The 72,089-nt window shown below is 37.0% G+C and overlaps 2 protein-coding genes and 1 non-coding gene across 3 annotated transcripts; 1 reads left to right on the top strand and 2 right to left on the bottom strand.

The window, feature by feature from the left end:
• The first annotated feature begins 13,848 nt into the window (after positions 1–13,848).
• On the top strand, positions 13,849–40,231 carry LOC133814857 (uncharacterized). The gene is made up of 3 exons (XM_062247766.1): positions 13,849–14,275; positions 14,358–14,551; positions 39,979–40,231. The coding sequence occupies exons 1-3, from the start codon at positions 14,033–14,035 to the stop codon at positions 40,229–40,231; spliced, it is 690 nt and encodes a 229-aa protein (XP_062103750.1). The 5' UTR covers positions 13,849–14,032.
• A 242-nt stretch (positions 40,232–40,473) lies between these two features.
• Positions 40,474–40,580, bottom strand: LOC133820289 (small nucleolar RNA R71). Its single transcript, XR_009886709.1, has one exon. It is a non-coding gene; the product is annotated as a small nucleolar RNA R71 (small nucleolar RNA).
• A 1,543-nt stretch (positions 40,581–42,123) lies between these two features.
• LOC133814855 (ABC transporter C family member 9-like) lies at positions 42,124–50,884 on the bottom strand. Its single transcript, XM_062247765.1, has 9 exons — positions 50,815–50,884; positions 45,212–47,562; positions 44,987–45,073; positions 44,207–44,851; positions 43,751–43,915; positions 43,191–43,485; positions 42,875–43,093; positions 42,478–42,717; positions 42,124–42,248 (listed from the first exon to the last, which is right to left on the bottom strand). Exons 1-9 carry the CDS (start codon positions 50,882–50,884, stop codon positions 42,124–42,126), a joined length of 4,197 nt encoding a protein of 1,398 aa, XP_062103749.1.
• Positions 50,885–72,089: the final 21,205 nt, after the last annotated feature.

Genomic DNA, 72,089 nt, shown 5'->3' with positions numbered 1-72,089 from the left:
TTGATGAAGAAAGGAGGTTGAAAGGCTTAAATTGAGAAATAATGGAATTAGGGTCGCGAGTAGGAGTATAGAGTCGCAACTCTAGTCAAGTCAGAAACACGAAGATGCTGAAGGGAATTAGAGCGCAACTTGCTCTTAGAAGTCACAGCGCTAGTGGAAGTTAGAGGCTAAATCAGGAGGGCATCTAAGACACAAGCCGCAACTTGATAGTGCATGAGTCGCAGCGCCTGAAGACATATGCAGACTCGGAGGGGCTTTAAAATTGACACCCGTCGCAACCTATGGAAGGTTAAGTCGAGGCCCACCTATGAAAAACAATGGATTCATGATTTTTTAGTATAAATTCAGATTTTAGGGTTTAATTAGAGAATAGGTCAGATTTTAATTACATTTTTAGAGACTAATTTTGATTCTCATACTAGTTTTTCTGAACTTTTATATTTTTTCTTTCTTCTTCAAGTTTTTGAATCTTATGTTTCTAAACTATTATTTTGCTGATTTAATCATGTCTAATATGAACTAAATACTTTTATCTAGGGTTTAATGTAGTCACTTGGATTTCTATTTAATTTAATTATAATGTTCTATTGATTTTTCTTCTCTATTCTAATCTATATAATGTTTGCTGAATACTAGTAAATACCTGATCAATATTTTCATGATTTATGATTTTGATTCAAAATTCAAAAGATGAGAATTGAATATGCTATCGTTATATAGACATATGTTAGATATTGGACGAAAGTAGCTGTATGGCTTGTGTAGTTATCAGGTTTCTATGCTTAATGCCTGCTATATGCTTAAGTTTATCACAGAGATGTAGAAAACCTGCATATAGGATGAGTTCTTATATCTTGAAAAAGAATAGGAATCGATTTATGTTAACTTGCTATTAGAATAAGAAGGAAGAAATTTAAAATTGATTAATAAAATTAGTAGAATGAAGAGTTGATGAAGCTAATACCCTAGGTCTTTTTATTATTGATTTTCATCCTTTAATTAGTTATTTTGTTCATAGTTATTCAAAATTTTATAAATAGATTTATTCATCTAAATTTTGTTTGCCAAATAGAAATTAAAGAACAATTATTGGTAATTGGGTAATAGTCTTTGTGGGAACGATACTCTCTTTACTATCTATATTACTTGAATCGATTGAGTGCACTTGTGTATAATATTTTCACGATCAACCGTACTCATAATCTTTATTAAATAAAGCTCCCAGTCTATTTAGCTATTACAGACAATTTTTATATTATTATCTTGAATTAAATCCTCTTGTATATATATATCATTATACATATACTTAATTCAAGACCACATCAATAATATTGGATCTTCACGATAAATGGCATGTATAATTGAATACTATGAGTGAAAAATATTAACTTTATTTAACTAACCGTAATCGTTCATACATAAATATGTTTTAAGGGCACAAATCCCAATAGTGATGTGGGTTGGGGTGGAGTAACTTCTTAGGCTTAACAAGTGTCACATGACACTATTTAGAGTTGACCACAACATGTGATTATCCTAATACACTCAGTCACTTCCTAATGATCCCTTAATCTCCTATTTTAATTTTAATAATTAACTTAAAAACTTAAAACTATAGTGCATTCTTGGATTTTTGCATGAGTGTCTTTTGAAATATGCCTAAAAGTCCACTTAAGGGGTGGTTGAACCCAAAAATAAGGCCCAAGGGTTGTATAAACCTAAATCCCATTACAACATGATAAAAATGTAAATATAGCCACCCAAAATGTCATCGAAGTCCCCTTATAGAATTTGTGGAATTCATTTTAATTTGTTTACTCGAATAAGGCCAAATAAGCATTTTCCTCAAAATACATATTAGGATTCTTTCCTAAGATTTTTTTATTTAAAATTATCTCCTAGCATTCTTAATATTACTATGACCAAAGTAAATATTTTCACCATAATGATTTATTTTTCAATATTTATTATTCGAGATTTTACCCATGTAAAGTTTTTGTTTCAGTCCAGCACTGAAATTCGTAGTTTGACCAAAATTTATAATAATGCCACATATTAATTTGAACTTTGATTTTCAAATTGTGATACAACCCTAGTATGATAAATATTATGGGAATAAAATTTTGATCCTAATTTATATTACAACTTCCCAAAACGTGGGGCATTACAAAATGCATCGGTGAACACTCGACAGTGGCTGAGAGGAAAATATGTACAGTTGTTGAGGGTATTAACACTACTATAAAAACACCCTTTTAGGATACTTTTTTAGGGCACTCACCTAAATGTGAGCCCTAAAAACAGCTCCTGGTCTGCTCGTGGAGTGAGCCCTAAAAATTGATGTGTGTCCTAAAAGTTTGAATTGTTTTTTTAATAAACACCTCTTGGAATTTTTAGGGCTCGCGTTGCGAATCCTTAAAGAATTATTTGAGGGCTCGCTCCTCGAGCCCTAAAGACTGATGCGTGTCCTAAAAGATTGATTTTTTTTTAATAAACATCTCTTGGACTTTTTAGGGCTTGCGTTATGAAATAGAGTTTGGTGTGGTGGTTTGCTACCCATTTAACTTACGGTAGGTCCAGGTTCAAATCTCATCTTTACAATTTTGATTTTTTTTTTAAAACAATATATATGGAGTTACCAAGTTTGGAACCTTCACCCTATAAGTCAAGTTAAGTCTTTACCATTTCACCAACACATCTTACTGATAAATAAATGACTATAAAAATATTTCTATCATATTATACACACTTAATTAATTGGGGCTTTGAGTTAGAATTAAGTAGTTTAGGGTTTATTTTTTCAGATCTAAAAAACACAAAGAAAAAGAAGAGGAGAAGGGGGCTGGGCTCGGGGCTGGCTAGGGGGCTCGGTCAACGGCGTAGGGAGGGGTTCGGAGCTGGGCTAGGTCTAGGTCAACGGTGCAGGGAGGGGCTCGGGCAAGGAGGGTTGCATCTCAGGAGTTGGGTGGTGGTTGACGGCGCAGGGGCAAGGCTCAGGGGCTGGGTCGATGGCTAGGGGGCTCGGGGCTAGGCTAGGCTGGGGGTCGGGTGGTGGTCGACGGCGCAGGGTGTGGGCTCGAGTGGGGGTCGACGGCAGCTGGAGGTCGAGTGGTGGGCGACGGCAGCAAGGACGGCGGCAGGGACGGTGGCTCAGGTGATGTGCGATGGCGGTAGGGGCTGGGTTTGGGAGGTGGCGTCAGACAGGTATTTTTTTTCATTAAACATTTTTTATTAATAATTATATATATTTAAATGTTCTATTTAAATTATGTATATTGTATTGAATTTTATTTTGGGTATATTATGTATGTTATGTTTTATGTTTTTAGGATATATATTACCAATTTCAGAATAAATAATTCATCGTTTTGAAATATTATGTGGGGATAATTTTTTTAATTTTTATTTCTAAAAATCTGAAAATTATAGTAATTGTATATATAATATAGATAGTTATATATATATGTAACACATTCTTTAAACATATATATGACACTAATTAACAAAAAAATAAAAGTGTTATTTAGGTTTTGAAAAGTTGCCATAAAAACAATATTTATAGATATTTTATTGTTGGGTTGATGAGAAGGTGTCAAAAAGTAAATACATGATTTATTATTTAAATTATATTTATGTGAAAATTTACAAAATTAAATATAATGTTGATATTAATGTGTAGGTTAATATTTTGATTGGTCTTAAAGCATTGGATTAGTAGTTGGCTTGCGAGAGGTATGTTATATTTGATTTTTTTTTTAATTTTTAATATAAATTGTATAACTTTAGTGGAGTTTGGATATCTTAGATATTCATCTATAGTGAAGTAGGTTATGAGAATTCTGTGTGCTGCGGTGATAACGGGAGGTTGAAAACTTGCATGTATTAGTGAAGTAGGTTTTGAGAATTTTGTGTGTTGCGGTGATATATGGATGAAAACTTATGTGTTGTTTGATTTGTTTGTGTTGATTGTGACAGATGGCTAGGCTAGTAAATTATGGGATATGCTGTCCGATTTTCTGTTTGGTTTACTTTTATACTTCAATGTTTTCTCTTCAAAATTTTAATGAAAATACTCCTATAAATGATAAGACAATGAATATGTTGTCACACTTGGACTGAGACATTGGTAGCAAGAGAGTTGTGTAGCAATTGTGAGTAAACTTATTTATTTACACTACAACAAAAATCTAGTTATAATTTTTCATGTTTGGTGTATTATAATGTGATTTTTCATGTTTTAGGGATGATTTTATAAAGAAATTCATGGCAGCCAATTCTTACTTTGGAAATACTATTGGTGACGAGGGTGAGTACAAGGACGAGAAGAAGAAAGATATGTTGTTTGACAATGAATTTAGTGTTTTATTTTAATTGTAATTTTTATTAGAGTAAAGGATTCTTTTTTGAGTGGTTAATTATTTACTTTGTAAATCTAGTTATATTTTTTTTAAGGTCAAGACGATTATGTTTATAGACAAGGCTATATGATTTTTGAGTCAAGTAGTAGTGTTATATTTGTTCCAAAATTTGTTTGATTAGATTTGTAAATACTTTGTGTAAGTTTGGTTATTTTAATCTATAATTTTTCAGATTTGTATATAAATGTTTCATTTAAATCATAATTTTTAATTTAAAATAAAAATAAATATATTTTTTTTAAATTAAAAATATAACTTTTAAGGGCACGCGAAGAGAGCCCTAAAAATCTTACTTAAAGGTACTCAGGAGAATCTTTTAGGACACGCGGACATTCTTTTAGGGCTCCCAGACATTCTTTTAGGGCACGCGGTGCGATCCCTAAAAGCATTCCTTTAGGGCACCCAGTGCGAGCCCTAAAAAGTATTTTTTGTAGTAGTGTAAAAAGAGACTATCACCTCTGCGCCACAAGGAAATTTAGTTCGCCTAAGAAAATGAATTTTTGAAAGAGACACATGGACCAATAAGAATAAGTATAAGGCTTTCTAACCCTTTTTTTCTATAAACAATTAATTCATTCATTATTGAAGGGACTTTTTCCAATTTACTTCTATTGTTACTATGTCAAATTCACAAGAAAGATATTATTGACTTAATCATTCGAGAGTTTTCTTATAGGTACCCCACAGGCTTTCTTCTCAAAGTAGTGTAAATAACACACCCATAAGTTGATTGAGTCAATTGGCCTAGTGTGTATAATCTAGAATAGAGAATTAGTAGTTGATAAATTCATAATATATGGGAAGTCCATATGGTTTAGCAAATTTTGCCCAAAACAGAAAGTAAATACCTAAATTGCACAACACTTAATTTGTAAAAACTCATATTTTATTTAATAAAATATTATTTTAATAAAGGTCGGACCCACTTGGGTCAAATGTTCAAACCAAACTCCTTTTCCCTCTCTCTCTCCATGACTCCACTTGTTTCTTCTCTCTCTCTCTCTTTTCTTTTCTTTTTCTCTCTTCGGCAAGCCATGACAAGGACCAAATCTAACAACAATCAGACCTCCATTTCTGACATGCACTGGAGCTACAATACCACTCACTAAAGACAATGATAAGTCCCAAGTTTGGTGGCAATCGGAGCTAAGACATGCCCAAATAGAAGCTCCAAATTTTCACCATCAAAACATTGAGGCAACATTCTGGCCAACTCCGACGCCCATATGACAAGTGGTTGGTACCATTGGAATCATCACTGCGAGAGGAACGTTGTCCATTAAACTATTCTGGTCAACTCGCCATTTTTTTCCAGGGAGATTTTTAGATCTCCGCCCCTTTGGAAGCATTTTCTGACGACAATGGTGGTTATTTAGACAAATGGGTTGTACTTTTGTGATGTACTCATAGAAAGGAACATTATGATATATAAAAATTCAATTTTTGTCATCGTTGCCTGAGCACTACCACTGGCCACTGCGAACTGCCACTATGCGTGGATGAGGTAAGATTTTTTACTGCCTTGAATGGTACCATGCTATATGTCATTGGACTCGGTTTGAAGAGTACATTATGATGATGATAATTGTTTGTTCAATTGACGATTGTAGGACAAAGTGACTTTGAAGTGGACTAAACTACTTGGAACCTTGGAATAAAGGCTTATGAGCGTCTCTTTGGACAGAGGATAGTGATCCTAAGGAGGTGGGGACTCAACTTGATTATTGGATTTGTTTTTACATTTGTTGAATTGCATTAGGAATATTCCAATTTTATGATTTCATAAGAAGTTTGAAAAAATAAAAACTTAATCTGCATATTTTTCTGAACTGTTTTGAGGGCACTGAGTGCCAAATATATTTTTTGTATACTTATCTATGCAGGTTATGGATTTTAGTTTGATTCACATGCAGTCGTTATGCTCCCCAATTTTCTAAAATAAAAGGAATATGTTCTTTTGTTATTCCATTTGCCTGCATTTTGTTATATCGATGAGAGCCCTATTGATCATGATTTGTGCATATTGTTGTTTCACGACCTAGTCTCTCTATTTGTGGTTTCTCCCTAATTTGGTTTATACATGATGATATATGTTTTGTTTTCAAAGCTAACCATGCATGTGTTTTTTAAACTATTGGTCATTTGATATTAGTTATTTTCCTACTGGGCTTTATACGCTCGCCCCCTATATCTCTCCCCTTCTAGAATCCCAGTGATACGAATGGAGATAAGGAGATTTATTGGTGGAGCCAATGTGATTTTAGCTTAGTTCTATTTATAGTTATAGTCCTATCTTTTAGAGACTGTATATGTTTTTAATTTGGAATTTTATTGCATGTATCTCTTTATTAGCTATGTAATAGTTATGAATGAGGAATGATGGATGCTAAGTATTATTTTGGTGCTTTATGACTTATTAAATTTAATTATTTTGTGATTACATAATTGTGGAAATATTATTGTTCTATGTATAATGATAAATGATCTTGCTTTTATCACTAATATTTTTATATATAATTATAGGAGTTATTCCATCATTTTTGGACATATAATTATGGTACTATATGGTATAAATTAAATGATCATTTATAATGATTATTTTCTAATAATGGTCAAATTTTAACATTTGACCACCCAAATTATGGATATTACACATCTACCACGGCCTAGAACTCGATTCGTGACATAATTAAATTTCAAATTTGTTTCAAGAATCATAAACAATAATGACAATAGTAAAAAACCAAATATTATTACACGTTTGGGGAGATTATCTACCAACGTTTCAAAACAATTATTCTAGATCAAAATAAAGTTGAAAATCCTTGCATATCTTATGAAAACGACAATATGAAGGATGGGTGCGTTGAAAGAAAAAAAATCATCAAATGGAGGAGGAGAAGATATTGGGGGATACCATAGAAAGAATAATTAATTTTTTTCTCCCTTTTCTCTACTTTAATTTTTCTTTCTATGTATTCAACTATCACTACAACAATTTTGACATTTAATGACTCATTTTAATGTCTTAAACTATTAGGGATGTTAATTTAACCCGCGAGGTAGGGTCCCTGTGGGGACCCACCCCTAATGGGGCAGGGGCGGGGGACATGAATCCCATCCCGAACTCACCCTGTTTACATTGTAATTTTATTGTAATTTATTTTCATTAGGGGTATTTGCGGCATAAATACCTACTGTTTCACACTTGTTACAGTGAAATACCTAATCTTTTATTTTTACGGCAAAAATACCTAATGTTTTTCTTTGCGACAAAAATAACTAAAGTTGTTACAACATTGCTTTTGTAGTTACCTCCTCTGTTAGAGTTGTTAAACATGTTGACTAAGCAGACATTTGTCACTCTATAATCGGCCCATTTCATAATATCTTTTAAAAAAATACATTTTAAATTTGAAAAATGAATTAAATAGACATTTTAAGTTAATTCTAATTTAAAAAATACATATTTTGAGGACAAAAGTACCCAAATTACAAAGTTATAGATATCTAGTGAGTCAACATGTTTAACAGCTACAGCAGAGGAGGTACTGACAAAAGCAATGTTTTAGCAACTTTGGGTATTTTTGTCACAAAGAAAAAAGATTAGGCATTTATTTTGAACATTGGGTATTTTTGCCGTAAAAATAAAATATTAGGTAATTAACTATAACAAGTGTGAAACATTAGGTATTTATGCCAGAAATACCTATTTTTTAATATAAATATTATTCAATATATATAATATGATAATTTATATAAAAAATATAAATTTCCTAAAGGTATAATTTATAGTTTTTTTAATTATTTTATATTAAAAAGTATTACTTATTTTAATTTATTTTATCAATTTTAGAAAAAATAAATAAACATTTTTATTAAACGGGTACCCGATAGGGCCCCAACCCCGAAATAGTGCGGGGACAGGGGAGCTGTAACGTCCCAAATTTGCTAATAAGGCTTAGTGACTTGATTAGTGTGTCAGGAGGGCATACATTGATTTATATGTGAATTTAGTTGAATATATGCATGATTATGTGAAATATATGAGTTGTATTATAATATGACTATTTATGCATGTGTATGTGTATTAAATGTGATTGTGGGCCCGTTTTGGTGAAAATGATATTTTTGTAATTTTGACTCGTTGAGTGTATAATTGTAACTATATATGCTTTGTCAGTTGGACCACATTATTATGTGAATATATTCGGGATGTGTGGCACGAGGTGATCCTAGTAAGCAATTTCGCAGAAAAGTCACACCGGAGATTAATACCTGGGTCAAGGTGAGCCTAGGGGTATTTTAGTAATTTGGTGAATTTACAGGGGATATTAGAGTATGGATTATAATTTGGGGAAAATATTAGTGTTTGGAAAATTAGTGGGATTAATTGGGAGTTTTAAATGAAAATTTGAAGTTTAGCGAGGAAATGGTGGCAAAAGACGATTTCGCCCTTGGGGGCATTAGAGAACTTAGGTAAAGGCTAGTGGTAATTTGGTATTTCCCCTAGCCTTGGAACAGCCTAATCAGTTAGAAGCCTTCAGAAAAAAGAAAGAAAAAAAACGTTAAAACACTCAACTCTTCTCTCTCTCAGTCTCTCTCTCTCTCTCTGACTTTGGTTTTTCTTGAGAAAACTCTTTGGTTATTAAGCTTAGAGATAATCTTGGTGGGTATTGAAAGAGTTGAAGCTGTGAATTGGGCTAGAAAGCAGCTTGAGGTCGTAGCTATTCAATTAAGGTAAGAATTCTCTTCTGTTTTGGTGAATTCTTTAATTGGTTTAAGCTTCTGGTTAAGTTTTAAACTCAAGAGTGGGGTTGAACTGTTTGTGGAGTTTTGATGAAGTTTATGGGTTTATATTGATGTTTATGGTGTATAAGTGATGTTTTGGGGCTTAATTATGGGTTTTGTTGTGCTTTGGGGTGAATTCTGTGAGTTCTGGCTTGGAGAAAATGTTGGAAATTCTGGGTTCGCGGCATTGCGCCTCGGTGGTGTTCCTGGTGCGTCATGGCTCGCGTGAACTCAGAAGCTAGGGCGGTTTTCTGAATCGCCTTTGTGCTGTGGCGTGTGTTCAGAGAGATAGCTTGGGGGGCTCTCTAACTTGTAGAGCGTCGTGGCCCTTAGTGAGGGGCGTCGCGGCTCAAATTTGACAAGTTGGCCAAAAATGGGTTTTCAGTACGGGAACTCAAACCTAAGGGCTCGTGAAGGATTCTACTACCCGATTTAGTAGAATTCGTGGTTCCGAAGGCTAGGAATTAGCCTTGAAGTTGTTAATTGGTTTAGTTCTTGATGATTATCCATTAATATGTCATTACCGTAAGGCTCGAGATAGGATCGTACTGGAGGCCGTATCGTCATCCGCACGGAACTCAAAGTAAGAAAACTGCACTCTTGTTGAAACTAGGGCATGAGCTCCTATGATTGAACTATATACGACTCTGTCTTGAAATATTTGTTTGAGTGTGAATAATTGTGCCTTACATAGTTGAACTATGTATGTAGTGTACGACTGTATATATCTGGAAGTGTGGTACACACTGGTACGACCCTATGGCCGCTTGAAAGAGACTGGAGCATGCGTTACGTTTGTCCGGATCTGTATCCGTTTGAATGAGGCAAGTGCAATGCGCACTTGGGTGGTCCTATGGCCACATAAATGGATTGAATATTTATAAATGTTGTTTGTAATTACTAAGCAAGATGTTTATAATTGTAATATGTTGATTGTCTGTATGCTTAAGTGAGTTTTCTTGCTGGGCCTTGGCTCACAAGTGCTACGTGGTGCAGTTAAGGGCAAGGTGAAGTTGGACTAGCAATGAGTTGGAGAGCTTCAGGAGCGGGGTGTCATAGGCAGCCTGCTTGACCGCCACGGTCGAGACTTCTTATGGAAATCTAGGGTTTAGTTGTTTTGCCGCTTAGGACAACTGTTATGTACCTTGTATGTTTTTCCCTTGAACAAACTTTAAACTCTTTTTATGGGATCTCCAATGTATATACTAAATCTTTTAATGAAAAGTGGCAAATGTTTAACCAAAACCTTTTACACCAAATTTTAACAAACCTCAACTACACGTCTTAGTCCAAATGACTCACTTAACGAGTTAAACACAATTTCAAACACACAGTGTAATGATCCTAGTTTAGTAGGGCGTTACAGGAGCCGTCTCTGACCCCGCCCTGCCCCGTTTACATCCCTATGCACTATTGGTGCAAGACATTAAAAATTAATAAAGATATTTTATGTCTCAAGGTGTTAGACATTAAATATTTTTATTTATGACTAAATTGGTAAGACATTAAAAGAATGAGAAAATATTAAAAGTGAGAAATTCAGGTTGGAATGCATGTCTCCCATGGGAAGACGTGAGAACCTTCTCACGTCTTCCCATGGGATACATGAGATATCTATTATAAAGAGCAGTTTCCTACGTACTCTCTCTCTCTCCCTCTCATATGCTTATACAGTTTCCCCCACTTTTTATATTAAATAAATTAATTAATAGATTTAAAATAAAATAAAATAAAAACCTACTTTATATAATCTTTCCCTTCCTCCTTTCCCTCAACTGCCTCCCACTTCATCTTTTTTTTTCTCTCAAACTTTCTCATCACTTTTCTTTCTCTCTTCTCTATCTCTATACTTCTCCACTCTCTTCACTCTTCCCTCTTCCCTCATCCCTCATCCATCCTCTCTATCTATATGTTTCTCTTTCACTCAACTCTTTGTTTCATTTGTAGGGGCTGCGCAGCGGGGCTGGAATTTCGGTGAGCATGGACACGCAACAGTGCTAGGCTTTAAGCGAGAAGCACACAGCGAAGCTCGACTTCCTACGAGGATGGGCACACGACGGTAGGTTGTGTCACTGAGTTTGGGCATTTTCTTGAAATGGAGATGATAGTGTAGAAGAAATTTGGGCATGTTCTTGAGTTTTTTTGTTTATTATTCTTTTATTATTTCTTGAGATGTACCTTAAGAGCTTATTGAAATGAACATTATGGTGGAGTTTTTTTCCAAATGCAATTTACTGAGTTTTTTTTTCTTCGATTTGGGCATTTTTACAGATATGGGACACCTAGTTTTTAATTTAATATATTTTAATTTTTTAATATAATTAAATATATAAAATTAAAAAAAAAAACCTTTCACATCTCCTACCACGTCTCCCAGTGGGAGACACGAAAACCCAACTTACAATGACTCCACCAATAACGTCTTCCCTTAGAGGAGACGTGGTTGACTTTCAATGACTCCCACATGGAGTCATAAAACCCCTCTTTTCTAGTAGTATATGCTAGTTATATTTGACAATATGTTCTAGTTTTCTTGTTCAAGACTATGATGTAGTCAAATTATGAATGCTTAGTTTTATTTCATGTCAATTTATTTATTTTTATGCTCAAACTATTATTCTAACCGTGCTAAATTTGTGTTTAATGCTAGTAATTATCTGATTACCATTCACATAAATGATATATGATTCAAGAATATAAGATGTAAAGTTGAATAAACAATGATGAAGTAACCATGAGATGCTCATTAGTGATATATTTTAAATTTTTACAAATTTAGTGAGAGTTATAATTCGCTCCCTGAAATATGTTGCCATATCTTCAGAAAATTTAGTGATCACAATAATAAGATTTGTTGGTAATATTGGGAGTAAAGCTCAAATAATTATATTAAATGAATGAAGGAAAATTAGTCCAACTATATCCGAAAACCCTTGATTACATATTGTTACAACATACCTTTTTTATTTGCTTAATTCATTTTCAGTAAGTTTATTTTCTATCGTCATTATTTTAACTATGCAGTTTCTGTTGACTCATTTTTATTAAAATAAGGATTAGCAGCTATGGTAAGTAGTATCATAGTCTTCGTGGGATGATACTCAACTTGCAAACTTTGCAACACTAAACTAATTGTACTCTCACGTGTTATGGTAAAAGATAGTAATTCTATAAGGGAAATTTCACTTTTTATACATACTAATATGTACAATTACAAAAAAATCTTAGCATTATTAACTTTTTCAAATTGATGCTAAACTTTTCCCTCATACCCAAAATACCCTTCTCATTTTTCCACACCCAAAAAATTCAACCTCAGCCTTCTCTCTCTATCCACTCTCGGTTTCTCTCTCTCAGTCTCACAAAAATCCCCCAAAAACCATCGAACCCCCACCTCCGTCGAGCCGTCGAGCCGTCGAGCCCCCACCTTCTCCGTCGAACCCCCACCTTCTCCCATTTCTCCGTCGATCTCGAGACCCACTGCAAACTCCCATTTTTCTGTCAAACCCGAGACCCACGGAGAATATTTCCTTCAAAGTTTAAAAAACAAAGGTAAAATCTTGAACCCAAGTCCATATTTGCTTTATATTGTTGTTGAATCTGTGATTTGTGGAATGGGTTGTCCGATTTTGTGGGAAATTTTTTCTGGGTTTGAACCAGTTGCTCGATAGGTTCGATTATGGTTCGATAGTAGGCTCGATAGGGTAGTTTGAACAGTTCGATGGTGGATCGATAGGAGCTCGATAGATCTATGGCAATATATGAAACTAACTCGATAGGATCGATTATGGTTCGATAGGAGCTCGATAGAAGCTCGATGGATATGTGGTATTATATTACAAGGGCTCGATAGGATCGATTATGGCTCGATAGTAGGCTCGACAAGAGCTCGATAGAAGCTCGATGGATATGTGGTATTATATTACAGGGGCTCGATAGGTTCGATAATGGTTCAATATTAGACTAGACTGTAGCTCGATGGTTATTTATGTAGGCAAATTTTGCTTAGCTCGATAGGCTCGACACTGGCTCGATAGGCTCGATAGATTTAGGTTGTTGATATTGCCCGATGGAACTCGATAGTTGCTCGATAGGGTATGTTGCAGCTCGATTATAGCTCGATAGAGCTCGATGACAACTTATTTCAGTGTTTTTATGAAAAAAAAAATTATTCTGTTTTCTTACCAATTATTTTTCATGTGTTGTTACAGATGCCTAATTTGCTTGTTCCGTTCAGTGATCACTTTCCTGGTCGAGTGACATATTGGGGTAGTAGTACTTTAAATCACATTAAGACCAGGTTTTTGGAGCTCGGGCTGCTTGAAAGGGCTAAGGAATCCCCTTTCAAGCAGTTCTTTTTGGCTTCAGAGTTTAATTTCTTCGGAGTCTTGGTGCATCAACTGTTGCTGAGGAAAATCTCCAGCAACAACGAAGATGAGGTCCATTTTTTCTTGGGGTCGAAGTCTTGTAGATTCGGCATGGGAGAGTTTGCCCTAGTGACAGGGTTGGATTTCAGTACCTTCCCGTCACCAGAAGAGTTGGAAGGGCGTAATCTCAGCGACCGATTGATAAAGGAGTATTTCAACGATGCTGAGAAAGTAAAGCTCTCACAGGTGGACCATGCATTCAAGACTTGTACGGTTGTGGAAGATGTGTACAAGCTTGGTCTATGTCTGTTTGTTGAGGGGGTTCTGAATGCCATTGAGGGCAAGTTGCACATTTGGCGAGATATTCTAAAAATTGTTGAGAATGTAGAGTACTTCTTCAGCTATCCATGGGGGACGTACTCTTATAGGAGGCTATTGCATTCTTGTAAGAAGGACATGGTGAAGCAAAAGGCCAACTATGATGCCAAGAAGGATGCCAAGGTGCAGCAAGAGTCCAAGTACAGTATGTATGGTTATGCCCCGGCCTTACAGTACTGGGCATATGAGGCTATCCAACATCTTGCAGTGGAGCTTGTTGTGAGCTCGGGAAACATGTTCCCGAGGATGCTTAGTTGGTCGCATCGGAGGAACAAGGATTTCACCAAGTCCGTCATCGCACCGATATTATTGAAGAAGAATGTAAGTTATGTTTTTTTTTTTTATCTATATGCTTATCTTTTATCATTATTTGAGTTAACCAAATGTTTTATGTTGTTTGCAGTTAATTGTTCTTCCGATGTTGAAGCCTCGGCCAGCAGAAAAAGACTATTACTTGTCTTTGACTGAGGGAGATCTTCCCCTTTATCCTGGGCTTGGCCAAGATCCCTCGGAGACTGATGAGGAGGAGGATGCGACTTTTGAGAAAATCGGAGAGATAGTTTCTCAGGCAGCCAAGATATCAAGTCGGGGGAGGAGGTTGCAGGTCCCACCCCTCCTATTGCCCTAGCCTCAGGCCCAGCCTCAACCTTTGCCCCAACATCAGCCCCAGCCTTAGCATCAGCCCCAACACCAACCCCAACACCAGCCTCAGCCTCAGCCCCTGAGCTCGCCGACATGATTGAGCGGTTGGACAGAGTCAAGGGTCGACTAGAGACCCTCCTGAAGAACCAATCAGTGATCTTGGACGTAGTCAGTCAGATCCTGACATTTATTAAGGAGAAACCGAGGGGCTCCAATGAAGATTCAGACTCAGAGTCATTGGATATTCTGCTAGACTATGTTGATGATCCAACGACGCCTCCTACCATCATTGTGACACCTGATGCTGAGACTCCGGGAGTCGTTATTGTCAACCCTGAGGATGCTGCTGAGGTTCAGTTTCAGAGGGCTAGACGCCAAAGACACAAGCCAGATTGGTTTGAGGACTATACCGATCCCACAAGGAAAAGACCTCGCACTGATGCGGTTGCACCAGTAGAGGAGGCTACACATGTGCTAGACCCTCTCAAGAAGCCAGATCCCAAACAATATAGGACAATGTGCAATTGGCTACTTGGAGACATGCCCAACAAGACCCTGCGGGATGTAAAGACTGGGAGTCACGGTCCAGCGTGGTTTCTGACGTTGAAGACACCCCAGTCGTGGCTCAATGATGGGGTAAGCCATTTATACCTAATTATGGACTGTTTTCAATTTTACATGTTTTGTTTTTACTGACTCGATGATAGCTCGATATGAGTTCGATAGGAGTTTGATAGAAGTTTACAGGATCGATGATAGCTCGATATGAATTCGATAGGAGTTTACAGGATCGATGTGAGCTCGATGGAGCTAGATAGGAGTTTGATAGGGATGTTAAAATAGGGTTGTTCTTTACTGTTTCAGACTGGCTCGATGGAGCTCGATAGTAGTTCGATAGGGATGTAGGGTTGTTCTTTACTGTTTCAGACTGGCTCGATGGAGCTCGATGGAGCTCAATAGTAGCTCGATAGGGATGTAGGGTTGTTCTTTACTGTTTCAGATTGGCTCGATGTGAGCTCGATAGTAGTTCGATAGGGATGTTAAAATAGGGTTGTTCTTTACTGTTTCATACTGGCTCGATGGAGCTCGATAGTAGTTCGATAGGGATGTAGGGTTGTTCTTTATTGTTTCAGATTGGCTCGATGTGAGCTCGATAGGAGTTCGATATGGATGTTAAAATAGGGTTGTTCTTTACTGTTTCAGATTGGCTCGATGTGAGCTCGATAGGAGTTCGATAGGGATGTAAAATAGGGTTGTTCTTTACTGTTTCAGACTGGCTCGATGTGAGCTCGATGGAGCTCGATAGTAGTTCGATAGGGATGTTAAAATAGGGTTGTTCTTTACTGTTTGAGATTAGCTCGATGTGAGCTCGATAGTAGTTCGATGTGAGCTCGATGGAGCTCGACAGCAGCAATTTATGATGGTCTTTGCTAATTTTTTTATCGTACTCTCTTTGCAGCATATTGATGCGGCAGAACACATGCTTCATATGCATCGCAAGTATTTTACCAATATATATCGACAGAATGCAGTTGTGATGAACAGTTATTTCTCACAAGTGATACCTGCACGATATGATCAGTACAAGAAAACAGCCGACAAAACAAAGTATTCTTGGGATGCTGACATTATGTCCATGTTGACCGGCATCGAGCAGTAGTTTCTGGCATCTTGGGGAGGAGTTGAGGATTTATATTGGTTCTAGAACTATGGACAACAACATTGGTTTACCATTGAGGCTTCCATTTCTAGTTGGACTCTGACTGTTTACGATTCGGACAACTCGATGATTAGTGACGCAAAGCTTGAGGATATTATGAGTCCATGGTGCTTTTTGCTTCCTTATCTGTTAATGCAGAGTAAACTATTTACTTATAGATTGATGTTGAAGATTCCATCAGCAGGAAAGAGGCCGCATCAGTTCACATGGTGTCGCAAGCAGAAACACGAGCTCCCTCAGTCAAAGAGAAGGTAACAAACATCATCTTCATACTAATTTTGTTTCTAACTAAATTTATAGTAATGTGCACTTAATATTTACTTTTTTTTTTACAGTGGGGATTGTGGTGTGTATGCTGTCAAGTATATTGAGCATCTAATGGTCGGTCTTCCATTGGAAACTATCTGCGATGAAAATATGGAGGTGTTCAGGAACAAGTGGACCACAGACTTGTGTTATCAAAATTTGTTACCTTGATGATTGTATATATACATGGTCTTTACATGTACAGTTTCTTGTTCACATTTTTTTATAACTTTCATGGGCTGTTATCGAGCTAATATCAAGCTATATCGAACTGTTATTGAATTATCAAAATTTGAACTGTTATCATTGTTTTATAACTTTCATGGGCTGTTATCGAGCTAATATCAAGCAATATCATTTTCATATCAAACCATTAACATAACTTATAAGAAAAATCAAATAAAAAGAGTTTATTAATACAACAAATTCAAATGGGAAAAAAGAGTTTAAAGCCTAGCTTTGCATGTAGCCCTGTTGTGGCCAAGACCACCACACATGCTACACTTGCGCTCTTTGCGAATGATTTCTCCATTCGATGGAGTGCGGTTTGTCTTCCTTCTTCCCACCTTATTCTTCTTTGGTCGACCAACTGGTTGTTTTTCAACGGGAACCCCAACTTGCATTTTCTCTATGTTCTCGGGAACTTCCCAATCATCCTCGTTGCCAGTTGGGTAAATTGTTTCTTTGCAAGACTCCCTCCACATCTCAGTAGTGTTATATGGTGAACACAGTGAGTAAATGTTGACACTGCGCAACATGGCCGCAGCCACACCATGAACACAAGGGTAACCCATTATTTGAAACTGACCACAAGAGCATGATTTGGTCATCAAATTCACCTCACCATCACCTTCTGGGTCTACCACATGAAATTCAAACTGTCCAAGAGGATGAACTTTCAAGTACCTTGCATCATCTGCAATGCCTGAGACATCTTTCTCATATATTGTTGCTAATTTGGATGTGCACTTCTCTACCTCCTCACGACGCGCGGCAAACCATGATTGAATTGTGAAACGAATGAATTCCACAAAAGTCGTGACTGGGAAGGTTCTTGCGTCTCTGGTTTTGTTGTTGAAACTTTCAGTGTAGTTGCTTGTCATTACATTGTATCGATTCCCAGGAAAGTACGCGCGAGTCCACTTATCGAAGCCAATAACCTCGAGATATTGAGCTATGGCAGGATCCATTTGCTTTATATGGTTGAAAAACCTGTGAAATTTTGACTTCTGAAATGCATATGCCGCATTCCACATCTCCTTGTGACAGTGATCGGTCTTGAACTTAGCGATTACATTCATACTTATGTGATGGTAGCATGCGCTGTGGTAGGCATCAGGGAAGACCAACTCAAGAGCATGAATAATGCTAGCATGCATGTCTGATACAAAAGACAGATTATCAACAACTCCAATGGCTTCCTTCAATTTCATCATGAAATACTTCCAAGAAGCATGATTCTCACTGTCAACAATCGCGAATGCAATTGGATAAATGTGGTTATTCGCATCCAATGCGACAACACACAACATGTGGCCACCGTACCTTGACTTCAAGAAAGTGTCGTCCACACATATAACAGGACAACATGATGTAAATCCCTTTCTACAAACTCCGAGTGGGAAGAAACAGTAAAGAAAGCGACCGTCATCTGTGACAAAATCAGTAATTGTACCTGGATTCTTTTGCTGCAGCATGTACAGGTAAGAAGGTAACTTGGAGTACGATTCTTCAGGTGTCCCCCTGACATAACCGAGTGCCTTCTCTCTGCATCTCCAAGACTTCATATAACTCATATCGATCCCAAAATTATTCTTCATATCCTCCTTTATGTTGTTTGGTGGATAGCTAGTGCCATCAGTAGCATATTTGTTCTTGATAAGGTGCCCAATGACAGAAGGTGTTGCTTGACGGTGGTATTTTTGTCGCAATTCTAGTGAGCAAGTATGTACACTATTATAAACAGTGATCTCAAACATCTCCGATCGCGCTACTTTTTTCCCTCTTATTCTCCAACCACAATCAGGATCCTTGCAGGTGATATACAACACATCAGTACCGGACTTCTTAACCATAAACTCAAAATTATTCTTCATTTCAAAGAGAGTCGCTTTGGTTTTCAATTCCATTTTGTTCTCAAATGTCTTCCCAAGATGTAATTCCCCCAACGCTACACCGGATGAGGGTGATTCAGAATGACTACAAGCCACGATATCTTCTTTTGTAAACATGGGAGCACTCCATTTTCTGTGATCTTCTGTTGAACATATTGAAATGTTCCTTGTATAGTTATATTCTATTCCACCAGGAAGACTAGAGCTGGTGCCAGGTGTTCGACGTCCTTGACTTGGTGGGTTCGTCCGTGCAATATGACGTATTGGTTGTTCTTGTGCTTGTTCTACTTGCAAATGTTCAGCTAATAGATCATCATCCATTGAATTGTCTCCTAAGTCCTCATTGTGTTCAGCTACTGGATCGTCATTCACATAGGGATTGTACTCATACTGGTTGTCCCTCAGGTCACCAATAGAAAATCCTAAAGTACTGGCTGCTCCCTCAGGTCCGAGAGTGGAATATGGGTCTGCATTGACAATCTTTTTAACAGGAGTGACACACAAGGCCAACCTTTCTTTAGATGTTACTCCTAAGAATGCACGGACACCAAGATCACTTTCAACATGAACAAGTGTAAACAGTTGGTCGCCGCAAGTGTAAGGAACCTCCAATTTCAACTCATACATCTGTTTATCAACTTTAAGTTCCTTGTGCAATATGTCAAGAAGTTGCAAGTACGTTACAATATCCTCCATCGGTATCACCATGCATTGAGGGTCCTTGAAAATCCACTTATTCCCTTGTAATTCCCAAACACCATTGTAGGATACAAAAACGTAGACAATAGAGCCTGTGTTGGAAAAAAAAAACATTAACATTGTCAGGAAAACTGTCATTTTTTCAGAAAAAGATTAAAAAAGAACATTATCGAGCTAACATCGAGCTTTATCGAGTTAGCATGGAGCTCTTATCGAGTTAGCATCGAACTACTATTTCTCAAAACTGAACATAAAACCTAACCAAACCCTCCATCGAACCCTATCGAGCTCCTATCGAGCTACTATCGAGCACATATCAAGAAAACCTAAACATATCGAGCTCAAATATTGTAGGGTCCAATCGAACACTTATCGAGTTTCCATCAAGCTTTATCGAGCTAACATCGAGCTTTATCGAGTTAGCATCGAGCTCTTATCGAGTTAACATCGAACTACCATTTCTCAAAACCGAACATAAAACCTAACCAAACCCTCCATCGAACCCCATCGAGCTCCTGTCGAGCTCAAATATTGTGAAGAACCCTTATCGAGTTTCCATCGAGCACTAAAACCCAAACCTATCGAGCTATAATCGAGCTCACATCGAGCTATATCGAGCTCTTACAAGACCTTCTTCTACATACCATCGAGTTCATATCGAACCGTTATCGAGCTGCTATCGAGCAAAAAAGTTGCAGAAAACCCAGAAAAACACAGATCGCGGAATCTCTCAAAAAATCCCAAAAAATACACCAATATAGGCTCAGATCTGTTCAAAATAGCCAAAAAAATGTAAACAAATAATACCCAACACATAAAATGTAAAATCTTATTACCCATGGTTTTTCTCCTCCAAAAACTCTCAAAATAGATGTTGCCTTTGATATTAACGACTTCACAGAGACAATGGAGATGGCTAACAATGATTTTGACAAGAAAATTATACAAAACTGTAGGTTTTATGGATGATTTCGTGAGAATGAGAGAGAGAGAGGGAGGAGAGAGGAAGAGAAGGTTTTGTGATTTTTTGATATAATGGGAGGGGTATTTTGGGTATAAGAGGAATGTTTAGCATTAAATTGAAAATATTATTAGTGTTGGGATTTTTTGGTAATATTAGGCATTATTAGACATAAATAGTGAAATTTCCCTTCTATAAATTGAGATTATTACTAGAGGTATCCGCACATATTGTTTAATATAGAATAAGTTTGCTCAATGATCATTGTGGTATCAACTTTTTCAAAAGAGGAAATCATTTCCTTAATAACCTTAACGATCTACAAGATGTATAATCTCTATGTGACTTACTGTTTTCTCTATGTAATGTCTAAATCATGGTTTTGCATTTCATGCCAATTTATTGTTGGGGTTTTATGCCCTAATTAAAACTCAATTTCTTTGTAATCTCATTTATTATCAATAAAAGAATAGAAATCATTTTTTGACTTGGTCAATCACTTTGCTCACATATTTTATTTTCAAGATTATTTGTTTAATATAAGCTTCTATTAAATCCCAAGCATATAGGTAATCATATTTATAGTGGCGTAATCACAGTGGAATATAAATATGATTATAAGTTCAAAATAAGTTAGTCCTAAGATTAGTCAATGCACAAGATTTACACTAACTTGCCAATCTACGATATGATCTACTTACACATTGTAATTTTATGTTCTTTCCAAAACATTAGCAAAGTAGATAAGATCGGATGTATTTGTTACATCAGACTGGACCGATATTGACAGTTGATAGGATAAGTAAACATATCGTTGTTATCTATTCTAGTTATATCATACAATTGACCATAAGTCAATTCAATCTTAATTCTGAGTGGTTAGTATTCTAACTGATTGTACTATTTGAGTTCTTTGACTTGTTTGTTACCAGCTTACCCTACGGACTAGCCAATACTTACATCTTGGGAACTCGGTAGTATAATTGAGTGGGATTGTTTATCATAGATATGAACGTCTATAGCTTCTGATGAAGAAGTGAAATGATGGTTTCCTTTTAGTTTGGTTCAAGGTACTAAATGATAGAGATCTCATTTCAGTAATTAATATTAGTTCACTGAAATATCATTTACAAGGAACTAAGTATTTTAATGATAAAATACAGTGAGGGGCAAAACGGTATTTTAGTCTCATCTCATTGTAGACCGTCTATAGAGGATTGCGTGACGATTATGGTTGTAACTATGAATAATTAATAGTGTATTTGTATTTGTTCTAGAGCGTTCTATGAATTCAAGAGTGCAATTCCGAGTCTTTAGTGGAGTCACGAGAAATCAATAAGTTAGTAAATTTATTTGTTAGATTTATGATAACTTATTTGAGCTTGATTTCATAGGCCTATGGTCCCCACTGTACCTTCGATAAAATCATCTAGATAGTCTCAATTAATTGATTTAATTATCAATTAGAATTATCAAAGTTGACCAGATCAATTTTGGATAGTTTCACAGAGTTATGTAATTTTGAGAAGAAAAGAGAAATTGGGGAAGATTTATTAATTAAGATAAATTGGTATCTAAATTAATAAATAAGTTAAAAACAAGGTTCAAATTATAATAATTAATTAAATCAATAAAAAATAATACAGACCTTGATTTTAAGTCCAATGGACTTATAATCAAATGAGAAATTAAATAAATTTCGACCTAGGGCTATTAATTGGCTATTATTTTATTGATTTTATAATTAAATAAATGGCCAAATTGAGCTTATAAAAGGAATGTTAAGAGAGAGTTGAAAACATAAGTTAGACAAGTTAAAACACAAGTTTCTGATAGGTTTTAAATTCTCTCTAAACATAAGTCTTTTTCTAACCCTTATTGTTCTTCTCTCTGTATTTATCTCATGTGTTGAGAATTACCCACCCTAGTCTAGGTGATTCTAAGGATACTTTGGAAGGTTGTGAAGAAAATTGAAGATCGGTTCAGTTTCTTAGTAATACTCTGCGACAGAAATAATACAAGGGTTGGAGAAACTGAAGGAAGGACTCATTCATTTCACTGCGTATAATGTAAGTATTCTTATCATTATTTCTCTTTGAATTCAATTTTTAGAAACATGTTCTAGGTTATCTCATATTAATTTGTTTAATATTAGATCTATATGAAAATAAATAAAGATCATGTATAAGTTTCCCAACAACTGGCCTCAGAGCCTTTGGTGATCTTTATTTTCATGCATGAACATCTTAAAAATTGAATTATTTGATGTGTTTGAATAATTTGATGGATTTTCATGTTTTTATGAAGCATGTTGACTTTATGTGATTATTAGCAATTTTTAGGTCATTTTGTTGTGTATTCTATGTCATTAATTTGTATATATGCTTTATTTTGTGTAAAACATGCTAAAAATTAATTAGAAAATAGTTTTGATATGAAAAATTGCACAAAAAATATTCCGAAATTTTTTTGGCCTGGCTGCCCATGCGTGTGCACGCCCCGCATGTGCACCGCGCACACCGCGTGCGTACCCCTCGACAGCCACCACTGTCCGCGTGAACACCTCGGGCACGATGAACAGTACCCGTCACCCAGATTTTGTGAAAATCAATTATTTATAATCAAAGCCAAAAATATCATTTTTTTTTTAATTTAAAAATGGTTTGTAAAATAAGATATTTTGTTGGTTGAGATTTAAATAATTAGATATTTTTACAAAGATTCAAATTCAAATTTAAAAATAGACTAACAATTTAATTTTGAATATTTTAATATATTAAAATATTAGAATTAAGATATCAGATATTTAATATATTTTCTTTTAAATACTTGATATTTTTATCAAATTGTTATTTGAAAATATAAATATATGTTTATTCTATAGTTTTTAATATTTAAATTATTTGAAATTTGAAATTTGTTAGTTAGATCTTTTCATGGATATTTGAATTTGTTTAATTGTTTTAAGATATTTTAGGGTTGTTATAACTATTAATATATATTTTTTAAATTGTTAAAATATTAGCTTATTGTTGTAACAACACAAGATATTTTTGAAAAACAGTTAATATATTGATTTTAAAATTTAAAATTGGTTAAATTTTGAAAAATACCATTTTTTCAACCAATTAATAAAATATTTTTTTTAATAAATGAGATTTAAATTAATTTTGGTTAATTGTTGATAAATCCTATTTAAATTAAATTGATATTTTTTTTAAATTAACCTAAACTAAGTTGAATGTTAATAAATTAAATTAAAATTAAAATTTGTTAATTGTTGATAAATTTCATTTAAATTGACTTATTTTTGTAAAAATTTATTTAATTCAATTTTTCTTGATAAATTCTAGATAATTAATTGTGGTATTTTTTCAAATAAAATAAGTTGTGGTATTTTTGCATAAATTCATAGAATTGCTCATATAGTAACATGATTAGCCTCATCCAATTATAACATGTCTATTTGCACTATATGTTGTATTTTTGAAATTGGGCTTAGATGCATATAGTGGCCCATATGTTTGTTAGATATATGGATTTTGCCAAATAAAATATTCATAAAATAATAGGTTTTATTTGGGCCTATTAAAAAATGTAAAGTTTAAATTTCTCTCTTGTGGGTGGTTCCACTTGTGAATGCCCATTTGCTTTGCATGACTATAGTGAGCCTAATCAATTAATAACAATTAATAAAATGAAGTTTTAAATTCCTGTCTTTTGGACCTTGTATGAAAGTTTGGGGGCCTTTGTAGTGGGAACGACATACTGGACCTAGTCCTCCTCCATACAAGCTCAATTGTTAAGGCCCATTTACCTAAGTTGGAATTAATTGTATAGGTTCATTATATTAGTTAAACCTAAATATTGATTAGCAACAAATTAATTCTAAATTAATTGAATTTGTTTCAATATGACAATTTAGAATTAATAGGAAATTATAGGACTTTGGTTTTAAAAATTCTAATCTTACAATTTTTTGGAGAACCAGTCAATAATTTTCGATAATAATAAAAATACTATTTTTTATTTTATAATGAGCTTATTTTAAGAACTATATTCGATCTCCACTGTTGGTTTAACAAAGCCAATAGCTTAATGGAGCCTCAAGATGCTTTGATTCGTCCCCCTATGGAATTTGTTCATTAGTTATTTTGACAATGTTAAATTTCGAAAGATAGATAATTATAGGTCAAATTCTACTAGACTTATCCCTACGGTGACTACTATGACTAAATCTATGATTATCGAAACCGTGGGTCTAGCTCATAAAATAAGAGGTTTTGTTTTCTTGTTTTGATCGAATAGTAGGTTGTTAATAATGGTGTCCATTATTAAATAAGTTTACAACTTTATTCAACTAATGGTATTTTTGACCCTCGCCAACTGGGACAAGGATATCATAGATTAGTTAAAAACCTTAAGAAATAGATATATGATTATTTTGGTATTTTTTCTCATATCTTACATATTTTGGTATATGTTGTGCTATTTCTTGAAATTTGTGTGAATAGGAGTTTTATTGAGAAAATGTGATTGATTTCTATTTTATTGATAATTTTTAGTTTTAAGTATGGCTGTGTCTACTCCCATCATTTCTCAACTTTCGATGGAGAAACTCACTGGAGAGAACTTCCTTAAATGGAAGCAAAACATCAACATTGTGTTGATTGGTGACAACTCCAAGTTCGTCATGTCTGAGGAATCCTCTGAAGTATCAACTGAAGGAGCTACCAAGTCTATGAGGGATAAGTATGAGCGTTGGCAGGCGGCTAACAACAAAGCGCGATACTACATGTTGACTAGTATGGTCGACACTCTCAAGAAAAAGATGGAGAATGTCGAGACGGCCTACGAAATCATGGATCAGCTCCAAGACATGTTTAGTGCCAAGTCAGCGCAGACTCGTTTTGAGGCCACCAAGAAATATGTCAATGCAAGGATTGCACCTTCTCAACGTGCCCGCGATCATCTGATCAAAATGACAAACTACTTTCAGGAAGTTGAACTGCACTGAGCAACAATAGATGAGGAAACTCAAGTTGACTTAATCCTCAACAGTCTCTCTCCAGCTTTCCTACCATTCACCACCAACTATGTGTTGAATGTACTCAACTATGGTCTGACGCAGCTCATGAACGAGCTTCAGACTTTTGAGTCTATCATGGGTGGACCAAGTAAAGGAGGAGAAAATAAGACAACTACTACTACTGTTGTTGTTCCAGCTAAGGCTAAAGCTAACCAAGCTTCGTCTTCGAAAGCTGGAAACAAGAGGAAAGGTTGACAAATCAACAACCCCAAGCTTGCAAAGGATGCAAAGACGAGTGCACAACCAAATGCACAGACACCTAAGGGGAAGAACAATAAATGCAAGAAAGGTAAAGGTAAGTGTTTTCACTACAAAAAGAATGGGCATTGGAAACAGGATTGCCCCAAGTTTCTAGTAGCTAAAAACAAAGGTAATGATTATAGTTCATTTATCTTGGAACACATGTGTTTTAGAGAATGATAAATTTGTTTTGATTATTGATTATGGATCTACTAACCATGTTTGTAACTCTTTACAGCTTCTTGAATCGTGGGAGGAAGTGGACGAAGACGGCTTAAAGCTTAGAGCTGGGAACGGAGCGTTCGTTGCGGTCCAAGCTAGAGGAATAACTCGTCTGATGTTTAGAAATAAATACTTAATTTTCAACGATGTATTAATTATTCCAGATTTTAGTAGAAATTTAATTTCAGTTTCCTTGTTGCAATTAGAACAATTTGTTATGACTTTCACAAGTTCTAATATATCTATTTCTTTCAATGGATCACAATTGTGTATTGCATGTTTGGAAAATGGGCTTTATATTCTGCGACCTAACGAACCCTTCGCTCTTAACAATGATTTATTCAAAGTAGCTAAACCCAGGCCCAATAAATGTCAAAAGACCGATAATGATAATATGACGTATTTATGGCACTTAAGACTAGGTCACATTGGCTATGATAGGATTCAAACACTTACAAAGGGCGTGACTTTGAGGGAACTCACCTTAGGTGAATTACCTGTCTATGAATCTTGTCTAGAAGGCAAACTGACCAAGCGTTCATTCTCTGCAAAGGGTGATAGGGCCAAAGAACCGCTTGGACTTTTGCATTCAGATGTTTGTGGACCTTTGAATGTACAAGCCAGGGGTGGTTTTGAGTATTTTGTCACTTTCATTGACGATTACTCTAGATACTCATGTCTTTACCTAATGCATAGGAAATTAGAAACATTTTCAAAGTTTCAGGAATTCCTAGCGATGGCTCGGAACCCATTTGGTAAAACGTTAAAGATCTTGCGATCTGATAGGGGTGGAGAATATTTGGATATGCAATTCCAAGATCATTTAACTGAACTTGGAATTTTATCACAACTTACTGCCCCAGGTACTCCGCAACAAAATGGTGTAGCGGAACGCCGAAACAGAACTTTATTGGAAATGGTTAGATGCATTGATGAGGACACCAAGACTAAAGATCCAAGTCAAGTTCCAGTTGATCCAAGTCAAGTTCCAGTTGATCCAAATCAAGAGGGGGGGAATGATGAGGACACCAGTTTAGGAGCTTGATCAATATTTAGCTTCTTGTAATGAGTCTTATTGGATTTTGGCATCTTGTATTTTTATTTTAATCAGTCACTTAATCACGTTTTATTTAGTCTTTGTTTTTATCTTGTGAAAAGTCAAACACTTGACTTGTGTGAGTCCAATAGTCTTTTTTTTTTGTAATTTTCGGTTTTTCATTAGGAAGACAAAGGGGCTTGTCTTGATGTAATTTTCGGCTATATTAGGCCTTGTAAACGTTTGGGAAAGGAGATTATGATGAAATGAAATTTGTGAGTTTTTCTTCTTGAGTTCTTGAAGAAACTATTAGAACTTATCAAGGGGTTCCTTGTGGCATTCAACCTGACTTATCAAATGGATTCCCATCCCCGTTTGTGGCGTCTTCCTCATACCAAGGTTCGTGCTTGGCTAAGCATTGGGTCGCGGTTCTTCATTCCAATTTCGTGTGTTCTTGGTGGCTGCCATATTTGGTGTCGGGTTTCACCACAATCGTTGGTGTGGTTCGTATCAGAGCTTAGGATCATCTGGTTTGGCCTATCCTTTCCTTTGTGTTTTTCTTTCAATTCGTGTTTCTATATTAGGTTTTTTTTTTGAAAAAAAAAATCATCATCTAGTCGTGTTTTGATTTCTTTGTCCTTGTTTCCTTGTGAAATCCGAAACTATTCTAGAGCTTGTTGATTTCCTTATTTCATTTGTTTCCTTGTTTTTTCTTTTTTCGTTTCATTGTTCAAATCGTGCAATTGAATTAGGGTTTCTGAAATTTCCCCTAATTTGTTTTATTTTTGTTTCTGAATTCGTGAATTAGGGTTCTTAACGTGAATTAGGGCTTTGAGTTTTCTCTTGTTCTAATTGTGGAATCTGAATTTGCATTGGTTTTCTCTAGTTCTTATTGTGAAATCCGAATTTTCATTGCATTTCTCTTGCTTTTCTTTTGAAACCCGAATTTTGCCTTGGGTTTCTCTTGTTCTTATTGTGAAATCCGAATTGGGATTGAGTTCTTTTGTTCTTATTGTGAAATCCGAAATTGGGATTGAGTTCTTTTGTTCTTATTGAAATTGGGATTGATTTCTCTTGTTCTTATTGTGAAATCCGAAATTGATTTCTCTTGTCCTCCCTCAACATCCGAAATTGTTCTTATTGTTCTTATTATTTCAATTGTTTCCTTGTTCAATCATTTCCTTATTTCCAAAGTTTCCATTATTTCTTTGTGAAATCCCTTGAAATCCGAAACTAGTTTCAATTCCTTTGTTATCCCTTGTTTCAATTGATTTTTTTTTCTTTTGTGAAATCCGAGTTGTATTGTTTTCAAATCGTTGTAGTTCCACCAATTCTGATTCATCTTGTGTCTTGTACCTGCATTTGAAAAAAAAATAGAAAGAAAGAAGAAGAAAAAAAATCAAGAGGATCCGAACTAAAAAAAAAAAAAAAAAGTCTGGAAACCTCTCTTAAAAAATTTTGTTCTAATCTTGTTCCTTATGGTCTAGAGGCCTTTTGGCCAAAACCCCACACAAGTGTTCCAAAAATCATCATTTTTCGTTATTTTTCACCAGTTTTCGTCGGTGTTCGTTTGGTTTGTTTGGTTGGATTTGCTGCTTGAATACTCTATATTACCGTTGGATTAGTTTTGAAAGAACTTAAAGAAGAATACGAGTGGAAAAAGGTAGAGGTGTGAGCCTATTTGAGGGTAAAAGCCATTGAAATTGAGTGAAACACGAGGGGATTTAAGTGAAAATATTGTTCGAGCGAAACACGTGAGGGAGTGTGGTGAGGTCTTTTCTCCATATTATTCTAACCTTATTTTGCAGATTTCCATCATGGCACAAAATCCAGAGAAAAATGCAAGCAATGATATTCCGCCACCTGAGGTTCCGAATTTACAAATGCAAGCATTAATTGAGGAGATGCGAAGGATGATGAGGGCGGAGTGTGAGCAGATACATGAGAGGTTGGCTAGGGTAGAAGAGGGAACGCAATGGAGGGCATGGAGGAACAGGGTGCAACAACGGGATGTTGAGGGTGAAAGAGAGTTTGAAGGGGGAGATTTAGAGGAAGAATATGATAGGATGTCAGAGGGTAACCATAGGAGGTATGGCCGAGATAGAGAAGTTAGGAACTGGGTAGACAATAATTTGGGAAATATCAAGATGAGAATCCCCGCATTTCAAGGGAAGAGTGATCCCGAGGCATACCTTGAGTGGGAAAAGAAGATGGAGTTGGTTTTCGATTGTCACAACTACTCTGACATGAAGAAGGTAAAACTAGCTGCCATTGAATTTACTGATTATGCTATTGTTTGGTGGGATCAGTTGTGCATCAACAGGAGGCGAAATGGAGATCGTGCCATTGACACTTGGGAGGCTATGAATAGGGTGATGAGGCGACATTTTGTACCCGCTCATTACTATCGGGATCTATACCTTAAGTTGCAGGGTCTTCGTCAAGGTTCCAAGAGTGTTGATGAGTATTACAAAGAGATGGAGATGGCTATGATTAGAGCCAATGTGGAAGAGGATCGGGAGGCGACAATGGCAAGGTTTTTGAATGGGTTGAACTGAGAGATTGCTAATCCGATTGAGCTACACCATTATGTGGAATTAGAAGATTTGGTGCATATGGCAATCAAAGTTGAGAGGCAGTTCAAGAGGGGTAGTACAATTTCAAATCCGAGACAAATCCCACAAAATTCAAGTGCAACACCTTGGCGGTCGAACTATCCAAAGAAGGAAGAAAACCCTTTCATGCCCAAGCCTAAAACCGAGCCAAAACCAGCCACCACAACCACAGCCTCTCAAGGTAAAACAGCCCCTACTTCATCCCATTCTAGTGAGATAAAGTGTTTCACATGTCAGGGGCGAGGACACATAGCTAGCCAATGACCAAACAAGAGAGTTATGGTGATTTGAGAAAATGGCAAGGTAGATTCTGAAGATGAAGATGATCTTGCTGACATGCCACCATTGGAAGATGCTTCTATAGATGATGAAGAGTATGGGCCAGAATCTGGTGAGATGCTTGCACTAGTCACACGACGAGCCTTAAATTTGCAAGCAAAAGAAGAGGAAGAAGAGGTGCAGCGGGAGAACATATTTCACACTCGTTGTCATGTGAAAGCCAAGGTATGTAGTGTGATTATTGATGGAGGTAGTTGTACTAACGTTGCTAGTTCTTCCATGGTTGAGAAGTTGGGCTCCCAACGCTTAAACATCCTCGTCCATACAAGTTGCAGTGGTTGAATAATAGTGGTGAAGTGAGGGTTACAAAACAGGATGAGGTATTGTGCGATGTGGTTCCAATGCAAGCTGGACACCTCCTTCTAGGAAGGCCTTGGCTATTTGATCGGCGAGTCTAGCATGATGGCTTCACCAACAAGTACTCATTCACGTTCCGTCAACGAACTATCACTCTAGCTCCATTGACGCCAAAGCAAGTATATGAAGACCAAGTGAGGTTGCAAAAATTGAGTGATAAAAAAAAAATTGAGTGAGCAAAAGAAGGAGAGTGAAAAGATGAATGAGAGTGAGAAAAAAGAGAGACAAAGAGAGAAAAGGGTCGAATCAAGTGAGAGAGAAAAGAAAGAGAAGAGTTCGATCAATGAGGGAAAATTAGAGAGAAAACAAAATAATTTTTATGCAAAAAAAAGTGAGGTTAAGCTCATGTACAAGGAGGCTCTTTTAAACACTAACCAACTTGATGCTAACAAGGGTCGTCACAAGCAGGTTTTTGATCCCGGTGATTGGGTATGGTTACACATGAGGAAAGAGCGATTCCCAGCACAAAGACGTTCCAAATTGCTACCTCGAGGAGATGGGCCATTTCAAGTGCTAGAAAGGATCAATGACAATGCCTACAGACTCGATTTACCAGGTGAGTATACTGTTAGTGCTACTTTTAATGTTTCTGATTTGAGTCCTTTTGATGCAGGTGACGATTTGAGGTCAAATCTTTCTCAAGAGGGGGGGAATGACGAGGACACCAAGACTAAAGATCCAAGTCAAGTTCCAGTTGATCCAAGTCAAGAGGGGGGGAATGATGAGGACACCAGTTTAGGAGCTTGATCAATATTTAGCTTCTTGTAATGAGTCTTATTGGATTTTGGCATCTTGTATTTTTATTTTAATCAATCACTTAATCACGTTTTATTTAGTCTTTGTTTTTATCCTGTGAAAAGTCAAACACTTACTTGTGTGAGTCCAATAGTCTTTTTTTTTGTAATTTTCGGTTTTTCATTAGGAAGACAAAGGGGCTTGTCTTGATGTAATTTTCGGCTATATTAGGCCTTGTAAACATTTGGGAAATGAGATTATGATGAAATGAAATTTGTGAGTTTTTCTTCTTGAGTTCTTGAAGAAACTATTAGAACTTATCAAGGGGTTCCTTGTGGCGTTCAACCAGACTTATCAAATGGATTCCCATCCCCGTTTGTGGCGTCTTCCTCATACCAAGGTTCGTGCTTGGCTAAGCATTGGGTCGCGGTTCTTCATTCCAATTTCGTGTGTTCTTGGTGGCTGCCATATTTGGTGTTGGGTTTCACCACAATCGTTGGTGTGGTTCGTATCATGCATGCTTAGTTAGTCAACTGTACCAACTTCGTTCTGGGGACATGCAATTGAAACCGCGAACGACATTCTCAATGTCGTGCCGTCTAAATCAATCCCCAAAACACCTTTAGAACGTTGGAATTGTCGCGAACCTAGTTTACGCCATTATAGAATCTGGGGGTGTCCTGCCCACATCCTGAGGAAAAAAGAAGGAAAGCTAGAACCGCGAACTGAAGTTTGCATGTTTGTTGGCTATCCTAATGGTACCCAGGGTGGACTTTTCTATAGTCATTCAGAAAAGAAAGTGTTTACTTCTACGAATGCTACTTTTCTGGAAAATAACTATGTCCAAAACTTCAAACCATGCAGCAAAGTAGTTTTAGAGGAGATGGTTAAAGAATGAACTCCAACCAATGTTCCATCGTCATCAATGTGAGTTGATGATGAAATTCCCACTCTTCATGTCCAACCGACGCAAGTCGATTTAAATGAAGAAAGTACCACTGTTCCTGAGCAAGAAGTCACTGAACCTCGTCGTAGTGGAAAGGTTTCTAGGAACCCAATTCGATATGGTTTGGATGGTGAAACCAATATGGTTGTTGGTGACACCAGTGACGATGATCCATTGTCTTTCAAACAGGCAATGGCTAGCCCTAAAAAGGAACTATGGCTCGAAGCCATGAAACAAGAAATGGTGTCCATGTACTGAAATTTCGTCTGGGATCTTGTGGAATCGCCTAGTGACTTTAGGGCGATTGGGTGCAAGTGGATCTACAAGAAGAAACGAGATGTTGATGGAAAGATCGAGACTTATAAAGCTCGATTAGTGGCAAAGGGTTATACCCAAAGAGAAGGCGTGGGCTATGAGGAAACTTTTAGTCCGGTAGCCATGCTCAAATCCATTCGCATCCTCCTATCCATAGCAGCCGCTCTCGACTATGAGATCTGGCAAATGGACGTCAAGACAACTTTTCTTAATGGGAAGCTTGACGAAGTCATTTATATGGATCAGCCGGAAGGTTTTAAAGTAGCTGGACAGGAAGGAAAAGTTTGCAAGTTGAATAGGTCAATTTATGGACTTAAGCAAGCTTCTCGTTCCTGGAACCTTAGGTTTGATGAAATAATCAAAACCTATAGCTTTGAACAAAATATTGATGAACCTTGTGTTTACCAACTAAAGGCAAATGAAATAGTGGTATTCCTGGTTCTTTATGTAGATGATATCTTACTCATTGGAAATAATGTTAAGAAATTATCAGATGTGAAGAATTGGCTGAGCACTCAATTCCAGATGAAGGATTTGGGTGAAGCAAGTTATGTTCTAGGTATCCAGATCATCAAGGATAGAAAGAACAAACTCTTAGCTCTATCTCAAGCAGCTTCCATATATAAAGTGCTTGAACGTTTCTCAATGATGAATTCTAAGAAAGGACGTTTATCGTCCCGCCATGGAATTCATCTTTCAAAGAAGCAGTCTCCCCAAACTTCTGAAGAGGAAGATGCAATGAGAAAAGTTCCTTACGCATCTGCAGTTGGAAGTCTAATGTATGCCATGTTGTGTACTAGACCAGATATATGCTATGCAGTGGGAGTAGTGAACAGGTATCATTCAAACCCAGGGCCGGAACATTGGATAGCAGTTAAGCATATCATGAAGTTTTTATAGCGGACTAGGGATTATATGTTAGTCTACAAGGGTGGTGTTCTGAACCTTGTAGGCACACCGATTCAGATTTTTAGACTGATGTCGATAATAGGAAGTCTACTTCTGGAATGGTGTTTACTCTTGGGGGTGGAGCTGTGATATGGAGAAGCGTAAAGCAGTCAGCAATCTCAAATTCCACCATGGAGGCTAAGTACATAACCACGTCAAAAGCAGCTAAGGAAATAGTCTGGCTAAAAAAGTTTTATTCGGATCTAGGTGTTATTCTAGACATGGATAAACAACTTGTGTTGTTTTGTGACAATACATGAGCGATAGCCAACTCGAAAGAACCCCGTAGTCACAAGAGGAGTAAGCATATAGAAAGGAAGTATCACATTATTCGAGAATATGTGGCCAGGGGAGATGTGAAGGATATGAAGATTGCATCTGAAGACAATCTTGCAGATCCGTTTACAAAGACACTACCATAAGCTACATTTGATAAGCATATCAAATAAATGAGATTAGTAGAATTAAGGCATTAGTTTCAATTAGTACAAGTGGAAGTTTGTTGGGATTTTATGCCCTAATTAAAACTCAATTTCTTTGTAATCTCATTTATTATCAATAAAAGAATAGAAATCATTTTTTGATTTGGTCAATCACTTTGCTCACATGTTTTATTTTCATGATTATTTGTTTAATATAAGCTTCTATTAAATCTCAAGCATATAGCTAATCATATTTATAGTGACATAATCATAGTGGAATATAAATATGATTATATGTTCAAAATAAGTTAGTCCTAAGATTAGTCAGTGCACAGAATTTACACTGACTTGCCAATCTACGATATGATCTACTTACACATTGTAGTGTTATGTTCTTTCCAGAACATTAGCAAAGTAGATAAGATCAGATGTATTTGTTACATCGGATTGGACCGATATTGACAGTTGATAGGATAAGTAAACATACCATTATTATCTATTCTAGTCATATCATATAGTTGACCATAGGTCAATTTAATCTCAATTCTGAGTGGTTAGTATTCTAACTGGTTGTATTATTTGAGTTATTTGACTTGATCGTTACCAGCTTACCCTACGGACTAGCGCATACTTACATCTTGGTAACTCGGTTGTATAATTGATCGAGAGTGTTTATCATAGATATGAACATCTATAGCTTCTGACGAAGAAGTGAAATGATGGTTTCCTTTTAGTTTGGTTCAAGGTGCTAAATGATAGAGATCTCATTTCAGTAATTAATTTTAGTTCACTAAAATATCATTTACAAGGAACTAAGTGTTTTAAGGATTAAATACAATAAGGGGTAAAACGGTATTTTAGTCCCATTTCATTGTAGACCGTCTATAGAGGATTGAGTGACAATTATGGTTGTAACAATGGATAATTAATAGTGTATCTATATTTGTTATAGAGTGTTCCATGAATTCAAGAGTGCAATTCCGAGTCTTTAGTGGAGTAATGTGGAATTAATAATTTAGTAAATTTATTTGTTAGATTTATGATAACTTATTGGAGCTTGATTTCATAAGTCCATGGTCCCCACTGTACTTTCGATAAAATCATCTAGATAGTCTCAATTAATTGATTTAATTATCAATTAGAATTATCAAAATTGATCAGGTGAATTTTGGATAGTTTCACAGAGTTATGTAATTTTGAGAAGAAAAGAAAAATTAGGGAAGATTTGTTAATTAAGATAAATTGGTATCTAAATTAAAAAATAAGTTTAATTCAAGGTTCAAATTATAAATAATTAATTTTATAAAGGATTTAAATAATTATTTAATTAATTAAATCAATAGAAAATAATACAAGCCTTGACTTTAAGTCCAATGGGCTTATAATCAAATGGGAAATTTTACGGGCCTAAAGTCCATGACAATTTCGACCTAGGGCTGTTAATTGACTATTATTTTATTGATTTTTTAATTAAATAAATGACCAAATTGAGTCTATAAAATGAATGTTAAGAGAGAGTTGAAAACATATGTCAGACAAGTTGAAACACAGGTTTATGATAGTTTTAGATTCTCTCTAAACATAAGTCATTTTCTAAGCCTTATTGTTCTTCTCTCTGTATTTATCTCATGTGTTGAGAATTACCCACCCTAGTCTAGGTGATTCTAAGGATACTTTGGAAGGTTGTGAAGAAAATTGAAGATTTGTTCAGTTTCTTGGTAACACTCTGCGACAGAAAGGATACAAGGGTTAGAGAAACTGAAGGAATGACTCATTCATTCCACTACGTATAATGTAAGTATTCTTATCATTATTTCTCTTTGAATTCAATTTTTAGAAACATGTTCTAGGTTATCTCATATTAATTTGTTTAATATTAGATCTACATAAAAATAAATAAAGATCATGTATAAGTTTCCCAACATTTATATCATTACATCATATTGTGCTATAACACACCCGCCACACAGACCATCTTTAATATGCATTTTGTTTTCAACAATATATCTTCATCTCGATATTTGTGAACTTCTTTTTGACCAAATCATCCATCAATAGTTGTCTTTTAATTGTTGAATAGATTTAATTAATTCACCACTAGTTTTTAAATGGAAAGTTTACATAAAGTGACAAAAAATATTCATTTTTTTACATTTTTACTTACACACAGCATTTTAAACTTTTTTACTGTTCATCGTTTGTTTATTACACTTTTACGTACTCATCCTTGCAACCTCAGGTTATGTTTAAGGAATACTATTGTATTTGTTCTCAATAGACAAGATTATGTTATCTGTTGTTCATAGTACGTTGGCCAATAAAAATAAAGCAACTCAGCTAAAACTCTAACAACTGTATCACTCAGTAAATTTCAAAAAAGGGAAAACAAAATATTAACCTTGAAAGGCCAACAAAGGCTGCACCTAAATTTTGAAAGGTCAACAAAGGCTGCACCTAAATTTTGGAGCCAACATTTGTTGAATAATAAGGAGACCAGTACTAAAAGAATCACGACAAAATAAAAATAAAGTAATATTTGTTGTATCAATATCAAAAATTTTACTTATATACATTTATGGAAAATTAGTTAATTGTTGTGTTGATGTCTAATTGATGTTTAATTATTTTTTAATATATTTTGAATCTTTTTTTAAAAGACATGTTAGTATGCAATGGGTTGACTTCTAGTTGTTCAATTATTGTTTTTTAGTTATTTTTTAATGCAGTGGGTTGATGTCTAGTTGTTGTCCAATTATTATTTTCTAGTTGTTTTTTTTAAATGTAATGGGTTGCACTGTGTTGTTATGGGGTGTTGTTTAGATTTTATGTATAGTTTTTTTCATGTTGGTTTTTAGTTGTTTAAGTTTATTTATAGTTGCTCTGTTGTTGTGTTGATGTCTATTTGTTGTTTAGTTGTTTGCAGATATATTTTGATTTTTTTAAAAAAAAAAAAACATTTTAGTATGCAGCGGGTTAATGTTTAGTTGTTGTCTTATTGTTGTTTTCTAGTTGTTTCATTGACATTGTATTTTTGTCAATATAAAATTTTTAAAAACGTATTTTTTAAAACTTAAGTTAGTATTTTTGAAAAAAAAAATCAGGGACCGTAAAAACGTAAAAAAATACAAAAATATATATATATTTTTGAAAACACCTCTTTTTAAATTTTGAATTTGGAAGAGAAATAAATAAATAGGACTTATTCTTCTTCTTTGAATTTTACAGATATTTATAACATCACAAATAGAAAAAATTAGTAAAGCAAAGACATCTCATTCTAGCTCTTCTCATCTATTTAGAACACAGTGATGAGTGCATATTTATACACTCATTCTTATCTTTTAAATTATTAATTATTGTGTTTTTCTTAAGTTTATGTTTCGCTTTGATGTATTCTCTTAAGCGTGCAAGAATAAGCTTCATTAACGACTTAGTGGCCATCATAGAATTTCAATCTAAAATTTGACCATTATTCCTTCATATTCTGGTAAAACTCTTTGAAGTAAAAATTGTAGATCTTTTTCTCAGCTTTTCATAGCTTTTGAATAATTGCATTTGGAGTTCGGATGAAAAAATTAATCATGTTTTACTGAGCAGTGTCGAAACCGAGGAGTGAAACGAGGCGCCATTGCGCCTAGATTGCTGCCAGTTACATTTTGCAAGCCTCGAGTCAGAGTTTTAGGCACCATTGCGCCTTGTGCGTAGATTTCAATTTTTAATCAATTTTAAATGGAATTTTTAAGGTCATTTTTGCTATAATTGGTTAAATACATAGTGAAATTGGTTAGACACGAAGAGGTGCAAAAACCATAACGATTTCACTAAAGTCAACATGTGAGAGTTGACTTTTATATAGGCATCTATAAATCATCTTTTTGGGTCCAAAGTGTTTCTTTTGAGTATAAAAGAACACCCAAAAAGTTTGGGGGCCTTTGGGAATGTTTTGAGACAATTTTTGGAGCGCCAAGTCAGAGGGATCTACATTGTGTCGCCTCTAGGAGGCGATAATCACTGGTCCCTGGAAACACAACACAGGTGACGAATCTCCTACATGGTGGTGATGCGTCACCTAGGCGGTTCGTACGATACTGTATAGTGACGTGTTTTTTGCTCCAAAATTCAAATAAAAATGCTCTAATCTCATTGGTTGAGTCCAATGAGGGTTCCTATACTATATAAAGGGGTCATTTTAGTTTATTGGTGGATTGATCACTCGCCTCTCTCTCTCTCTCTCTAAAACCTTATCTCTCTCTAGCTCTCAAGATTACTACATTTTTCCAAGATATTCATCAAGAAAGCTTGACTTGCATGAAGATTCAAGACTTGTAAATCTCAATCGCATTCCATTGTAGTAGCTACAGGAAATCTCAAAGGGGAGGGGGGGGCTAGGAATAGAGATTTTTCGGACAACTAATCTCAATTTGTGTCAAGCCTTTGTAACATCCATTAATTCACATGAAATCAACTTGGTTTTTTCTACACTAAGGTCTATTATTTCTCTTGATCTAATTTGTGTTGTTCTTTCATCAAATCCATGGTTATATTGTGATCAAATGTTTCTAAATTCATGTTATAATTATTTAATTACTTATTCTTTAATTATCAAGATTTGCATTCATACTTTGAATATGATTATTTAATTATCAAGATTTGCATTCATACTTTGAATATGGTTCTTGATTAGTCTCTAGAGTTTGAAATAATGAATTAATTCACATTATTCTTTGTTAGACTAGAAAGTGTCAGCCATAAATCCCCAATAATTTCTTGTGGGCTATAAATAGAAACTTAGGGGTTTGTTAAAGGGACTTTTGGAACGTCTTGGAGGAAGAGAATATATTAGAGAACAAGGAGGAGAAGAAATCAAGCCAAATTGAACATCTAATCTAGTTTTTCTTCTCTTACTTTTCTGTTGAGTTTAATTAGTTATGAATACAAATGTTACTGGTTTAATATTTGTGATCATGAACTAAACATATTTTCTAGAGTATTGATGAAACTACTTTAGGTTATTGAATTAAAGTTTTGATGTTATTCCCATGAAGTTTCTCTAATTTGTTCATGCATTCTTTTGTTTAATGCTTGATAACCATTTAATTGAATTGAATTGAGATTTAGGATTTTATAAAGGTAACCTTAAATTGGACCTACAATTGTATGACATAGGAAAAGTGTGAGATTGAGAGATTCCATTATTTCTATGAGTTTCATTAAAAGAATCATATTTTTTTTAATGAATTCTTGTTTAATTAATATTGAATAGAAATATCTTGTTGATTAATAAATAATAATTTCATTTACACTTGAGAATGGTGGATGATTTAAATTAGGGTTCTTGAAATTACAGATTAGAAGAATAGATTGGGATAATTGATAAACTGATATTCGTAATTTGAAATAGGAAAATCAATATGCTAGGTTTACATTCTTTGATTATCAATTTGTACATCGTTTTTTTTTTATCAAGAAGAAGGGATTTACTTCATTAATCAAACAAGCAAATGAATACAATATCTAGTCTAACAACGGGAGGCTAAGAACAGCAAGCCTCACCTAAACTAACAGAACATTCTAAATACAAACAAATTCAGGAAACCAACAGCTCAGCTCAACCAAAATTTACATAGTAAAATGTGATAACACTCTTTGCTCCTGGGAAGATAGCTTCTTCTTACTAACAATGTAGAGCCGATGATGAATTAATGATTTTACTTCAGAAGCTATACTAGTAGCAGACCTAGAGTAATTGTCAAAAATACAACCATTGCGATTCCTCCAGATGCTATACACTACAGCTGCTAATATCATGATAGATATATGAAAAAGGAAGCCATTATTTCTGCTAGAGAGCCAGGTCCTCTAGCTATCAAACTCATAAGGCCATGCACTGAATGCCATCCATTTGAAAATTTGACCCAACACCTGTTTTGACAGAGTACATCGTTTTTATTTTATTATATTATTTATTTTGTTAAACATTCTTATTTTTAACTTCTCTAATTAAAATAAAGGCTTAAGATTTTAGTAATTAGCATAATTAATAAATCAATCAATGTGGGTTCGACATCCTTTTTAATTAAAAATACATTATAATAACGTTGTACGCCTGCGGTAATAAAATCAGTATCAAGTTTTTGGCGTCGTTGTTGGGGATTGAATTTTTTTATTTTTTCTAATATTATTTCTACAAGTCTTTGTTTTACATTAGATTTAATTTGTATTTGTTCCTAACTTCATTGTTGCTCTTGAATTGTGCACAATTTATGTGAAGAGTTAGAAGCTCTAATCCAATTGAACATTTTGATCATGAAATTGAAGGTACACTCAGAAAGTAAGGGCAAGACAAAGGTTATTTGCAATGGAGAATAACAATCAAGGAGACAACAATACTGGTGCTAATGATGGTGGAGATAATGCCCAAGCAATTTCACCACCACAACCACAACAACAAAGAGCAGTTTGTGATTTCTGTATGCCCGTTGTTAATGAGAACCTCACTATAATTGTTAATCCCGCTATTACTGCTAATAATTTTGAGTTGAAGCCAACATTGATAAATATGGTGCAATAGAATCAGTTTGGGGGTATGGCTACTGAAGATCCTAATATTCATCTAGCAATATTTTTGGAGGTTAGTGCTACAGTGAAGATGAATGGTATTTTAATGATGCCATTAGGTTGCGTCTCTTTCCTTTCTCTCTAAGCGATAGAGCAAGGAGTTGGTTGCAATCTCTACCACCAGGCTCCATTATTACATGGGATGAAATGGCAAGAAAATTTCTAGTGAAGTTTTTCCCTCCATCAAAACTTGCTCAATTAAGAAGTGATATAGATCATTTCAGACAACTTGAATTTGAACCATTCTATGAGTCTTGGGAGCGGTTCAAGGATTTACTACGTCGCTGCCCCCAACATGGTTATGAAAATTGGATGCAAGTGCAGATATTCTACAATGAGTTGAATGGTCCAACCAGGACTATAATATATGTTGCTGCTGGAGATGCATTATTGGGAAAAACTGTCAACGAAGCCTTTAATTTGATGGAAGAGATGACTATTAACAGTTGTCAATGGCCCAATGAGCGTTTAATGCCTCAAAAGGTAGCAGGTTTATTGGAAGTAGATCCTATGACACATATAGCAACTCAAATTTCTGCTCTATTTAAACAAGTGGCTGCTTTAAGAATACAACGGAGTAAATCAACCTATGAAACTGTTGTTGCTGCTGCATCACAGTCTGGGGTTGGTTTGAATCAAGAGCAAACACAATATGTGTCTAACCGCAATTACAACCACAACTACTGGGCTAACAATATGCCAAATTATTATCATCCAGGGTAAGGAATCATGAGAACTTCTCTTATGCCAACAATAAGAATGTCCTGCAACCATTTCCTAGTTTTAATGCTTAGCCACAAGCAGAGAAGAAGCAATCTCTGGAAGAAATTTTTGGTACTTTTATGATGGAGACCAACCAGAGATTTAATAAGAATGAAGCGAGGTTGGATAATATTGAAACTCATATGTATAACATGAGGGCTACAACGAAGTCCATAGAGGTCCAAGTGGGACTATTGGCAACTACTATTGGTTCTCAGCAGCAAAGGAATTTTCCTAATGACACAAAATTTAACCCCAAGGAGCAATGTGAAGCCATTTATTTGAGAAGTGGTAAGGAGATTGAAGGGGTGTGACTGGGGATAATTTTTTTTTGCCAATGGTGGATAACAAGATAAAAAGTGAGCCAGTGGTACTAGAAATTGAAAAAGAGGAGAAAGCAGCAAAGAAAAGTATTAATGAGATCCCAACAATGAAGAAACAAAACATTCCTATGTATCGACCTCCATTACCATATCCTCAAAGATTCCTAAAGAAGAAACTTGATGAGCAATTTGCAAAGTTTTTAGAGATATTCAATAATGTTAACATCAACATTCCATTTGCTGATGTTCTTGAGAAAATGCCAAATTATGTCAAGTTTATGAAGGAGGTTATGTCAAAGAAAAGAAAGTTTGAGGATTATGAGACGATGAAGCTTACAGAGGAATGTAGTGCCACAGAATGAATTTGTTACTAGGACGACACGTCTTGCTTGTCCACTCAAGTTTTATGTCTTTACCAAGAAAGCTCAAATCAAGGTGGATGGAGCCCTTTACAATTACAAAAGTTTTTCCTTGTGGCCTCATTATTTAAAAGGAGAGAAATGGTCTATCTTTCGACTTCATTAGCATAAACTCAAGCATTATCACGAAGACGATGAAGACCATGTGAATTATGCATGCCAACTATTTTTTATTTTGATTGGTGAAATATAGAATCAAAACTTGTTAAATAGACTAGCTAACTCGTTTTGTTATGGTTTCAATGAAGTTTCTTTTTTCAAATGAATTACTACCTTATTCGCACACTATCAAGCATATTTATGTGGTAGTTCACATATAATCCATGATAATTGAACAAAGATTATTTGTAATTGGCTACCTTGTTGAAACCCTTGGACCTTATAGAGTATTCCCTCACAAGTTTAGAGAATAAGGAATCTTCTCTCTCAAGTAGTTTGGATGGTGTATCATAGTCTGCAACCGTTCCTGCCACATACAACTTTATGTCAAACTCAAAGTTAATTTTCCCAACAACTATAGTGTAATTTTAGTGGTATTTACATTTCCAAAAATCAATTTGTTTTATAGAGTCTAGCCAATAAGTTTTTGATGTCACCAAGAAAAAAAAATTTCTTTTTTTTTTCCACATAGGATATGTCTTTGGTTTTATATGATGGCATGGCATGTGTGGTGTTAGTATTATGTTTGCACTTACCATCACTTAGAACCAAAACGAAATCACTTTCTACAATAGTATGGACTCTGTGAGCTATTGTGACTACCGTCCTCTCTTTGAATTCTTCTTTAATGATAATTTGTATTACACCATCAGTGGTAGAATCCACTGATGCAGTTGCTTCATCCAGTATTACAATGGTGCTTTTCTTTAGCAAGGCTCTTCCAAGACAAAACAATTGCCTTTGGCCCACGCTCCAATTTTCTCCATTTTCAACCACTATCATATGTGTAAATTTGCATCAATGATCAACAATTATTAATAGAGAAGACAGAGTTTGTAATTATCATATGTAGCATGGATGGCATAGTATAAAAAACAAGGCAAAGTAGTTTCCACTCATTCTTTTCTTCTATATTTATGATTTAATAGAAGCTTACCTCCAGGTTTTTAAAGCAAATTGTTCCCACTTGTGGCCAGTTGGTTGGTAGCTTGCAATCTTCAATTGATAAAGATGCTTCAACAGAAATATTTGAGTATTGAATAATTCTTTCAACTGAAATCATTTTATTTTCTGCATTGCATATGTTCCAAATAACCGAAGCTTGCAAAACATTCAAATTTATTCCATATGTTACAGCTAGTCCTGCTATGCCTGAAAAAGAACTAATTTGTTAAAAGATTGTTGACATTATTTTTTATGAGTAGGCATTAGGTAGCATAACAAGTACTGTGTGATGATATATACTCACTTGGATCAATAATCCCTTCTGGTAGTGTCACCAACAAAACCAATGAGAATGCAAAAACCAAGTTTGATAGTATATTTAGTCTGAAAGAAAGCCATTCCATTGCTGCTGCATTGTGAAACCATGACATTGAGTGATTTTCAATAAGAGAAAGATTTGAAGCAATGAAGCGGTCTTCTTGTTGAAAAGCGCGAATTGTTGAAGAGCCTGATAATGATTCAGCAAAGTGATGGAGGATTGGTGTTCTTTGTATTCCTTCTAACCGTGCAAGTTCTCTAGCTGTTGGTATGTAATATCGCTAAAATCATTGGAAATTATCATTTCATCAATACCGATATAATCCAAAATCAACAAATAAACCGCAAAAGTACGATCTAATCGATTTTATTGAAAATGAGCTTTGTTTTAATATATATTATTGTTAGCTTCAAGCACCCTTGGTTAAGATATTGTTAATACATGTGTAACGTGAGTTGTTCAAAAGTTAAAGGCGATATATGTAAGAAACAAAAAAATAATAAATTTATTCATTATTTTTTTAAAAACAAATATTAAAAACTTACTTGGTACCATATGCAGATTGCAGTTACAGGAATGAACACGACAAACACTTCCCACGCTACCTGTGACATTACTGCAATGGTCCCCAGCATCTGTATTATTGAGGAAGCGCATCGATCAAACCTTCTTGACATTTCCAAATCTAGAACACTTTGATCTGTAGATGCCTGTATTATAAAGCAATCAAAAGTCACTCAAGTTACTAAGAAATATTAGATTCTTCAATATTTATTCATTAGTCACTACTTTCTAATGTCCAAAAGCTATCAAGGAATGCATACAAATAATATGACCAAGTTTTGTACTTTTTTGGTGTAATATTAGGTCATTAACAATAATTCCACTTTTAACAATTTTGCATTGCTTTTTATGTTTGCATTATCAAGCATGTTCCCATGCAATTTATAGACAACATGATGATGATGTTATATTAGACCTACAAATAAATAAAAAAATACCCGACTTAAGATTCTTCCTGTTGGAGTTGAATCAAAAAATGTCATTGGTGCTCGAAATACGCTATGTAACAAGTTACTGAAAAGTTCTTGGGCTGTCCAAAGTCCTGCAACTCCAACTAGCATAGCTCGAAATAACACGCAAAGTGAGCCTCCTACCACAAGCAGTGTATAAACAAATAGTATGAAGTTCATTCCTATTTGAGGCTCAGTTCCACTTGTTGGAGGACAACACCATGCCATCCAATAGTTACTAGCTATCTGTAGTACTTGGAATGATAATTGTGCCAAAAGTATGAATGGAATGAAGAATCCACCTTTTACAATCGTTAAGTAATTCCAATAAACTTCTTTTTTGACATTTCCTTTTTCTCGTTCTTCATCTTGCACTAGCTTTCCTCCTTTCTCTGTTATCTCGGGAAAGGTATTGTGGTTTGATTCGCGAGGTGCATGTACATGTACAGAATTAGTTGTGGAACCTGTTGTCAATTCACTCTCAAGTGCTTGTTTAGTCTTAGTAGCATTTTTTACATTGAGGATCGATGAAAGAGCTTGACTATGAGCACCAACTAAGATTTCAAATCCTACATTTTCCTGCAAAAGCTTTTCAAATGTTCCAACTTGTGTAATTTTTCCATTATTCATTACCTGTTTAAACATAAGTTAAATTCATCATAATGGATATACTAAATTTCTTTGAAACATGCTAAATTTGAAAAGTTGATTTAATCTTGTAAGGTTCCTCACTACAAAAGAAAACTTATGTCACGTCTTACCACTTACCAGAATAAGGTCCGCAGCTGGAAGAAACTCAACTTGGTGAGTAACAAAAAGTATGGTCTTTTCTCTAAGTATTCCCATGAGGCAGTCCTAGGTAAACATATGCAAGTATGTAGTTAGTATAAGGTTCCCCCATTTATAACTTCAAAATAAAATAAAAAATGGAGTAAATGTTTGCTAGTATGACATCATTCAATGTAAATAAAAAAATCAGAGAAATAAACTCACATGAAAGAGTTGTGAGCCTGTCTGAGCATCAACAGCGCTAAAAGGGTCATCTAGTATATATATATCAGCATCTTGGTAAACTGCACGGGCAATTTGTATCCTTTGCTTCTGACCACCACTCATGTTTATCCCCCTCTCTCCAATTTCTGTTAGATCCCCAGAAGGGAACAACTCAAAATCCTTCATTAAAGCACATGCTTCTACTGTCTTTTCATACTTGGAGTTGTCATACTCATTCCCAAACAAGATATTCTCCCTAATACTTCCTGATAGTATCCAAGGAGACTGAGGAACATAAGCCTTTGTGCCACTAATCTTGACTGTTCCTGTAATCTTTTGCATTTCTCCAAGAATACTCGAAAGTAGGCTCGACTTTCCAGACCCTACAGTCCCACAAATAGCCACCTTCATTCCTCTCTTCACTTTCATATTTATTTCATCCAAAGTTGGTAGTTCTAACTCAGCATCCCAGCTGAATTTTCCATTTTGGACCTCAATATCCACCTCTGTCTGATCTTTGGGAACAAACTGAATGGCGTCTTGTTGAATTTCATAGTCATGAAGGAAAGAAGCTACTCTATCTGCGGAAACTTTTCCCTGAGCCATCACATTGAGCAAATCAGGTAGATTGAATACAAGGTCTTGTAACATTCGAAAGGTGGCGAGTGCTGCTAAAACTCTTCCAGTTGTGAGTTCAATCCCCATCATAATACACGAGCCAAAAGTGACTGTAGAGATAAGTGTAGGTGATCCCCAGAAAATGAAAGAAGTAGCTGCATTCAACCCTGTTTTTTTCCAAAGCCAATTGTATTCTATTTTCCTTAATGCTTTCAATTTCTCTAGAATTTGTGTATCCCATGCTTGAAGTTTAAGTACTTTCATGTTACCAAGGGCTTCTGAAGTGGCTTTCATTCTGTTATCTTTTGCACCCATAATCTTGGATTGAAATTTCTTGTGGAATTTAGTAATTGGTATAGTGCAAGCCAATACCATCAATGTTGCAACTAGTGCAACCAGAGATCCCAATGCTAAATTTGTAAAGAGAATGTAGATTGCCAAGGAAATTTGAATAGGCAACATCCAAATCATGTTGATAAACCACATACAGTCTGTTATTCTTTGGATATCCACACTCATATAGTTGATTATCTCTCCACTGGTACGACTTTGGCGAGATTTGCTTGAAAGAACTAAGCTCTTTTTGTATATGTGAGATATCAAAGCAGCCCTGAGACGAAGGCCTAGTTGGCGAGCCCCAAAAATCCACTGTCTTTGTGTTATTGTCTCAACTGTTTTAGCTCCCAGAAATGCTAGTGCTAGATAGTACCCACTGTGAGCACTTTTAGCTTCCTTCTCACTTAGAAAACTCACAAAGTCATTAATAAGATACGGACCTACATATGAGGTTGCTGCACTTATTACTGCAAAACATCCATTCATTGCTGCCTTCCTCCAAATAAATGTAAAGATAGTCCAATAGATTGACGGGTTTGCACTTTGATCTCTTTCGCTAACATACTTGAGGCTCTTATCAAAAGAACTAGATAGGAATGCAGCTGAGTTCATCATATCAACATTTGGTATCATTTCTCGTTCAAGTGGTTGCTTGTATCCAACGGCAAACAAGGGGTTAAGCCAAGAAAATGTAATGAGTTGGAGAAGAGTGGATTTCCCATAGAGAGATTCCCTTTTATCATCTAAATGTTCTTCATTATCACTTTTATCGTTGAGCAGTGGATCAGTGATGCCACTTAAGTCGTGTACTATGCATGCTTTTCCTCTAATTGAAATACCAAATAAGCATGTGCAAAGAAGAACAACAAGGAGATTCACATAATCTCTCAATCTAAGCTTTCCATGATTCATGATTCTTATGTGTGTTTCAATAGCCCCTCCCGTCATGGACATAATGAAACTCAAAACCCACCATGTTCTTAGTAGCCAATGGAACTTGATCAATTTATTCTTCATCACATCATAAACTTCAATCAACGATGTGGCCCACAATACAACTTGAAGAGTCTCTGAGGCGAAAACTAGAACATTTTCAGAGCAATAAGTCCCACTTCCATTTACCAGTAAAAGGAGCACTAAGACATGAGTCACCATTAAAGCAAGGCAGCAAACTATACTTAGTTTACAAGTGAGACTGAATCTGACTGGCCTTAAGAACTTATTTGATCCTTCGAAATCTTTAATCATTGTCACATGGTTTGTTGCAAGTCCAATGGTTTTTGCTACCAAAGTAAGTAAAAACACTCCAACAACACCTAGTTGCACCGCTATGTTGATGTGCTCAGCTAAACAGGCAAACCGCTGTAACCATATTTTTGTAAAGTGAAGTTGAACATCTGGCAAACATGGCAAAACTAGTAAAGCTCAAGTTTTTTTCTGCTTGCTGTTCTCTTTCATTCACGCTATTAATTAATAAATTGTTGCAAATACGAGAATATGATGAGAATGTTTGTACATACATGCAATAATGTACTTTAGAATTTACTTTATCATCTAACAACTAACAAGCCTTCTAACAATTTTTATTTTATAAAGGGAAATTTGCCGCAAAAAAATGAGAAAGTAGTTTAATTTAAATCACTAAGTAATAAAAATTAGTAAATAGTCTTAAAGGTTACATTTCTTGTAACTAAGTAGATTTTTTTTATGGTAAAAATTTGTAAGTAGTCTCAAATGTTGCACTTAAGTCATTAAGTAATTTTTTTTGTTAAAGTCACATTTTACACCAATTATGTCTTAATTTTAATTAATTAATAACAAATTAAAAATATACATTTCTAACATGAAAAAATTATATGAAATTTTTTATAAAAATAAAAAAATAATTTGAAATTTCTAACATAAAAAGTTTATTTAATTTTATTTAAAATTAAGTAATTAAATAAAATTTGTTATAATTTTATTTAGTTTATATAAAATTAAATTATTTTTTCATTTAGAACTTTAATTTTATTTTTTATCGATGTTAGAAATATATATTGTTGACACGGTTTTTCGCCAATAGTAGATTAAGAAATCTAAAAAAAAAAAAAAGATATTGGCGACGATAATAGCCAATTTTTTTTCAAAAGTTGCACTTTAATACCCAAATCTTTTTTTTTTTTTTGCAGTAATAATACATAAATCTATAATTTTTGTGCATCTGTTAGTACTCACCGTTAACTGCTCGTTAAATATCCACGTGACACATTTTTATTAGTCTAATTGGCGGCGATAATACCAAAATCTTTTCAAAAGTTACACTTTAATACCCTTTTTTTTTTTGCGTTAATGCCTAAATCTACAATTTTGGTGCAACCATTAGTACTCACCGTTAACTGCCCGTTAAGTATCCATATGGCACACATGGATTTTGGGATGATTTTAGACTAAATCATTTAAATTCTTTAAATATTATAAAAATAACTTTAAATTTAAAAAAATCTAAAACATTATTAAAAGCTAATTAATAATATGGATTTTGGAATGATTTTGAGTTTCAATTTTAATTTGGGTTGTTTTGAATTTGAAAATTTTAGTTTTATTAATTATTTTCTAACAATCTTTTAGATTTTTTAAAATTTTAAATGATTCTTATAGTATTTAAAGAATTTGGGGATATTAGTGGCGATAATACCCAAATCATTTATAAAGTTACACTTTAATACCTAAATTTACGAGTATAAAAATGTGCACGTGGATACTTAACGGCAGTTAACGGTGAGTACTAACGGTTGCACAAAAATTGTAGATTTATGTATTATTACCACAAAAAAAATATTTGGATATTAAAGTGTAACTTTTGAAAAAAAAAATGGTTATTTTCGCTGCCAATATCCAAAAAAAAAAAAAAGATGATTAGGCTTTTTGTAAACCGTAAAATAAGAGCACAAGAAATTTTACGTGGTTCAGTGGTTATAATCCACCTAGTCCACGAGTCTATATTTTGCATACAAAATTCGGTCCCTTTTACTGTCAATTCCCTCCATATTTATAGGGGGTTGATGGAAAAATTTTGGTAACCGTACAATATTTGGCAACTCACGAGAATTGGTAACTTCTCAAATACATGATTCCTTAAATATGTTAATTGTTTTAATATCGGGCATTTACTATATAACGATTACAAGCATTTATGGTGTATAATGAACCTCCGAGTCTATGGGAATTCTTCCTTATGCATGCACAGTACCACTGCGAATTGAATGTGATCCTCGGACTGGAGGTTATACGCGAAGGGCGATCTGACTCATGTGGTGCTCAAAACCGTATTAAGACGATCTAGAAGTCATGTCACAAGCCTTTGGGACGATCTCAGGATCTCATGCTATCTAGACTTTGTGACGCAACCTCAAGGTGTTTGAACTGGAATTGATGAAATGTCCCTAGAGTACAGTAACCCTTCATTTATTGCTTGCCAGCTGTACCTCGAACAAGACGATTGTGCTCATATTTTAAGGGTACAACATTTTCCCCCCAAGTCCCTACTCGTGGATGACGTCACTTCTGAAACGCGCAGCAGGGGCTTTTCTACTTCCAAAACGTGCACACCTTAATTTACTTTTCTTCTCTCTTCCCAGAAACCCTCTAGTATTCAGAGCTTTCTTTGGCGATTGTTTCCAAGAGGCTTTCTACAATTTTCAACATTCTTTGTTTCTTCTTCCACACCTCGATCAAGAGCCAAATCGTAAGTATTTTTTTTCTCTATTTTAAACTTCTTATACTCATTTATGTACATGTTTATGAAGTTTTCGAGTTCTTTCCTTTTTATTTTGGTTATGTATGTGATTCGGTTGGGTTTTGGTACGCCGAGGTAGATAAGCCATCTTATAAGACCCAATATGATAGAATGTAAGGCACAAAATAGGAAAAATTTTGGGTTTTTTCTAGGTTTAGAGGTTGAAAAATAGTGATTTAGGCCAAAAGTTTAAGGGTTTTAGGCTTGAAATCGGGTAGCTTAAGTGACACGGTTCTGGGGTGGTTTTGCATTAAAACTGCCTTTCAAAACCACCGTTCTGACATGCGACTTTCGAGGTGATAGTACTTCCCAAGATTAGGGCGAGTGAATTGGGGGCACGCGTGGATACACATATTAGGGTTTTAGATACGTTTTTAGCCCGTATAAGCTTTTGTTCAATTAGTGAAGCCTTTAATCCTTAGGCCGCCCTTTCCCATGTTCTTAAAACTAGGTTACATCACTTGTTTGCCTCTAACTAGTCATTTTGTAACCAGGCGAGCTAAGAACATTAAAAATGAGCAACAAGAAAGGAAAAGCTATCGTAGGTTCCTCCTCCCAAGATGAATAGGTTTCCAAAATCCCCATCCCTCACTTTGGACAAGTGGTTGAGAGGGAGGTCGAGGTAAATGAAAACAACTTTTTTGAGGCCAAGAGGATAGTCTCTCATTTAACTTCGATGCCCCAGGTGAACAAAATAATGAAGAGCTATGGTATCTTGATGGATTCCAAGTTTTATGCACGACCTGTGCTGCAGGGTGAGCGGAGCTACAACCCTTTAGAAGATAATTTTGGGACCTAGAGTAATGAGCACCTGAAGCCAAGAATACCCTTCTAAGCACAAATATCCCAGTTCAATTCTTCGCTCCTTAACCTTTGAGTTGAAGTAATGTATCACCCTTTCCAGATAATGAGCGAGCCGTATCTGTGATTCTTCTCGCCATTCTTAGATCTAGGGATGCATTAAGCAGATCGTGATTCCGCTCCTGGTCAAGGGTTTTTACAATCATTTACTGTGTACAATGAACCTCTGAGTCTATGGGAATTCTTCCACCAAGAGCTGAATGTGATCGTCAGACTAGAGGTTATACGCGAATGGCGATCTGACTCAAGTGATGCTCAAAACCTAATTAAGACGATCTGGAAGACACGTCACTGGCCTTTGGGATGATCTATGGGATCTCACGCTATCTAGACTTAGTGACCCAACCTCGAGCTGTTTGAACTGGAATTGATGAAATGTCTCCAGAGTACAAAATCTCTAATATTAATTTATTTATATACTCCGGGCGACTTTTGGACAAAAATACAAATCTTCGGTGCATTTAATAAGTATGAAGTTGCTTTAAAATTCTTCTAAGTAAAAGGAATATCCTTTAAAAATGATCTTAATAAGTTGACTTCCGATTTGATTTTCAGCATTAATTATAGACCTTTTTATTTCTTTTTCAAATATTCATCCATCTCTTCATATTAATTAATTATTTACAAATAATTTTCATACAAATTATTATAAATTGAAATAGAAAGGTCATTTAAGTGCATGATTGTATTCCAACTTATATCCAATTGGTGTAAGACTTTATTTCTAAAACAAATTGATATAAATATCATAATATAATTTTAAGGGCGTGAGGTATAGCCATCTTTTTCTCTTTACACCCACTTTAATTAATTAATTATTATTAAATATATTATTTTAGTAAATTAAGTTAAATATCTTCATCAAATATTAATAAATGATAAAAGTTTATTTTATATTATACTTCCAAAACATTTGATATATCACTTATATATGGATAAGTTTATTATTGTTAACGCCGTTTTTCGTCAACTTAAATCTGAAGAGCACTAAACAAATATTTTAAGAAATAAAGAAAGAAAAGTAGGACTTTTACATAGTTCAGCAGTTAAAATCTGCCTTGTCCACGAGTCAATATTATTGATTCGTGATACTCTCTTAAAGTTTTTTCAAAGCAATTCAACATAGTATTCTTAGTACAATATTGTGCGTGTCCACAAATAAAATTTTCCAGGCTATTTATAGACCTGGTTGACAGAATATCTTCCCCTTATTTCGGTAAGTTACAATCAATCATTCAAATTTGAAATAAATACGAATAAATGCATTAATTACATAATATCTCATGATAATTGGGATTTAATATCAGATTACAACAGATCCTTAAGGAATAGGGATCTCCTAACAGTTGTCTTGTGCAAAACACGTTGCTGACCTCGAACGCAAAGTTTACGCACCTTTCGAGATCGACCAACACTTCGAGCTCATTATTCTAGCCATCCTCCTCCTTAGTCAGTGATTTTATTGAGCTCAATCTTCGGAAGCCAACATCTTTGAGCTTGCAACTAAGGCTCGAATAACACACATATGCATCGAAGAAGATTCGTTCTTTCGAGCTTGATGCATAAGCTCGAACCTTTTAAACTTGTGATCGATCACCAACAAGAACAAGTCAGGAATCATGAAAATTTGTACAATTGTCTATCCACTGCTTGTCATTTTCGAGCTTACGCTTTACGAGCCTACATTTCAAGACTCATTTATGACTGTGTCGAAATTTGGGTGTAGCATTTTGCCCCCTCAAAAGTATTAGTTCGAATCCTATGAGAAAGAAACTTTTGAACTCCACTTTTCGAAAACGTGCGACCTACCACACTCGAGTGTGGACACACATCATTTGGGGATTACACACCAGGGATACTCAAGTATTCCCTATTCCTGCACATGTCCTTTCCTAGGACCTTTCTACCGCTAGTGTTAAAATTAAATGTGATCCTTTGGATCCTCCTTTAATTTTAATCAAGGACCCCATGACTTTGACCCTTGACATCCCCACAGGGGTATATATATGTGTCTTCTTTGTCTTCACCACTTCCTATTTTCATCCCCCAAAAAGCACGAACCAGAGAGAAAAAAAGGAAAAACTGAGGTTTTACTTGCATGCTCTCTAAGCCCAAGAAGCAAAGCAATTCCAATATCTTCAGCTCTGTGAGATCATTCCTTCTTCCTATTCTCCAGTCGATAATTTCCTCATTTCCACGAACAACTTTGTGTAAGCTTCCTGATCTCTCTTTGTGGTATATGCATTTTTTCTTTTTTCTTTCTTTACGTGTTTTTTCTATCCGTAAAGAAGTCATTTCTAGTTTTTATTAGATTTGTAAGGCTTCATTCTTGCACTAGACAAGTTTTCTGATGTGAATAGCTTTGGCACGCTTAGAATCACAATTTAGACTGAAAAATTTCTGATAGGTATGTGAAAAAATGAAGTTTTTCTGGTAATTGGGGTTTATTCGGGTCATAGGTTTCGTGTGGCTTAAGAAATAGGGTTTTGGATTAGGGTTTTAATGCATGAATCCCGAAAATATAGCCTTTTCGGGTAACTGCCAACTTTTTCCCTGGAAATCCAGGATCCTCTTGATTTAAATTGGTAATAACCATCCCACTCTTGCGTGGGTGTACTCGCGATGTCCAAACTTTACAATAGTTCGGGACAGACATCCGAGTCAATCTCACCCTTTTGAGCCTTCAGTCTCGATTGAGGCAATCTCGTTATCTCGAGCTTTTGAGCTCAAGTTATCAAAATTTTAATCCCCTCTTATCATTTTCTATATGATGGGCCATCACCTTTTTCTTTCTTGTTAGATGTCGTAGTACTCTGAGAATCAGTGGAGGCTCGAGTTTGCTATCCCTTACCACCCCTCCACTCCCAGACTTGAATCGCCCTTCACCCGAAACTAGCGATTGATCTGTGAGCACAAATAGAGGTGTGAGCAAGAAGACATACGAGAGCATTTTTGACGTCAGATCGACGAGGTCGAAGAGAGAAAAAGGAAGAGACTCCGAGTGGCAGCTTATCCTGACCCAGACCCCGAGATCAGACTTATTCCCTTAGATCCCAAACTTAAAGTCCCTGTCGCCTTTCCACTTGGTGAGCTTTCATTCACACTAATGGAGGATACTTCAACACGTCCAACCACCTCCCAGGCTCTCTCAGTCCCTACCTCAAAGGAGGAGTTTTTTTAGGCTGAGCATTACCGGAGCTCAGTTACTTCCACCAGTCATATCTCTGAGCTACTAGCCTACCACGACATTCAGCTTTCTGGTAGACTGATGTGTCATCCTACAACCTTCAACGAACAGATTTGCTAAGCCCCGGGAGATGGAAATCCTGATCGTAAGGTCAAGCTCGCCGCCTGGAGCCGCGAACATATGAGGCCTGAGGCCCTGCTGCCCCTGAAGAGCTATGTAACAACCCAAAATTACTAATAAGGCTTAAGGGCCTTGATTAGTGTGATGGGAGGGAACGACTGGAAGTTATGTGAATTAATGGTGAAAAGCATGCTTATATGATTATTCGGATAAATGTGATGCATGATTATGTGTATTAGTATGCATGTAGGCCCTGATTAGGGTACAAGGGTATATTTGTAATTTTGACCCGTTGAGGGCATAAATGTAAATATTTGTGATAAAATGTTGAGACCACATTATTATGTGGATATATTTTTAGCTTGTGACTCGAGGCGATCCTAGAGAGCGGTTTAGCGGGAAAGTCACGACGGGGATTTATAACCGGCTCGTGGGATCCGGGGGTATTTCTGGGAATTTGAGAAGTACATTGGGGATTATTTGAGACTGAGGAAAATAATTGGTGATTGGTTAAGTATCGGGATGTAAGTGGTAATTATTAGGGACACTCGAGGAATTAGCGGGAGTTGGGAGTTCGTGACTAAAATGCCCTTGGTGTGCTTTAAGGCTTAGGAATTAATGGGAGGACAAAATGGTCATTTGACTAGAAAGAGATAAGAGTTATATTGTCTTTTTAGTTTAGTGGAGGTTGCAGAAAGTTTCAGAAGCTGAAGGAAAGAAAAGAGAAGGAGAGAAAGAAGAAAAACAGGGGCTCTTTCTTCTCCATTCGGTTTGCTCTATTCTTAACCATTCTTTGTGAGTTTTGGAGCTGGAATCTCAGAGTAAGCTCAGGCTGGAACTTAGGGCTAAAGACCTTGGTGAAGCTAAAAGAGTTAGCAGGGATTAGCTACTCAATTGAGGTAAGTTTCAATATTTCTGATGAGTTTTTCTGAGTTTTATTGAGGTGATTTCTAAACTTGAGTTTTGGATGGAATTAAGGGAAATAAGCTTGAGGAGTTAAAGGGCTTGAGGCTGGAAGGATACTAGAGATAACCTAAGGTCAAAATTCTCCATAGAAGGTAACAAATTCTGGCTTTGAAGTTCTAAGTTTCTGGTTGAATTCTTGAGTTCAATGTTTGTTTTCCTAGTTTGATGATGCATGTGGTTAAGTATTGTGTTATTGGGTTGTGTGGGGTGAGATATAGGTGATGGTAGACTCAATTCGGTGTGTAGTTGAGGTTTGGAAGGGTTCCAAGGGGTTTTGGTTCGAGGAAAATCGAAGGAAGAAAAACAGGGTGTTGCTGGTCTGTGACTAGCACTGTAGCGCTAGTCTTTGGGCGCTATAGTGCTAGGCTTGGGTTTCCTGGGGCCTTTGGCTCTGCTTGTAGCGCTATAGCGCCCTCTTTGAAGCGTTGTAGCACTACCCTGTTTCCAGAAGAGGGTTTTTGGGTTATTTCTTAGGGTTTTTTCCTGGGGGCTTGGGGTTTGATTCCACCACCCCATTTGGTGGAATTAGGGCTTCCCGAGGGCTCGAGATGGGTCCCGAGGTTAGGTTTTGAAATTGAGGTTTGGTGATAATTCTAATTTGTGGCTGTGACTAGGTGTACGCTAGGGCTCAGAAGGGATCGTGCTTGAGAGTTGACTTCATTGAACAAATCTAGCGGAATCAAAGGTAAGAAACTGCACCCGATTATGTATTAATTATGGGACTAAGAGCTCCCTATATCTGTATAACGTCATAGATGGTATTATGACGTGGGACATGTGTTAATCGGCCTAAGAGTGCCGGAATCAATATTTGCGCACAGGGCGCGACTCGGCCACTGGTAGTTGAGGACAGCTTAATATTAACTGAGCTCGGTTTAAGCGGGCCGGATTCCGTAGGATAAATAGGGGTGCGACCTAAGGGTGTCGACCCTGACTAATATGTGATTTGATTATTAATGTTAATAGATGAACTTGGTATGCTGAATGCCTGATTATATAACTGTTGTGGATTGTTGAGCATGTGGCTATGCTTAAGAGTTGTTTGATTGTTGATTTGTAAATTGACTGCTTAATGGTTATGCTCTGTTATCTGGTTTCTTGCTGGGCCTTGGCTCACGGGTGCTGCGTGGTGCAGGTAAAGGAAAGGGCAAGGTGGACCAGTCCTGAGTGGGAGAGCTTTGGGGTTGAATGTACATGGTCAGCTAATTGGCCGCCACGGCCGAGGAGTGATATAGGACGGGAAAGCCTAAATTTATGTTTTGCCCTTAGTGTGGCTAGTCGCTGTACTTTTGTTCCAAATTTTTGTAAACTGTCTTTTAAATGTTATTACTTTTGGGATCCCATATACTAAAATGTTTAAATATATGAAAAGAAACTTTTGTGACCAAAATCTTTTAACCCTAGCTCTATTATAGTTTCAATAACACGTTTTCAACTAAATGACTTGATTAGCAAGTCTTGCACCTTTATAAATATACAATGAACGGTCTTGGCTATCGAGGGCGTTACAACTTGGTATCAGAGTGTCCTAGGTTGAAGGGTTCCTAAAGACTGGCTAGATATGTACATTCGCCGTGAAAGACAAGCTCGACTCAGGGTTTGGTAATTGTGTATACATGATTATATGCTTAAATGATTGGAAAGAAATATGAATGTTGATATCTATATGATTAATAGGAAGCATGAGATACTGATAGGGCCTGGCCCTTGACTATTGCTTGATGAGATTGAAGTGTGCTGATTAGCATTGCTATTGTATGTGAATGAATATTTGGATAATGGTTCGCATACTGAGTGTATGTGGTTAACTGCCTTGTTTACCCAAAAACAGTTGTTGATGACGTGGCAATACTTTCTCACACGTGGTTGACACGTGGTGAAAGTACTGCTCAACTATAGATCAGAAGTGCACCGCATCGTTAGGGTTAATTTTTTATACGACTTGGCTGGTCGTATAACCTAAGTTATTTCCTTTTTAAGCTGTAATCTTATAATAAATGCGTTGAATATTTCTTCATTATTGTCTTGATACGCGATTATTAAGGAAAGATAGGACATGTTAGCATGTGTAACCCTCCTTGAGCCTATAAATATGCATGAAATAGCTCAAGGAAGGGACTTTTGAACTTTTAATTTCCTGAATCTTGTTGCGAAATATTGAGAGAAAAAAGAGCTAAAGTGAGTTGTTCATCGTCTTATTGTAATACATCTAAGGTTTGTGAAACTCAAGAACCCTAGTTCTTTGATCACGGCTTTAAGATTCAATAATAACAATATCACTAAATGGACGTAGGTCATTACCATTCTTTGGGGCCAAACCACTATAATTCCTTGGTGTTTTCTTCCTTTCCGTTAGATAATTTTTCTCATTCTTGCTTTATAATTTGTTGTACATTTGACTCTGTGTCGTTGGCCAAATCGAGGGTCAACATGCCTGAATTGAATTCATATGTCGTATCTGTTTATTGGCTTGTATAAAGCATGATAAAGTGTGAGTATACTTGGTTGTAATAAAAATTTGGTAGCTAAATGTATAGTATTGTGGATTTGTGTTTAATATGCTTTATGTGTGCATAATAACTGTGGTTATTTGGACCTGGCTGTGGAGTGGTTCAGAGTGTGAACCTCAGGGCTGAGGAGTTTAGTCAGCAGTGGCTGATGAACTCAAATTGTTTGCGCCTAGAATGGTTTAGTGGACTTGGAATTGTTTTATAGGGGGATTGTAGATGATAGTTGGAGTTGGAAACCTCCATCTATCTCTGAAAGCTGCAGCAGATGTTCGCTAGTATGTGAGTAAGCTATGGGGTTTAATAGTTGAGACTAGATGGAGAAACAACGGACTTCTCTGGGGAAAGAGCTACTTTGTATGATTTGACAGTAAGGTTACCAATGTTGGTTTAATGTGAGGGTATAGATAGATAAGGGTATTGTATGGAAGGCCTAGAAGGCGTTATCCTCTGGTTTTGATGAAAGTTTGGATTGCCTGACATTTGATCAATGGATGGGCAAAGTTAATTCCATCCTTGGTTATATGAAGATGAGAGGTCATGAATAAGGGGTTGTGTTAAGTACTTGTGACTGAAGGATGCCTGGAAATGGTACCCGGGCCGAGACATTGGTATGATGGGTTGGAAAGAACTCAGATGGTGAATTGATAAAAGAGGTTATAAAGACATGGTTTGAGCTACGGAGACTGGTAGGCTTATAAGCTTGATTTGGAATGATAAGGTGACAACAGTGCATGTCAATGAGTTTTGTGAGTTGGGTAATTCATTTTGGGAAATTGATATGGGCGGATGTAGCTGGAAGTGATGACCCATTTAAGGATTAAACTCTGGAATAGTCCAGAGCATTTGGGCCACTCCGATGTAAGAAATCATCATTTGTATTTAGGTAGCAGAGAGGGCCATGCTATTTGAGATCTGTGAAATAAGGTATAGAGCATGAGTGCCGGAGATGCAATGATAGTATTTCCATTGGTGGAGTTTAGTAAGGACAGATTCTTGGTAATCGAAGCAGAAGAACCCTGGACAGTTCTATGGCTTCTGGTCTTGTCAGGAAAGGGAATCTGATTTACCAGATAGCAGTCAGGATAGTGTTGGGAACCAGTGAGGTTATTTATTATGCACCAGAGGCAGGATATGCCACCTGGGAGGATGTCAGGTGAGGGCACGAATTCTATATGGAATGATTTGATATGTTAGGATGGATTTCGCATGGTTAGGGGATGGAAGACTGGAATGCCTTGTTACATTTGAAGCCGAGGCTAGTTCCTCGGAGTTGATCAGTTAACTGGATAGTTCACGTTTTTGGTTATATAACGAGCTGGAAGAGTTCGGTGTTGAGAATGTCCCAAGAAAGACTCAGACATAGAAAATATGCCTCAAAGTACCTTGCGAGGGGCTGGAAATACTAAGAGGAATTAGAAACTTTTGGAAGAGGAATTGGGACACAAGTTATATAGACGTTCGTAGTGAGAGCAATAGAGCTCGTCATATGGAAGCCTAGACATGAGTCAGAGTGAGAGTTAATTTGTTAAGAAACAACCATAGATTGTAGGAAATATCACTTAGAGAGTACCTTAGTTGGACTGAATGGAAACTAAGCTGACCAGTAGGGATTCAGATGGGTATACAAGGAAGGATTGGGTATGCTTTAGAACTCGGCTATAGATAGGTTCAGTATTAGGGACATTATGGAAGATGATAATGGTTTGACAGAAAGAATTACTGAAGTTGTTGAAGAAGTTTGACCTCGGGGTGGATCAGATAGAGCATCGTATTGCGGGAATTGTTAGCATCGTCTGTTAAGGATAAAGAGTTTAAATGCCCAGTTACAAGACAAGACAATGACTTCAGGAAATGATCTACGATCTGGTTATTACCACCTGAGGATCAAGGAAATAGACATTTCAGGAATCACAACTTATACCAAGTAGGGTGTGATGAATTGGTAACAAAGGTTCTTAATTGGTTCAAGCGTTAGCAACTCAGGTAAGCTCTACAAGCAGAAGATATAGGAACAGTATGAACAAGTCTCCTTCAGGGTTTATTGGCGGTATATTGGGCTACTCTCCAGTTAGAAGTGGAATGCGAACAACTACCGTGATGATGATGTTAGTACTAAGGAAGCAGGGTTACAAGTAAAGCTCCATGAAGTGTCAGTTTGGTCTCGCCAGGGGTATTTAGAATAATGCTACAAGAAGAATAGGGAACAGGTATGAAGAGGTTTGATCTGAAGCCACAGAGAAGCTACCGAAGAACGTCTAATAGATAGGGAGCACAACAAGACCGGTAAACGTGTCATCTACTACATAAGTATCTTTGCAGGCACCTACATCAGAGATTAAAAGGACAGTAAAATTTGAAGTTAGATCGAATGGATAGTGTTAGATCGAAAGTTCAGAAGACAGAGTAAGAATTGATTAGTGCTTGGTGAGGTAGGAATATGCGTGTATGGGTGAATACAAAAGTGTGGCATAAAGGACCTAACTTTTGATAAAGATATGAAACTGTGAGGGTTGCATCACAGGTTGGGGCACGCCCAAGCACAGACTGACGAGAGAACGGTTCAAGCCTCACGGGAGGTGAAAGAATGGGAACATGGTCGATATACATAGTACGTTGTGTTGGCAGTGTATGCATAATGTAAGGTATTTGAGCGTTTAATCATTTGTAAGAAAGATAACCTTGAGACCAAGATTTAGTGAAACGCAATGGATGGATGGATGGTTGGTGTTAGAAATCCTCGACTGTACGAGGAGAAGATCTAAATGGAGGCGGGTCTCTTACTTGGGAGGTGTGTGTCAATTAAAAGAACGCCACAGATTACAATGGAGTGGACAAGGTAACGACTGAGATTGGTATAGTGTTAGTGTGTGGTGATGAACAGGTATGTATACATTGGACAATGGAATCCAAAGTGTTGGTATTGGTGGAGATAGGGAAGAACCTTGTCAAGGTAATACAAGTTAGGGCACAAGGATCAGATGAGAGGTCCGATGGAAATTTGGCGTGGAGTTGGGAATTCTAAATGGATATCGTTCCATCTCCTAGGGTATGTTGTACCGGGAAATTTAAGCGGATGACAAAATCTAGTATACTTGGATATTGGAAGGTAAAATGATATGGTGGTGGATCATAGAAATGGACCACATTAGATTATAAGTAAGGTGATTGGACAGGGAAAGTTATAACTCAGCTGAATGAGTTAATGTAATTAGTTCAGATGAACTGGTAATGGGGCAGAACATTGATGGTGCTGAGTTGAGACCCTATAGTTTTCTGAGTTTTAGAAATTAACTAGAGAACAAAGAGAACAGAGTGGGAACCTGGAATTATCGGTTGACTGCAGATGGAATAGCAATCTGAAAGTTTAGCAGTTATCTTAAGGAATTAAGAGTTGAGTATGTGAATACTTGAGATATTAAGGAAAGTGTAATCCTTGATGAGTTAGTCACGGTGACGAATATTGGAGTACAACTAAGGTGACACGGCATAGGACATGGTAAGATAAAAAGCAAGGAGTATTATGCGAAGTAAAGAAGTGAAGGATAGTGGATACTACGGTTTAGTATTGGTTCAGGGGGGAAAACCAAAGAGTTTGTTGGAATTCTTAAGGCAGGAGTGTCTGCCTACCTGAAAGGACATAAAAACTTATAAATTGTTAATTTTGGAATACAAAGTTCTGGGATGAGAGATTTGTATCTCTCTAAGTAAGTGTAGAAAAGGAAAAGTATGATATCCAGAGAAAGAAAGGGAGAAGTTCTGACTCCCGACTCGGCAGAAATTCTGAAGTTGTACGTAGGGTTAGGCTGGGGGCCTATAAACTGATCTTACTCTGGTAGGGGAGATGACTCATAGGTATTTCTAGTATCAAGGATAAGACAATGAAGTGATCGTTGTGAACTAAGCAGACCCTGAACTTTTAGCAGGTTTGTGGTGCAAGTAGGGGTTAATGAAAATAAGACTAATAGACATGATCTTGTGGAGCAGGATTTTTACTCTCGTAAGAGTGTTATCGAGGAGTAGAAGGGAAGGTGTTGGACCTTGGGATTTATGGTCAGAGGTACGAGGTTTACTATCTGATGTGTTTGAATAAATTTCGAGGACGAAATTATTATAAGGAGGGGATAGTAGTAACGACCCAAAATTATTAATAAGGCTTAAGGGTCTTGATTAGTGTGCCGGGAGGGCACGATTGGAAGTTATGTGAGTTAATGGTGAAAAGCATGCTTATATGATTTTTTGGATAAATGTGATGCATGATTATGTGTATTAGTATGCATGTAGGCCCTGATTAGGGTACAAGGGTATATTTGTAATTTTGGCCCATTGAGGGCATAAATGTAAATATTTGTGATAAAATGTTGAGACCACATTATTATGTGGATATATTTGTAGCTTGTGACTCGAGGCGATCCTAGCGAGCAGTTTAGCGAGAAAGTCACAGCGAGGATTTATAACCGGCTCGTGGGATCCGGGGGTATTTCTGGGAATTTGAAAAGTACAATGGGGATTATTTGAGACTGAGGAAAATAATTGGTGATTGGTTAAGTGTCGGGATGTAAGCGTTAATTATTAGGGACACTCGAGGAATTAGCGGGAATTGGGAGTTAGTGACTAAAATGACCTTGGTGTGCTTTAAGGCTTAGGAATTAATGGGAGGACAAAATGGTCATTTGACTAGAAAGAGATAAGAGTTATATTGTCTTTTTAGTTTAGTGGAGGCTGCAGAAAGTTTCAGAAGCTGAAGGAAAGAAAAGAGAAGGAAAGAAAGAAGAAAAACAGGGGCTCTTTCTTCTCCATTCAGTTTGCTCTATTCCTCACCATTCTTTGTGAGTTTTGGAGCTGGAATCTTAGAGTAAGCTCAGGATGGAACTTAGGGCTAAATACCTTGGTGAAGCTAAAAGAGTTAGCAGGGATTAGCTACTCAATTGAGGTAAGTTTCAAGATTTCTGATGAGTTTTTCTAAGTTTTATTGAGGTGATTTCTAAGCTTGAGTTTGGAAGGAATTAAAGGAAATAAGCTTGAGGAGTTGAAGGGCTTGAGGCTAGAAGGATACTAGAGATAACCTAAGGTCAAAATTCTCCATAGAAGGTAACAAATTCTGGCTTTGAAGTTCTAAGTTTCTGAGTTTCTGGTTGAATTCTTGAGTTCAATGTTTGTTTTCCTAGTTTGATGATGCATGTGGTTAAATCTTGTGTTATTGGGTTGTGTGGGGTGAGATATAGGTGATGGTAGACTCAATTTGGTGTGTAGTTGAGGTTTGGAAGGGTTCCAAGGGGTTTTGGTTTGGGGAAAATCGAAGGAAGAAAAACAGGGTGTTGCTGGTCTGTGACTAGCGCTGTAGCGCTAGCCTTTGGACGCTACAGCGCTAGGCTTGGGTTTCTTGGGGCCTTTGGCTCTGCTTGTAGCGCTCTAGCGCCCTCTTTGAAGCGTTGTAGCGCTACCCTGTTTCCAGAAGAGGGTTTTTGGGTTATTTCTTAGGGTTTTTGCCCGGGGGCTCGTGGTTTGATTCCACCACCCCGTTTTGTGGAATTAGGGCTTCCTGAGGGCTCAAGATGGGTCCCAAGGTTAGGTTTTGAAATTGAGGTTTGGTGATAATTCTAATTTGTGGCTGTGACTAGGTGTACGCTAGGGTTCGAAAGGGATCGTGTTTGAGAGTTGACTTCATTGAACAAAGCTAGCGGAATCAAAGGTAAGAAACTGCACCCAGTTATGTGTTAATGATGGGATTAAGAGCTCCCTATATCTGTATAATGTCATAGATGGTATTATGCATGGGACATGTGTTAATCGGCCTAAGAGTGCTGGAATTAATATTTGCTCACAGGGCGCGACTCGGCCACTGGTAGTTGAGGACAACTTAATATTCACTAAGCTCGTTTTAAGTAGGCTGGAGTCAGTGGGATAAATAGGGGGTACGACCTAAGGGTGTCGACCCTGACTAATATGTGCTTTGATTATTAATGTTAATTGATGAACTTGGTATGTTGAATGCCTGATTATATAACTGTTGTGGATTGCTGAGCATGTGGCTATGCTTAAGAGTTGTTTGATTGTTGATTTGTAAATTGACTGCTTAATGTTTATACTCTGTTATGTGGTTTCTTGCTGGGCCTTGGCTCACGGGTGCTACGTGGTGCAGGTAAAGGCAAGGGCAAGGTGGACCAATCCTGAGTGGGAGAGCTTTGGAGTTGAATGTACATGGTCAGTTGATTGGCCGCCACGGCCGAGGAGTGATACAGGACGGGGAAAGCCTAAATGTCTGTTTTGCCCTTAGTGTGGCTAGTCCCTGTACTTTTGTTCTGAATTTTTGTAAACTGTCTTTTAAACGTTATTACTTTTGGGATCCCATATACTAAAATGTTTAAATATATGAAAAGAAACTTTTGTGACCAAAATCTTTTAACCCTAGCTCTATTATAGTTTCAGTAACACGTTTTCAACTAAATGACTTGATTAGCAAGTTTTGCACCTTTATAAATACACAGTGTAACGGTCTTGGCTATCCAGGGTGTTTCAAGCTACTTCAAAAAATTTTGGAATATGTCGGCCTCGCCCCCTTCCAACTTCAGACCAACTCTTTCAGAGTCTTGTCATCCCTAAGGCCACTGTACCACGAATTGGAGTTGGATGGACCCTTTGCACAAGAGATATTGTATCTCTTTTGCCTTAAGAGTAACCCTTCTCAAGCTCACAGAGGAGATGGGTTCTACTACCTGTCGAGCTATCCGAAGGAGAAGTGATTGTTTGAGGATATCCCAAACCATCCTCCAAACTTCAAGATGATCTTCTTCTAGACGGATGGGCTCGCTCTTTCCCAATTCTACTCATTCCAATGCATTTGTGAGTAATTCAACATGTCTTTTATATTTTTCTTTGAACATTTGAGATCGGAATATTTACACCATTCTTGCCTGCAGCCAACTATCACCGGCCTACTCCAACAAATGCCATGAAGGAACATAGGGCAGCAATCCTCTAGCTCCCTTATGGTTGAAGGTCCCTAACTTATCTCCTCCATGAAGACAAGCTCCGAGCTTGTGGCCTTTTAGGTGAAGGCGAGCCCACGGATGATTCGGGGATTCGAAAATACTAGAGGTAGGAAGATGTGCCAATCCCCACCACTAAACTTCCCCCTATGAGGAGGCCCTCGGGCTTGCAATTCTGTGCCACTGCCTCCTGCCTACACGAGCAACCAGTCTCGGGCAATGAAGCCCATGACGAGGCCTCAACAAGCTCGGTGGATGGAGGTAAAGTAGTGTTGGATCACTCCATGTGGTCTCCGTCATTACTTAATCACGAGCCTGACATGATGGTCAGTTTGAGAATCCTAGGGTTAATTTCTTAGCATGGTAAAGGGTTGACCTTAGAGTCCATAGGTTTGATAGTTGGCTAGGAGAATACCAGACCATGTATAGTTTAAATGAGGTCTAGGATGGGGTAGTTGTACTATATAGGGACCTTTTCGAGACTATCCCCGACTTATAGAGAGGGGACTCCCATAGAGTCATCAAAAGATATGGGAATTTCTTAGTCCCCGAGCTTAAGCTCAGCCGCAAGTACCAGTTAGGTTTCTTTTATCTTGGAGTCTTGTTTCTTATAATAACTTTTTTTGATTACTTACATACAATCCTTTGTTTTTCAGGTGACATGGACTCAGACTTGGATAATGTCCTTAACAAGCCTATGGCCTCGAGGGTGAACAAACGCCAAAGAGTGTCCCGGAAAGGAGGTCGTCCCTCCAAACTATCCAAGAAGACCAAGGCGGTCCCCCCCAGCCCAGGTGCCACTAGACCTAAGTCATGCCGCTGAGCTCGCAACGCCTTCTGAGGTCGGGCCGAGTCATGCCATCGAGCCCACAGCGCCATCCGAGGTTGTGCCTCCCCCTGTAACCCAAGCAAGATGAGTCCAAGCTCCCACACGAGACTGCTTCTTGTCGATCTCGAATTATGTGCCCGAGTTCGTGGTCGACAGTGCTGCTGGAACCCCTAGAGTTAACCTCGGTTCTGATGCTTTGGCCCACGTGGGTCAAAGTTTCATCAACCTCGGAGCCCCTCAGTGGGAATTTCTGACCTCATGCCAAGATGCCAACACTCTTTTCGACAAGAGTGGTGAGCTATTTTCCTCGGTTAGTCATTTTTACTTTAGCCCCCATCTTCTGTGCTAACTTTGACTTGTACTTTGCTGACCTTTTTATTTGTTTTTATGTGTAGGCATTTATATCCTTTGTTCAGCATAATTTCTTGCTGAATAACGAGGCTGCAGCGAGCAAAGCGCTTGCGCAGGAGGCTCGAGATGCCTAGTTGAGGCTCGAGGATGACCTCAAGGAAGCCCGAATTGAAATTGCAGCAAGGGATGCGAAGATCAAGAGGATTCATGAGCTTGAGTCGAGGCTGGAAGCAACCTTGAAGGAGGTCCAAAGGATTCCCGGTCTTGAATAAAAGTTGGAAGCGACCTTGAAGGAGGTCGAGGCCGGGACTCCGAGATCAAGCAGATTCGGGGACTCAACGCCAAGCTGGAAGAGGAGAAGAAGATGACCTTCAAAGTTATCGAGGGTGAGAAGGCTAGTCTTCTTGAGGAGTTTAAGACCAAAAAGGATTGCGCCGTAGACATGGCGATGTATCAAATTTGGGCTAACAACCCCGACCTCGACACCAGCTTCCTTACCAGCCTGGAGGCTGAATTTATTGCTAAATGGCATACTCGCCTTGAGGAGAAAGAGGCCAAGCTTGAGGCTGAGGAGATGGCGGAGGTTTCCGGGACTGCTGTTGAAGAGGCATCTAACCCCTGAAATCAAAATCATGGGCTGCAACCCATTATAACTTTTGTAATTATATTTTTGTGCCCTTAGAGCAAAGACAATTTATAGCTCGATTCTGAGCTATTTTAATTATCTTATGATTTTATATCTTAATAGTAGTTTATATGCTTTCAACTTTTTGCCTCGAAAGCCCCTTTTTGCACATTGACTACCTTTAGCTTTTTGCTTTAGTATTATACATCACATTTCTAGATCGAAATATTTCGAGCATATTACTAAGGACTTGCTTTTATACTTGTTTATTCGTACAAATATATGTTGGGTTTAAGTTCGAATTTCAACACATTCATGCATAGTTTATCTGAAACGCCCATGTTCGACTTCGTTATTATCAAGGTCGAACTTTACTTTTTACCATGTATTCGAAAAATACTCAACTGGTATGTAACCTTGTTATTCTAGTTATATTTTGTTTTTCCAGTTACTTTTCCTCATCCTCGAGTATAGCCTCGAGGTTGAAACTTATTTGCAAAAATTTCTAGCCCTAGTTTTGACTTACAGTTTATAGTTGGTTTATCTAGAATTCCAACTTGACTGTCGATTAGGTCTTGCTGGTTTGTTCTAGACTTGTTTAGTTCACGTGTTTGGTTAATGATCCATACACTTATTGTTTTCTTCACATCGAGTTAATAATCCAAACATTGCTATTAGAGTTACTTTTATTTATGTTATATTTTTTTGGGCCTATGGTATGATTGTATACCACTTATGCCCCCTTAATATCCTATGATTGCAATCTTAGGTTATTGAATTTTGAGGGTTTGCAAAAAAGTAAAAAATAAATAAAAATACAACGTTTGAATAAAATTCAGTACTTTATTAACAAAAAGCAAAAAATCAAATACTCGCTTGGTTAAAATGAATAAACATAATTTCTACATTACTGATAATAAGGCTGTAGATGTTCACCATTCCAAGCTCGCGGAACTATTCTTCCATTCAGCCTCGCCAACTTATAAACTCCAAGTCGAATAATGGACTTGATTTGGTAAGGTCCCTCCCAATTAGGCCCAAGCACCCCAGCAGACGGGTCTCGTGTGGCCAAAAACACGCGCCTTAATACCAAGTCTCCCAATCCAAATTTCCGATCTCAGACCTTTTTATTAAAATATTTCGTAACCCTCTGCTGGTATGCAACATTTTTCAACATGGCCCTCTGCTGGGATTGGTTCGAAGTTTGGTCATATGCATCATGCCTTATGGTTGGGATTTCAACCTCGATGGGCAACATGGCCTCGCATCCATAAGCCAGGGAGAAAGGGATATGCCCTGTCGAGGTTCTTGCCGTTGTTCTAGATGCCCACAACACTTGAGGTAGCGCCTCTGGCCATCTCCCATTTGCTTCTTCTAGCCTTTTCTTTATAGAACTTTTTAAAGTTTTGTTAACTGCTTCGACCTGGCCTTTTGCTTGGGGATGGGCCACAGAGGAGAAACTCTTTATTATCCCATTCTTTTCACAAAAGCGTGTAAACAAATCATTTTTGAACTGGGTCCCATTATCCGATACAATCTTCCTGGGCATCCCATATCTACAGATGATGTTTTTCACTATGAAATCTAGGACTTTCTTCGAGGTGATGGTTGGTAAGGGTTCGGCCTCAGTCCATTTTGTGAAATAGTCGACATCGACTAAAACATATCTTACTCCACCTTTTCCAGTTGGCAAGGAGCCTATGAGGTCGAGTCCCCATATCGCGAATGACCATGGGGAGCTCATCTTGGTAAGCTCGGTGGGTGGAGCTCGCAGTATTGAAGCGAACTGTTGACATTTATCACAGCATTTGACATACTTGAATGAGTTTGCCTTGACTGTTGGCCAGAAGTATCCTTGCCTAATCACCTTTTTTGACAAGATATGCCCCCTGGCGTGGTCTTCGGAAAATCCTTCATGGATTTCTTCCAAAATTTTCTTTGTCTGGGGAGGAGTTATACACCTAAGTAATGGCATAGAATATCCCCTTTTGTAAAATTTTCCTTCCAAAATGGTATATCTTGGTATTTTGTACATAAGTTTTCTAGCCTTGTTCCGGTCTGCTGAGAGTTCTGGTTTCGAGGTAGTCAACTATCGGGGTGATCTAGGTGGCTTGCGAGTCAATCATGTTTACGTCCTCTTCCTCAGGCTCGGTTATGCTTGAGGTAGGCAGGAATTCTACCAGGACCACGTTGAGTGTGTTAGCTTCATTGGTTGTGGCGAGCCTAGCCAATGCATCTACATTCGAATTTTGTTCTTGGGGAACTTGTTCTATAGCGTGGAACTCGAACACCCCCCCCCCCCAAATGCCACTTTAACTTTCTCTAGGTAAGCCGCCATTTTTATGCCACAAGCCTGGTATTCACCCCGGACCTAGTTAACAACCAATTGTGAGTTGCTATAGCAATGAATGGCTTTTGCTTTGAGCTCGGTGGCTATCCGAAGACCCGCTAACAACGCCTTGTATTCAACCTCGTTGTTTGATGCCTCAAAGCCAAACCTTAGCGGCGAGTGGAAGCGATTTCCCATTCGGGTGATTAGAATGATCCCTGCCCCCGATCCATTTTCCTTGGAGGACCCATCGATGTAAAGTCTCCACAGCTCGCGGGCTGGGGTTACAACTTCCTCGTTGGAGATCCCTGTGCATTTGACAACAAAACCTGCCAAAGCCTATCCTTTGATCGTTGTTCTAGGATGATAGGTAATCTTGAATAGTCCGAGCTTGATAGCCCATTTCAACAGTCTTCCGGATGCTTCGGGCTTGTATAATACTTGCCTCAACGACTTATCAGTTAACACATGAATAGGATGTGCTTGGAAATAGGGTTGAATCTTTCAAGATGTGTGCATTAGGCTCAAAGTCAATTTCTCCATTAATGGGTATCTCGATTATTCCCCCAGTAACCTCTTGCTGACGTAGTATATAGGATTTTGTACTTTCTTGTCCTCCCATACAAGTACTGCACTAATTGCATGCTCGGTTATAGCAAGGTATAAGTATAAAACTTCCCCTGCGATTGGTTTAGACAAGATCGGTGGCTCAATGAGGTGTTTCTTAAGATTCTGAAACACGAGTTCACACTTGTCAGACCATTCAAACTTCTTGCCCCCCTCTCAAAAGATTAAAGAATGGAAGACACCGGTCGGTAGATTTCGATATAAACCTACTTAAGGTCGTCATTCGTCCAGTTAAAATCTGAACATCTTTATGTTTTAGAGGTGAGGGCATGTCAATTAGCGCTTTGATCTTGTCGAGATTAGCCTCTATACCTTGAGCATTCACTATGAATCCAAGAAATTTACCCAAGGATACTCCAAATGAGCATTTTTATGGGTTGAGTCTCATATTGTATTTCCAGAGTACAGTGAAACATTTGGTGAGATCGTCTACATGGTTATTGTTATGTTTGGATTTGACTAACATATCGTCCACATCAACTTCCATGCCATTCCCTATCTGCTCAACGAACATCCTATTTACCAATCTTTGGTATGTGGCTCTAGCATTTTTGAGCCCGAAAGGCATTACGTTGTAGCAGTACAAGCCCTTGTTGGTCACGAAGCTCGTATGTTCTTGGTCGGGTGCATGCATGGAAATCTGGTTATATCCAGAAAAGCATCCATGAATGACATGATGTCGTGGCCTGCAGTGGCATCTACGAGCTAGCCGATTTGAGGCAAGGGAAAGCAATCCTTGGGGCATGCCTTGTTGAGGTCCAAATAGTCAATGTAGGTTCGCCATTTGCCGTTGGGCTTCGGGACCAGGACAAGGTTGGTTATCCAATCAGAATAGAAAGCATCTCGGATAAACTGATTTGCTTTTAACCTTTCGACCTCCTCTTTCAGGGCTTTCTTTCTATCTTCATCTAGGAGCATCCTTTTTTGTTGCTTCAGTGGGAAGCTTTTATATATGTTGAGTGCATGGATCATAACACTCAAACTAATCCCTACCATATCCGAGTGTGACCATGCAAACACATCCTGCTTTTCTTTCAAAAAGCAAGTTAATTACTATTTTGCATTTTCAGAAAGATTTTTCCCTATCTTTACCACCCTCGTGGTATCTTTCTCATTGAGCTTTAATTCTTCAAGCTCCTCCAATGATTCAAGATCGGCCCTTTCTTCAGCCCTAGGGTCGATCTCTTCTTCTATCTCAAAGATGGATTCATCCATCTCCCGAATAACTACAAGTGCTTGTGCACTTGTTTGGTTCTTTCCTCTCATGGAAATGCTATAGCATTCCCATGCGGTGAGCTGGTCTCCTTTCAGCGTCTCGATGCCACTAGACGTTGGGAACTTGACGGCCAAATGCCTAACAGACGACACTGCCCCCAGCCCAATCAGGGCTGGTCTCCCGATCAATACGTTGTAGGTCGACGGGGTGTCCACCACCACGAACTCCATCATCTTGGTTACCGAGACTGGATAGTCTCCCAAGGTTATAGGGAGCTCGATGGATCCCATACAAGCAATCCCTTCTCCTGAAAATCCATATAACATTGTTGCACATGCTTTCAAATCTCGAAGCATGAGTCCCATCTTTTCTAGAATGTTCTTATAAAGGATATTAAAAGATCTCCCATTATCAATAAGGACTCTGCGCACCCTTTTTTTCATGAGCTGGAGTGTGATGACTAGGGGATCGTTATGGGGAAACTGGACATGTGAGGCATCCTTTTCTGTAACAGTAATGGGTTGAGAATCAACCCTTTGTTGCTTTGGAGCTTGTGGTTCAAGTTCGTAGGGAGAACCGTCTCCAGTCTTGAGCTCGTTTACACATCTCTTATGGACATTTCTGCCCGATCTGGCAAGGTGCGGTCCCCCGGAGATGGTTACCACAACCTCCCAATCTATTGGGGGAGGGTAATCATCCTCCCTTGCTCAGGAGTTGTTATTCTGCTGGGCAGGTTGCGCAGACACTGCCCTCTGCCCAGCCGATGCTTGGTTGGTATTCCAGTTTCTTACATATTGTCTGAAATACCCTCTCGAGATTAAGCCTTCGATCCCGTCTTTTATTTGTCGGCACTCATCAGTGGTATGTCCGACATCCCAGTGGAATCTGCAGTACTTGTTGGAGCCTCTCTTCGACTTTTGATTTTGCATTGAGTCAAGTTGTGTAAATGAGACCTGATTCTCATTTGTGAGGAAGATATTTTCTCGAGTCTCATTGAGCTCGGTGTAAACTGTATAAATAGAGAAATACTTGTCTCCTTCTTCTTTTTTCCCCTGTCTGCCTTAGAGTTATTCCCTTCATTTTTCTTCCTTTTTGAAGGGTCAAACAAGATCGAATGTCTTCTGAATTTTTTGAACTAGATTTTTGCTGGCCCTATCAAGGTGGTCAGAAATAACATACACCTGAGCTCTTAACCAACGTTGCTGGCTCGCATGATGGTATTGAATGTGCTTAGGTGGCTGTATGGGTCTGAGTTCCCGTTAAATGGAGCTACGTTGGGGTATCCTGAACCCATGAGGGAATGGCATATTGGAAATATGTGGAGCAAAAGGCTCGAGCTCCTTATCGGATTCATCAGCCTTGTCCCTGCTCCTTTCATCCTGAAGGAGCCTGAACACTCTTCCGAGCTTATTAATTCTCTCCTGGACCAAGTCCACTAAAGGCTGAGCTTGTGCTTGGGGGAGCTGGTTATTGTTTATAATAACTCCATCTCCCTGTCCCGACATAGGGTTATACTGATTCTCGTATGGAGATTGTACA

Source organism: Humulus lupulus, chromosome 2, assembly GCF_963169125.1.
Source record: "Humulus lupulus chromosome 2, drHumLupu1.1, whole genome shotgun sequence".
Lineage (NCBI taxonomy): Eukaryota > Viridiplantae > Streptophyta > Magnoliopsida > Rosales > Cannabaceae > Humulus > Humulus lupulus.
Note: the sequence above shows the minus strand (reverse complement) of the source record. Positions and strands in the feature narration are given on the sequence as shown.

What these genes read in the sequence shown, in the direction of transcription:
- LOC133814855 (XM_062247765.1), bottom strand. Translation starts at nt 50,884, where the DNA reads ATGGCGAGAAGAATCACAGATACGGCTCGCTCATTATCTGGAAAGGGT. An exon ending in CAGGCTCACAACTCTTTCAT is followed by an intron (nt 45,074 to 45,211) that starts GTGAGTTTATTT and finishes ATGTTTACCTAG; the next exon opens with GACTGCCTCATGGGAATACT. An exon ending in CAATCTGCATATGGTACCAA is followed by an intron (nt 43,486 to 43,750) that starts GTAAGTTTTTAA and finishes CAATGATTTTAG; the next exon opens with CGATATTACATACCAACAGC.
- LOC133814857 (XM_062247766.1), top strand. Translation starts at nt 14,033, where the DNA reads ATGGTGAAGCAAAAGGCCAACTATGATGCCAAGAAGGATGCCAAGGTG. An exon ending in CGATATTATTGAAGAAGAAT is followed by an intron (nt 14,276 to 14,357) that starts GTAAGTTATGTT and finishes TGTTGTTTGCAG; the next exon opens with TTAATTGTTCTTCCGATGTT. An exon ending in ATATCAAGTCGGGGGAGGAG is followed by an intron (nt 14,552 to 39,978) that starts GTTGCAGGTCCC and finishes ATGAAATTGAAG; the next exon opens with GTACACTCAGAAAGTAAGGG.